General features: G+C 30.3%; 6 protein-coding genes across 22 annotated transcripts; all 6 read left to right on the plus strand.

Annotated features, from left to right (window-relative positions):
* Positions 1–1749: 1749 nt before the first annotated feature.
* LOC111282081 (pyruvate kinase, cytosolic isozyme) lies at positions 1750–5175 on the plus strand. Of its 3 annotated transcripts, none has more exons than XM_022870008.2 (4): positions 1750–1936; positions 2372–2663; positions 3055–3516; positions 4117–5175. In XM_022870008.2, the coding sequence occupies exons 2-4, from the start codon at positions 2406–2408 to the stop codon at positions 4927–4929; spliced, it is 1533 nt and encodes a 510-aa protein (XP_022725743.1). In that variant the 5' UTR covers positions 1750–1936; positions 2372–2405; the 3' UTR covers positions 4930–5175. The 3 variants fall into 3 exon arrangements, with proteins under 3 accessions (XP_022725743.1, XP_022725744.1, XP_089617136.1); XM_022870009.2 differs by having other exon boundaries at positions 1750–1909; XM_089761010.1 differs by lacking the exon at positions 1750–1936 and adding an exon at positions 1985–2144.
* A 4536-nt stretch (positions 5176–9711) lies between these two features.
* LOC111282053 (alpha-galactosidase 1-like) lies at positions 9712–13366 on the plus strand. The gene is made up of 15 exons (XM_022869961.2): positions 9712–9978; positions 10409–10467; positions 10676–10732; positions 10839–10873; positions 11024–11127; positions 11248–11323; positions 11471–11529; positions 11650–11715; positions 11806–11889; positions 11981–12045; positions 12145–12227; positions 12310–12400; positions 12501–12550; positions 12649–12789; positions 12913–13366. Exons 1-15 carry the CDS (start codon positions 9854–9856, stop codon positions 13003–13005), a joined length of 1188 nt encoding a protein of 395 aa, XP_022725696.2. The 5' UTR covers positions 9712–9853; the 3' UTR covers positions 13006–13366.
* Positions 13367–14270: 904 nt separating this feature from the next.
* On the plus strand, positions 14271–18755 carry DET1 (light-mediated development protein 1 / deetiolated1 (DET1)). 3 transcript variants are annotated; one of them, XM_022871078.2, is made up of 12 exons: positions 14271–14453; positions 14578–14665; positions 14772–15202; positions 15644–15872; positions 16267–16413; positions 16616–16684; positions 16848–16904; positions 17134–17214; positions 17296–17457; positions 17661–17756; positions 17999–18098; positions 18379–18755. In XM_022871078.2, exons 2-12 carry the CDS (start codon positions 14594–14596, stop codon positions 18516–18518), a joined length of 1584 nt encoding a protein of 527 aa, XP_022726813.1. In that variant the 5' UTR covers positions 14271–14453; positions 14578–14593; the 3' UTR covers positions 18519–18755. The 3 variants fall into 3 exon arrangements, with proteins under 3 accessions (XP_022726813.1, XP_022726815.1, XP_022726816.1); XM_022871080.2 differs by having other exon boundaries at positions 14421–14453; positions 14568–14665; XM_022871081.2 differs by lacking the exons at positions 14271–14453; positions 17661–17756 and having other exon boundaries at positions 14482–14665.
* Positions 18756–20765: 2010 nt separating this feature from the next.
* LOC111281871 (sphingoid long-chain bases kinase 1-like) lies at positions 20766–28777 on the plus strand. Of its 2 annotated transcripts, none has more exons than XM_022869633.2 (9): positions 20766–20923; positions 21046–21748; positions 21846–22217; positions 23405–23498; positions 23603–23640; positions 25046–25192; positions 26292–26391; positions 27107–28044; positions 28401–28777. In XM_022869633.2, exons 2-9 carry the CDS (start codon positions 21281–21283, stop codon positions 28548–28550), a joined length of 2307 nt encoding a protein of 768 aa, XP_022725368.2. In that variant the 5' UTR covers positions 20766–20923; positions 21046–21280; the 3' UTR covers positions 28551–28777. The 2 variants fall into 2 exon arrangements, with proteins under 2 accessions (XP_022725368.2, XP_022725369.2); XM_022869634.2 differs by having other exon boundaries at positions 21058–21748.
* A 12272-nt stretch (positions 28778–41049) lies between these two features.
* Positions 41050–42637, plus strand: LOC111281774 (ferredoxin-thioredoxin reductase, variable chain-like). 3 transcript variants are annotated; one of them, XM_089761017.1, is made up of 2 exons: positions 41050–41722; positions 42500–42637. In XM_089761017.1, the coding sequence occupies exon 1, from the start codon at positions 41199–41201 to the stop codon at positions 41703–41705; it is 507 nt and encodes a 168-aa protein (XP_089617143.1). In that variant the 5' UTR covers positions 41050–41198; the 3' UTR covers positions 41706–41722; positions 42500–42637. The 3 variants fall into 3 exon arrangements, with proteins under 3 accessions (XP_089617143.1, XP_022725170.1, XP_089617144.1); XM_022869435.2 differs by having other exon boundaries at positions 41050–41731; positions 42500–42630; XM_089761018.1 differs by having other exon boundaries at positions 42481–42598.
* Positions 42638–45559: 2922 nt separating this feature from the next.
* LOC111281773 (katanin p80 WD40 repeat-containing subunit B1 homolog KTN80.3-like) lies at positions 45560–53634 on the plus strand. 10 transcript variants are annotated; one of them, XR_016342257.1, is made up of 19 exons: positions 45560–45991; positions 46091–46238; positions 46416–46546; positions 46827–46944; positions 47068–47294; positions 47913–48015; positions 48195–48265; positions 48430–48504; positions 48607–48750; positions 48856–49087; positions 49678–50370; positions 51419–51478; positions 51557–51678; positions 51781–51915; positions 52047–52134; positions 52230–52342; positions 52567–52683; positions 52773–52841; positions 52974–53634. XR_016342257.1 is itself a non-coding variant. In XM_022869428.2 (19 exons), exons 2-19 carry the CDS (start codon positions 46211–46213, stop codon positions 53035–53037), a joined length of 2577 nt encoding a protein of 858 aa, XP_022725163.2. In that variant the 5' UTR covers positions 45560–45991; positions 46091–46210; the 3' UTR covers positions 53038–53634. The 10 variants fall into 10 exon arrangements, 9 of the variants coding, with proteins under 9 accessions (XP_022725163.2, XP_022725167.2, XP_089617140.1 ...); XM_022869428.2 differs by having other exon boundaries at positions 52047–52121; XM_022869432.2 differs by having other exon boundaries at positions 52047–52121; positions 52977–53634.
* The last annotated feature ends 17490 nt before the right edge of the window (positions 53635–71124 follow it).

Below are 71124 nucleotides of genomic sequence, written 5' to 3' on the forward strand. Positions count from 1 at the left end.
TATAAATAAATTTTCTTCGAAACCTACGGTCTGTTTTAATTTTTAAATGAAAAAGTCATTTATCACGCTAAAATTTTTATAAAAAAAAATTGACTCTTAAAAAAAGTAGATTTTGATAATTTTAAATATAATAGAATATATGATATAAAAATGATAAAAATATGAATGTGATAAAAAATCTTTAATAATAGATTTGATATTTTTAAATATGATTAAATATAAAAATAAACTTTATACTATTTTTGTCAATTTAACCTCTTAAAAAATAAAATTATCAATTTGACATCCCAATTTTTATTCTATCATTTACTTCGATATCTAAGATTAACGATGTCAATCAACATATTGACATAATATGAACATTTAACAAGATATTGACATGTATAAAAAATTTAATAAATGTCACATCATCAATTGTTATATCAACATTAAAAAAAATTTTCACAAAAAAATCTAAACATTTCAAAAAATTAAAAAAAATAATTTTTTAAAAAATTATAGGAAAAGTAAAAAAACAAAATTGAAATATTTTAAAAAATTATGAAAACTTAAAAGATTCAAATAATCTGAAATTTTTAACAAAAATCCAAAAAAAATTTAAAATTTTCTTTAAATTAAAAAAATCAGAAATAATTTAAAATAAAATAAAAAATCTAAAATTTTTTGAAAAAGCCTAAAAATTTTAAAAGAATTGTAAAAAAATTTTTAAAATTCTAAAAATTTTTCATTTTTTGAATTTTACAATTTTATTTTTATATATTTTTTGAAATTTTGAAAAATTTTTATGAATATTTTTTGATTTTTTATTAAATTTTAAATTTTAAAATTTTTTAAAATTTTCTTTTAATTTTTTATAATTTTTAAAATTTTTTAATTTTTCAGATTTTTAAAAAATTTACAGATTTTTTGAAAAAAAAATTAGATTTCTTTATTTTAAAAAATTTTCAAAAAATTTTAAATTTTTTTAATTTTTTAATTTTTTATGTTTTTCTTAATCTTTTTGTTTCTAATTTTAAGAAAATTTTACTTTTATTAAAATTTTCATTTTTTCTAATTTTTTAGAAATATTTTATTTTTTTGATTTCTTATTAAATTTTTGATATTTTTTTAAATTTATGAAATTTTCATAATTTTTTGAATTTTTATAATTTTAAAAAATATTTCAGATTTTTTTTAATTTTTTTATAATTTTTAAAATTTTTTTAAATTTTATTGAAATATTTTTCTTTAATATCGACGTGATAATTGATAATGTAATGTTAATTGAAATTTTTTTACACGAGTTAATATTTTATTAAATGTTTATATTATATCAATAAATTAATTAATAACATTAATATTTGGAACAAAAGTGAATATCGAAATAAAAGTTGAATAATAAAATTGATAATTTTATTTTTTAAAATATTAAATTAATAAAAAATATATATAGTACATGGATCATTTTTATATTTAATTCTTTTAAATATAACAATTGATATAATACGTAAATAATAAAAAAAAAGTGATATTTTTTAAAAGAATTATATTAGTTTTTATATTTTATAATTTTTTTTGAGTATATAAATTGACAGGTTCATTGACTTTGTTTGTTACGGAGAAAGCAAAATTCGCACCGTTTTAAGAATCTGGCATAAGGTAGAGAAAGGAAACACAACACTAATCGACCATGTCATGTGCCATCTACCACGAAGTGTCCGTATTTACGAAGCTCTCTTATGACCCATCTACCACCAAGTGTCCGAAATTGCCAACTTTCCTTTTTATTAACTCCTCCGGTTTGCAAAAGCCATTGTCACCCTGACCCCCTGCTGTTCTGTTCTTTCCTGCTTTCCAAGACTCATATTTTATCACTACTCTCTCTCTCTCTCTCCCTAACTCTTCACTTGATTTGGTTTGGTTTGATTTGGTAAGCCCACGAGCCTCGGATTGTTCGGTATGGCGATTTCGCCCCCTTTCCCTCCCCTTTTTCTTTTATTTATTTAGTACTGATATCTTTGTCTAACATGCAAGCTTTTTTTTTTTTTTTTTGGTTTCTGTTTGGTTATATTTGTTTGTATTTATATCACAAAACGATCTTTGTTTCTTGATCTGATATCTCTCTTCAACACGCTATACTTAACCGCTTGTTTTTTCTTACAATAGTAATTCTTTTCTTTTCTTTTTTTTTATTTACTTCAGTTTAAGCCATTCAATTTTTTGTTTTTTTATGTTCCTTATCTTGGGTTTTTGTAAATTTCCGGCTTCTTAGGTAGATGTTGTCAATGGAAAACGATTCCCTTTTAACACTTTTTTCTCCTTTTTTTTAAAAAACTTTTTTACTTTGAAATAGAGCTCGTTTGATGATTTTGATTTTTGATAATGGGTGCAGATATTTTGTAAGTGAGGAGGGTTAAGCAAAGGAGATGGCCAATATAGACATTGATGGAATCTTGAAGGAGCTTCCGAATGATGGCCGTGTTCCCAAAACCAAGATAGTATGTACTCTTGGTCCCGCTTCACGGTCCGTAGCCATGGTAGAGAAGCTGCTGAGGGCTGGGATGAATGTTGCTCGCTTCAATTTCTCTCATGGCAGCCATGAGTATCATCAAGAGACCTTGAACAATCTCAGGACTGCTATGCAAAATACAGGCATTCTCTGCGCTGTCATGCTTGACACCAAGGTCCATTTTCTTACTATATCCTTGTTTTATGACGATAGCATAATCTGTATGAAGTTGTTTATAAATGTTGAAGCCTTTTTGTACATTTTGTTTTCCAATTAGAAATTTAACTTGAAAGTAATTTCAGTGTGTCTGTGAATGGGAAAAAGTGGGAGAAATAAGAAATTATTTTGAGACATTTCACTTTACTGAGCCCAGAAATTTTCTACATTACTAATCCAACATGCCAATATGAAATTTTGTTTGTAATATCTAATAATCTAATAAACTTAAAATGAAAGATAATGGGTCCTAAGGATTTTTTTTCCTCTATTTGTTCTCGGTTTTTCTAACATTTGTATTTTCCTTCTTCAGATAGTTTTTTGTATTTCACTGTGCTTTGTTGTTGCAGGGACCTGAGATTCGAACTGGATTCCTGAAGGACGGGAAAGCTGTTCAACTGAAAGAAGGCCAGGAAATTACCGTAACTACTGATTATGATATTAAGGGAGATGAGAAGATGATCTCCATGAGCTACAAAAAGCTGGCTGTTGATCTGAAGCCTGGAAATAACATTTTGTGTGCAGATGGTACAATCACGCTAACAGTGTTGTCCTGCGATCCTGCTGCTGGAACTGTGAGATGCCGCTGTGAGAATACTGCAATGATTGGTGAGAGAAAAAATGTCAACCTTCCTGGTATTGTGGTGGATCTTCCCACACTCACGGAGAAGGATAAGGAAGACATCTTAGGATGGGGAGTTCCCAACAGTATTGATATGATTGCTCTTTCATTTGTACGCAAAGGGTCTGATCTTGTTAATGTCCGTAAGGTCCTTGGTCCCCATGCGAAGCAGATTCAATTGATGTCGAAGGTTTGTTGATCTGTTTCACTTTTGAATTATGATTAATAATTAGATTCTATGTGGTTTCTTTATGCAATGAAATTGTTTATGGTTGGAGGTTTCCTTGTGGGCTGTTGCTGTTACTCTTATTCGAGAAGAGTTGGTAGGGCCTCCATTCTTGTGGAATATAATTACTGCTTGATCTCACAGACTATTGGATTTAGACCTAACCACAACTTGAATGTAGTTAGTGCCTGCTTTGCCGTTGTTCTGCATGTCCAGCAGCATATGATTTTTATATTAAGAGAAGAAGACCTAGGGTGATACATTTGTATTTATGAGAAGTAAATTAAGTTTATCTTTAGTAGTTTGTTTTTCAGTTCCATTATTGTACATCAATTTGCAAAATCCATTTGTTTGGTGAACTGTGTCTGTCTGCACGTGTTGTGCCTGCTTGGGTTTCAATGTGTGATTTTCAATATTTGATGGCACAGATTGCCAGGTTTGACATTGTGTGTTCCTTCCTTCTTTCTTTCCTTTCTGGATACTCTAGTCTTTCATTGGCTATGATGAGTCTTCTTATTTTTGTTTTTAGACTGATAAGTGATATGGCCGTTGTTATTCTTTTAGGTTGAAAACCAGGAGGGTGTCATCAACTTTGATGAGATCTTGCGTGAGACTGATGCATTTATGGTTGCCCGTGGTGATCTTGGAATGGAAATTCCAGTAGAGAAGATCTTCTTAGCACAAAAGATGATGATATACAAGTGTAATCTTGCAGGCAAGCCAGTGGTTACTGCCACTCAAATGCTTGAATCTATGATAAAGTCTCCAAGGCCAACCCGTGCTGAAGCTACTGATGTTGCTAATGCTGTCCTCGATGGTACTGATTGTGTCATGCTCAGTGGCGAGAGTGCTGCTGGGGCCTATCCAGAGCTTGCTGTGAAGATTATGGCTCGAATTTGTATTGAGGCAGAATCTTCCCTTGACTATGCTGCAATCTTTAAAGAAATGATTCGATCAACTCCACTTCCAATGAGCCCATTGGAAAGTCTTGCATCCTCAGCTGTACGAACAGCTAACAAGGCTAAAGCTAAACTCATTGTTGTCTTAACGCGCGGTGGAACGACAGCCAAGTTGGTTGCCAAGTACAGACCAGCTGTTCCTATCCTATCCGTGGTTGTCCCAGTCTTGACAACTGATTCATTTGATTGGACCTGCAGTGATGAAAAGCCGGCAAGACATAGTTTGATATATAGGGGCTTGGTTCCTCTACTGGCAGAAGGCTCCGCTAAGGCAACTGATGCAGAATCTACTGAGGTTATCTTGGAAGCTGCTCTGAAGTCAGCTACAGAGAAGGGGCTATGCAAGCCTGGTGATGCCATTGTTGCACTTCACCGTATTGGTGCTGCTTCTGTTATTAAGATCTGCATAGTGAAGTGATGATGTAGCATCCATTGAAGGACTTCAAAGGTGGTTTTTTGTATTGCTTTTCATGATCTTTTATGCTAGTTCAACTTTAGTAGAGGATTCAGACGGGAGACAATGTTGCCCTAAGCTATTGTTACGGGATTCTATTTTGTTTTGTCTGGCTTGTGATTTCCTGCTAGCTAGCAATAATTATGGTGGATTTCATCATGCGGCCTGGAATGAAAATAACAAGCAGGGGTTCCTGGATCCTGTTATTCATGATTATATAGTATTTGAAAACAATTTGTTTAATCAGATAAAAAAAAAAGACTTGTTTAAAACAACAAAAACAAAAATTTGTTTCTTAGAGAAAGCTTCATTATAACCTCAAACCAAATAATAGCAAGAAAAGGCCGAAGGGATATAGAGGGTTTTCTTGATTCTTTAGGCCTTTAGAATTTGTTTTTGGTCTGGTGGACTTTCTGTATTTGAAACTTTGTTGGTGTATTAGTTGTCAAACTTGGACTTCATGCATTGATGGAGTAGGAACGTTTGAAAAGGGGTTGGGTTATTGGGTTCATCATGCAGAATGGGCTCAAGCATACATTCTCCAGATGATGGTTTAATGGGTTTCTGAAACAGATTACGTCTAATGCTCCTTTACTTGAAAAAAGAAAAAAGAACACAAAAATTTCGGAAAAGATTAACATCATTTTTCATTAATGGAAATTATTTAATTTTTTATTTTAATAAAAATTATATTTATCTAGTTCACTGGATCATGTAATTTTGATTATTTTTAATAAAATATCATGTGTCAAATTGTATAAAGCAATAACAAAGATAGTTTAATGATTAATTTTATATTGGAGCATTAGAGTAATTCTAAAACAAAAGCTACATGTCAACTTTCTATGAAGTACTTATAAGGATGTTTATATAATTATGATATGAAGAGTATTATAGTAATTTTGATTAATTATGGTACAAGAGTTATTTTCGTAATTATGATATAAAAAATATTATAATAATTTTGATAAATTATGATAGGATTATTTCGTAATTATGAGGGTATTATAATAATTTTAATCAATTTATGGGATGAGGGATATATATGTAATTATTGATGAATGTATTATAATAATTTTGACTAAATATGAAAAGAGAGATACTTTTTGTTATTAGAGTAGAGAAGTATTGTGGTAAATTTAAACTATTCAGAGGGGAGTTATAGTAATTTTTATAAAAATTGTTTTAACATATGTTATTTAACATTTAATATGTAATTTAATAGGAATATTATAATAAATTTTAAACAAAATTTCACATGTCAAATTTTTATGAAACAATTACAAAGGTATTTTATTAATTTAATATGTAGTTAATTTTATATTATATTAATTGTTAATATATAATTTAATAAGAATATTATGGTAATTTGAAACAAAATGCAACATATCAACTTCTTATAAAGCACTCATAAGGATATTTATGTAATTATAGTATAAAAGCATAATTATAGTATAAAAAGCATAGTAATTTTTTGCCAATTATAGTAGGGGTATTCTCGTAATTATGTTAATAATGGCATTTTAATAAATTTGACCAATTATAGTAAAAAAAAGCAAATTTGTAATTATTGTAATAGAGTATTATAATATTTTTAGCTAATTATAAGAAGATAAATAATTTTGTAATTATGGTAATAAGACATTGTAATAAATTTAGACATGTATTAACGTCATATCAAAAGGTTATTATAATATTTTTAAGGGGATTATTTTAATATATGTTATTGATTTTGAAGTAAAATGCACATATCAATTTTTTATTTTATACCTATAAAGATATTTTTATAATTATAAAACTTTTGATCAATTATGATAGAATTTTTTTGTAATTATGATAAAATGATATTATAATAATTTTGGTTAATTATAAAAGAGATATTTTCGTGGTTATGATATTATAATAATTTTGACCAATTATAAAATAAAGAGTATTTTGTAATTATAATATAAGAGTATTATAGTAAGTAATTATAAAAAATGAATTTAAATAATTATGGAATGATAGTATAATAATAAAGTTATATACATGTTAAATTCTTATCAAATATGAAAAATGATATTATAGTAATTTAATTAGAGATAATTTTATAAATGATTATAAAAGAAGTATATTTTCATAATTATGAAATAAAAAACATAATAATAAATTTAAAAACATATTAAATTTTTATCAAATATGAAAAGAGATATTATAATAATTTAATTGAAATATTTTTACATATTATAACATAGATGCGTCTGTTGCTTCAAAATCACGCTTATCCGTAAATTGTGCAAGAAAAGAATAGAGAGTAAAACCGAACGGCAAGTAAGGTAATAAATTTTGATGCTGGAATATTCCCGCTAATTTCACAAAGTCATAACCAATCACTTTCCTTTCACTAGTGTCTCTTTCAGGTTTACGGTTCAAAACTAAAATAGTTAGGATTGGTGATTTAACTCATCATTTGTAAATTTCGATTTGATTCGATTTTTTGAGATTAATTTTATTTTTAAATTTAAGTTTTAGATTGAGTTGAATAGAATAAAATTATAAAATAATTAAAATCAAATCAAATTTAAATTTTAAATAAATTGAATATGATTTGATTTAATATTATATAAAAAATTATTTTTTAATTATTTATTTAATTTTTTATTTATATATATTTATATAATAATATTTTTTAAATATTTATATTTAAAAAATAATATTTTATATTTTTAAAAAATATTTTATTAATTTTAAATCGAATCAAATTTATATAATATCAAATCAAAATCAAATTTAAATATAAAATAATAAAAAAAATTTGAATAAAATTAAATTTAAATTTAATAATACATAAAATCAATTGAAATATGAAGTGAGTAAAATTTACTCCGAACTTAGATCGATGTCAACTCTAAAAATAGGCAAGCACTTGGCCCATTGCACTTACAAAAATCAATTATCATTTTTAGGTACGCGGAAAAAAAAAAATGTTACAATAATCGAGAAATTTTTACCTTACTTTCAAACTACAAATCCACATCCAGAATAAAAAAAAGATTATAATGGCTGGCAAATATTGACCCACCATTTTATGGATCAATGGTGTCATTGGATTCATTACTTTTCTTTTCTTTCTTGCCACGTACCTTTCTTGCTTTTGGAACTAAAGCCCAATGACTTTTTTTTTTTTCTGCCTTTTGGTTTTGGCATTACTTCATCTTTTCAAATCTTAGCATTCTTTTCTTTATTGTATTTTTACAGCCAATAGACATGGCATTGAATACTTTTTTTAAGAAATAAATTTAAAATTATCTCTAATAAAAAATAAAATTCTAAAATAGTCCTTTATCAGAAAAAATTCATAATTAATTAATATGTTTAGGATTATATATCTTAACAATTAAATTATAAAGAAGAAAAAGAAGCTACTTACTTATTGATCCAATGAATATAAAATTTTCAATTTACATCACTTCATTTATCATTTTTGTCTTTCAGCATCGCAAAAGCCCAAAAATCACACTACTTTTTAAAACATGAAATAGGGCTGTATAATTAATTAATTGCTGGCGCTTCCCAAGTACATTGCTGTTTTTTAAATATTTTTAAAATATAATTTACACACACATATATATATAAATATTTTTACAAGTATCTTATTTTATATATATTAACTTATATTTCATTCAACAACTATATAAAAATGAATTTTAAAAATTCTTTATTGATTATTATCAATAATAATATGATTAATATAAAAATATTTAATTAATGCTATTATAAATCTATAAATAATTTGATAAATAATTTAATTAGAGTATATTAATTTTCACATATATATATATAAGATATATAAAAATTATTTTAAATAAAAAATTTGCCCTGTGACAAAGTGGCTTGCAGAAACCTAAAAAAGCCTGCATACAATCCCACAATCAAGAAATTGAACATATGGAGAAATTAGGGAATACAAGTATGAATCAATAATCCTCCTAGTCAAATAAAAGGTATGGAAAAATTATTTACTTGGATTCTGAAATTAGGGATGTGGATGGATTGTCTATTAAACACAAAATCATTAACAAATTATCAACTTTAATTCATAAGATATGAAAAGGAATATTAATATTTGAAAAATCCACTGCTTAATTTAAGGGGTGATAGATAAATCAATAAAAAAATTTAAATTATTTTTTATTTTTCATAAATCCATTTCATAGATAATATATATTTTTTGTATTTGAAGTTATAAATAATTGAATTTTAATCTGTGAAACTAGCTTATAACATATGATTATTGAAGATAATTAATTTTTTATAATACAATCAATGGTAATTTTATGTTTTTATCTAAATTTATTTTTTTTTATGTTATTTTAAAGATACATTCCTTTATCACATAAAGTCTTTATAAAATTTTTTTAAAATTTAATTCAATTAATTCAAATAATTATATTTAAAATATAATATTTAATAAATTTAAATTTTAAATTTTAACACTTATAATATTATTTTACATTTTTAAATTACGACGTTTTATCTAAAAAACTTTTAAAAAGTTCCAATCTTAATTGGAAAAATAAAACTTTTTTTCACCAACTCGATTGACCTATACACGATTAATTAGCAAAATAATCCTAATCGAATAAATTTCATTTATAGGGAAAATTAATGCAGTAAATGTACAAGGGCAATTTGGTATTATAAAGAAAGTGCGTGAGTCTTTCGCATATGTCCATAAATTACAACTTCCACTGCCTCCGTCACGTTAGTCTTATCCTTTTACTACTTCCCTTCATTATTATAAATTCATACAAGGACCAGAGATCACTGTGTGTGTATTTTTTTTTTTTTTGAAAACAGTTTAAAGCAGTGTTTTTTTAGTTGGAGAACTCTTAAAGCAGTGGCGGTGATGGGGAAGAGAGGCTGTGCTGTGGCTATAACAATGATAATGGTGATGTGGTTGGCGTCTTTAACAGCAGCAACCAGCAGGAGAAGTATGCTGACAAATAGTCTTGGAATGACTCCTCCCATGGGGTATCCTATGCTTTGCTCTTTGCTTTTTTCTTTTTTTTTTTATATTGTATTATGTACTCACTGCATTACTTTTTATGCTTGTTTTGAGCGGTTGCTTGTCAAAAAATTTTGGTCGGTGGAGGTTAAAACGTGAAAGCTTTCTTTGAAAAAACATCGTTTTTGACAGTTGTGTTGTCTGCATTGAACATTGTTATGCCGTCACCAGATTCGAGTTGTGATACGTTAATTAACATTGTTCTTCATGATAAATTTGAAATGGGTAATCTGTTTAAGATTGAACTTTGATAATGTTTTGCTGAGATTATGTTCTCTGTTTCATCACTTCTACAAGAAACATGATTATGGGTTGATTATCTTATTTTCGCTAGAAGAAATTGATGATTCTGCTTGGATTAACTCGTAATCTTTTTTTATTTCCATTTCCCTGCAGTTGGAACAGCTGGAATCACTTCGGCTGCAATATTGATGAAAAAATGATCAAAGAAACTGGTAGATATAATACCCACATATGCCTTTAATTTGAATTTATCCTCTTTTTTAAAAGCAGTCCTCAGTCCAGATTTCGTTGGTTGGTTGATAATACAGTGATAAACAAGTTTATAACTTAGAAAAAGGGCTACTTTTGTATGGATTTTGCTTTCATATTTATTGTAGCACAGACACTGCCTTAAACATGAATATTTTGTTTGTTTGACAGCTGATGCTCTAGTTTCAACTGGGCTTTCCAAGCTTGGATATGTGTATGTTAATATAGGTATGCTGCTATAACTATTTTAATGCCTCTAATCTGAAGTAGTACGCTTTATCGGCATCGTTGATTTAAAGTGGTTGACCAAACATTTCACCATCTGCTTTCTCAGATGATTGCTGGGCTGAAATTTCTCGGGATGACGAGGTAATTTCTTTTTCTTTCAAAAATTCTTCATATGCACTGCCTCTTTTTCTATAAAACAAGTTAGATGTTGTAGAAAGCTAGAAATGATTTTCCTATGAATGATGGAAAAAGTTGATGTGGCTATAACTACCGGACTCTAATCAATTTCAGGGTAATCTAGTGCCTAAGAAGTCAACCTTTCCATCTGGAATAAAAGCTCTGGCAGATTATGTTCACAGCAAGGGTCTTAAGCTAGGGGTCTACTCAGATGCAGGGTAATGTAACTCTAACTGTTGTGAGAAAGAAAAATGAATGCTGCTTGTGGTTGTTCAATTTCTATGAATCCTGTAATTGCTACAACAAAGCTAATGGATATACTATTCTTTATTTTCCAGGTATTTTACTTGCAGTAAGAGGATGCCTGGTTCACTTGGTCACGAAGAACAAGATGCTAAAACCTTCGCTTCATGGGTATGGATTTCAGTGATCATTTTCCATGCATTAATCTTTTTTTTTTTTAAATTTATATTGCATACACTTGCAATTAAAAAAAGTTGTTACTATTATTATCTATAATAAATAAAAAATAATTCAATGTGGTAATTGTTTTGTTTGCAGGGTATTGATTATTTGAAGTATGATAACTGCCATAATGATGGTTCGAAGCCAATTGAAAGGTAGTGTATTCATATCTATGATAACAATTCAATTACACAATTGCCTATTGTTCAAATTTGTGGCACTGTATCCAAAACCTATAGCCATCTTCTCATATGTCACTATTATTCTTCATGTAGATACCCTGTCATGACTCGTGCTTTGATGAAGGCTGGCCACCCCATCTTCTTCTCTCTGTGTGAATGGTACCTTCTGAAGCACGGCAACTTAAGCCTTTAATCAAGTATTTGCTGATTCTTCTTGGTTTGACTTATGTTTTCATTTTGGTTTCCTAGGGGAGATATGCACCCTGCTGAATGGGGTGCCCTTGTAGGAAATAGCTGGAGGACAACTAATGACATATCTGATACATGGGATAGGTAAAGATTCATGCTGAGAAAGTTGGTTTTTTCTTTTGGGAATCCTAGCCTTGGCCAAGAGCCATAACTTATAATTTTTGCTGCCTGGCAGTATGATCTCCAGGGCTGACCAGAATGAAGTTTATGCTGAATATGCAAGGCCTGGTGGTTGGAATGGTTAGAATTCTCTACCCGTTGCGATGTTTTAAACAATGCAGAAATCATTTATAAGTACGATTTCTGATAAACTTATTAATATGTCTTTTATTTCAATAGACCCTGACATGCTTGAGGTGGGGAATGGAGGGATGACAAAAGATGAATATATAGTACATTTCAGCTTATGGGCTATTTCCAAGGTATTGCAGATGAAATCTTCCTTTTGATGCCAGGTGATAAGCATGTTGCATCTGGTTGATAAAACGTTAAATTTTATTGCAGGCTCCTCTTCTTCTTGGTTGTGACATAAGGAATATGACAAAAGAGACAATGGAGATCGTTGCAAATGAAGAGGTCATTGCTGTTAACCAAGGTAATTACAGTACCTTTCTACAAAAACCATTTTGTTCCATCCGTAATTCATGCATCAATAGTTATCAATTTTTATAATTTCATGTTATGGCCTGCAATAGATCCATATGGTTTTCAAGCTAAGAAGGTTAGGATGGAAGGTGATCAAGAGGTAAAATTTATACAGCCTCTTTTTGGTTCACTCTATGCTAATATGCCATACTCTGCTCAGATTTGTCACTCCTACCTTTTTTCTCTGCGTTAAAACAGATTTGGGCAGCTGCTCTTTCTGGCTATAGAGTAGCTGTGGTCCTACTCAACAGGGGTCCTGTTCGTTATTCTGTAACAGCTCGCTGGGATGATATTGGACTAGACCCCAAGAGTGTTGTTGAAGCAAGAGACATTTGGGAGGTACAAAATTGTTGCTACAAGCTTTAGCATATCCTACTGTCATTTTCCAAGGTGCTGCTGTTTTCCATTGCATCTTAACTCTTATGGCACACCTTCTAATGTACATGTATACATCTCTTGCAGCACAAAACACTGGAGACGCGATTTGTGGGCAATCTGACAGCAACTTTGGATTCTCATTCATGCAAAATGTATGTGTTGAAGCCAATTGCTTAAACAATCACTTCCACCTAACGCCAGTTGCTATGGAATGTTAACAGTCTCTTCTGTTGTAGGGTTTTAGCTAGTAGTCACCTGATGTCACGGTCCTCATTTAGAACTTGTAATTCCTGATGTGGCATGGAATTAGTTTTTTTTTCTTTTTCTTTTTTCGGGATCAGTACATGAAATTAGTCCTTAATAATATGGAGGAAGCAAAGCCTTCCTCTTTAATTAGATGCATAAAAGGTGATTTCAGGTTGCAAGTGATGGTTGCAGTGTTGCCGAGATTTTCAGATTTACATATGTAATGAACTAAACAATAAGATTAGACTTATTTTTTTTAATATATTTGAGACTATCAAGGTTTGATCTTGAATTAAGAGTCAATATTCTATCAACATAGACCACGTGACTGTTGGCATTAGACTAAATTCTCGTATTACCATGCAATGAAAATTTCAAAATTTAACAGAAAATGCTTTCATTGATGTGTGTTCTTCATCATCCCCTGGAAAAATATACATATCCTTCAAAAAGCAAGGATGGGGATTAGGGAATATTGCCCATGATGAAATGATTGTCAGCATGGAAAGGGTCACTTAGAAAGAATACATTTGAATGAATACAGCAAATAATTCTGTTTTTATTCAAGGAACAAACATAAAATTAAGTCATTGAAATGACATAATCATCACAAATCCCGGTGGCCAACCGTTTTTTTTTTTTTGAAAGATAAGTTGTTTTGCACTGTAAAACTGATCCTCAACAAGAAACCTCAACGTTTATAAAGAGGTCTCGGGCCCAAATTTGCAAGGGACAAATGCAGGGCGCAGGAGTTTAGACCGTCTCTCACGCCAGCCTGAGCAGTAGAAAATGATGAATTGCCGCTGCATTAGCCCACAGTTATTAAACCAGAAGCCGGCTCGGGGGCGGACGATCAAAACGGCGATCGGCCCTTCACTTATAGCCAGTTTTCGATTTGGAATGTTTAAGTGATTAACACGTTTGGTTTATGAAAAATTTGTGATCCGTAGGATTTTTTGTTTAGCTAATTAGATTATCAGACTTACCTGAAAAAAAAAAAAAACGATGAACAATATTTGGAGAATGCTACAATGAAAAAGAGTAAAACTGAGCAAAAAAGTCAAATGGGTCAACGTGGCAAAGAAGAAATTAATGCTTGGACCTGGACAAATAAAATGAACATAAACAATAGTAGTATAGGATAATGGAACACGTTTACGGTAACGTTAAAGGATTGGTCCACTGTTTGACGATGTGCCCATTCCCCCTTATTATCATTTTTTTTAAAAAAGAAAAAAAGGGGAAGAAAGAAAGAAAATCTGCGTAGCTCACAGCCCGCCCACTCAAGTCTCTCTCAGCCTTTCGATTCACTCCCCGCCTTCCCATTGGCTACGTCGACGCTTCACGTCCTTGCTACCCTAACTCCCATTTGCCACCAGGTATTTTTATTTTATTACCGTACTATTCATCGATAATAACAAAAAAAAAATCAAACTTTCCATTTCAATTTCTTTCAAGAACTCCAAATTCCTGAAACTGTTATAATTTTTAAGTATTTTTCAGGATTGATTTGAAGGTGATGTTTAAAACCAACAATGTTGTTTCCCGAATTTTCGAGCGTCAAATTCGCACCCCTGCGCCTGGAACCAGCGTATCTTTTCTACTGTTTCTTTGTTTTTGTATTTTATTTTTCTTGCCTTCCACCTGTTTGATAATTTCTCTCAAGTCTCAACTTTTCTTTTTGTTAATAAATACAGGTTCATTGTGCTAGAAGATTTTACGAGAATTTAGTTCCTAGTTATACAATATATGACGTGGAATGTCCGGACCATTCATTTCGCAAATTCACGGATGATGGTCAGTACTTTATAAGTTTCAGTAGGAACCATCAGGATCTGATTGTTTATAGACCAACCTGGCTTTCATTTTCATGCAAAGAAGAAGATTGTGATAATACCCATGAACTTCCTCCCAAAGCTAAGAGGTTTGAGAGTTTCTTCACACAGTTATATGTTAGATCACTTGCTTCCTGCAATGAGCTTATATGTAAAGACTTCTTTCTCTACATGGAGAGTAACCAATTTGGAATATTTGCTACTTCCACCGCTCAAATTCAAGATGTACCTGCCGTGGATGGAGCAATCCAAGGCGTCCCATCTATTGAAAAAATTACTTTTCACCTCTTGAGGTGTGTGTACCCTATCGGCTTTCTTTTTTTTTTAATCTGAATAATTGTAAGTGTTTTTGTTAATGAGTGCATATAGATACTGGTTAGCTCTTTAATGCACTATTCTTGCCAAATTCAAAATGAAATGCTGCATTGAACCCGGAGCTTTTTAGTTGGTTTTTGTGGTCACCTTAGACGAGGCATCAAGTAGGTTTGGGTTTCAAATCCCAGTACTTGCAATCTCTTAACTTAGCCCAAGGCTGCTGTCTCCTTTGTAAAAAAATGAAACGCTGCATTAGTTATTAGAATTCTTTCTATAAATAGCAATTTAATCAGTGCTGATAGGCTGTAATTAATATTTCACCAAAAAAAATAGAATTATTCTATTAGGAAATTTACGGGTAGAAATTTTTTTTGTTAATGCTAAGAAGTTCTGTTCTAATTCTTTTGCAATACAATTAGGTTGGAAGATGGGGTTATACTAGATGAGAAGGTATTTCACAATGATTATGTCAATTTGGCCCATAACATGGGTGTCTTCTTGTATGACGATTTGCTGGCGGTTGTGTCACTTCGTTATCAAACAATACACATTCTTCAAATCAGGGATTCTGGGAACCTTGTTGATGTGCGAGCTATTGGTGCATATTGTCGTGAAGATGACGAGCTTTTTATTAATTCCAGTTCTCAGGCAAGATGCTTTTGCTTTTATGTTTTTTTGTCTGACTTTTATCATGTTCTGCAGATATCACACAGATTAGCTTTGGCATCTGTATATCCCACTTCAACTGTTATTACTTTCTTACTGCTAAATTGAAGTTATTGGGTTTTTCATTCCTTCACTTCCTGTTAGTCCTTAAAACTTTTCAATGTTGGGTCACTTTCCTATTTGTAAATGTTTTGAACTCAAATGGCTTTCTCACTACAATGCTTCTCTGGACTCTGCCCATAGTGTTTATCATTTTAGTTGTTAAACCTGAGAGGCTAACTAATTTTCACCACGTTTCAAGTGTGGCTGTCTGAACTAACAACCTAACTATTGATGATAGAACTTCACAACTTCTGACAAAAGTTAACTGCATCAGTTGTCGGGCAATTGTGGAGACATTGTAGATAATGGTATACATCATGACCAGCCTAATTCAAACAGTTATTTTCTGAGTGGTATCAAACAACGCTTACTTTCATTCATATTCAGAGAAATATGGAGTGAAGAAACAGATCAAACCCAGGTTAGTTAGTTGACTTTCTTGGACTCAAACTAATTAGTATTTCATGTTGCTTATGTTTAATTATATTCTTTTGAAGTTACTTTTGTTTTCACACTGCTTTAAATTATCATTTGCTCCAATGAGCTTTACAGAGAGCTTCAGAAATAGTTTTATCTCTTGTAACTTCAGAGATTTATTTGCAGTGTTTCTTTGCTATTTTCAGAGGGTCCAATGCCTGAAGAAGAAGTTCTATTACCACTTCCAGAACTATGTTGACTTGATGATCTGGAAGGTAGAATTTTAATTTCTTATGTTCTACACACTTGTGCTGCTGTTTTTCATGAGTCAAATGAAGTCACTTGTATATTGTGTTTAGTCTTTCAATAAAAGTTGATGCAAGTCTTATTACACTAGTTGACAGATGTGTAACAAATTTTTGCACAACTTTTGGACAGGTACAATTCTTGGACCGGCATCATCTGCTTATCAAGTTTGGTAGCGTTGATGGAGGGGTGAGGTTTTCTTGCTTTTGCCTGTACATAATAGTAATAATAATAATACGATAATAGGCCTGAGGTATATTGGAAAATATATCACAGTGGCTTCATGAAAGAATTTTAAAATTCATATTTCTTTTTCATAAAACCCTTAACTAATCTTTCTAGACTGGAATAATGGCTGCGCTTTATATAGAAATATTTAATTTAAATACATTATGATTTGTTGACTTGAAAATTTCAGGTATCACGAAACACTGACCAACATCCTGCATTCTTTGCTGTATATAATATGGAGACAACTGAAATTGTTGCATTCTATCAGGTATTATTTCATCATTATTTTGTTTGTGTTGTCTTATTTGTTGAACTCTCTGACAATCACATGATCTATTACTTCTTCCAGAATGCAGCAGATGAGCTTTACCTTCTCTATGAGCAGTTCTGTGACCACTTCCATGCAACATCAATAAATTCGTTGTATATGAATTTCATATCGTCTCACTCAAATAATGTTCATGCTCTTGAACAACTAAAGTGCATGAAGAATAAAGCCACCAGCTCACAGGTGTGAATTCCTTTCTCATAGGTTACTTGTATACTGTTTTACAGTTTTCTTGTATGTTTTCTGGAATTCTCTTCTGATATTTTTCCTTGTTAGGGTTCTGCAAAGCATGATAATAGTATCGCTGGATATCATTTACAGCATGGTATTTTAAGTCTTCTGTCTTCAATTATGCATCGTCTAATTGCCTGATGACTCTTCTGCAGTTTGTAAAGAAGATGTTGTCCTCTTTACCTTACAATTGTCAATCAATGAGTCCTTCTCCCTACTTTGATCAGTCTCTCTTCCGATTTGATGAGAAGGTTTGATTCACAGGCTGCTAGTTTCACCCATTCACATGTTTTCTACATCTTTTTTTTTTTTTTTTAATTTATCATTATGATGACTGCGAGCCTTTATGTCGTTACGGACTTGTCTTATATATGCTAAGGCCTTAATTTTCCTTTCTTTTGTCTATGTATGCATTTCCTCTTCTAATTGTGTATCTGCCTCTTAGAATCCTGTTTATCAAGACTTCACCATTTTCTTGCATGTTCTTGCACAGCTAATCTCCGCAACTGACCGGCACAGACAATCAACAGATCATCCCATCAGGTTCATTTCTAGGAGGCAATCAAACGTTCTCAAATTTAAGATAAAGCCAGGTAATGCTTTTCCCTTGTATTATCTGTTGAAGCAAAGTCAGTTTTTTCTTTCAACCTTTAAGAATCTAAGGGTCTTTTCAACTTTTGTGTATAATTAAAACAATGTCCAGGCTTTATAAATCCCGCCATTTATGGCTTAATTAAATTTCACTTTTCATTTACACCATGATAATTGGTCTCTCTATGGTGCTCCTTTTGCTTTCTTTTTTCCCTCCTCTGGACAATTAAAAATGTTTGGTGTATATTGTCAAAATTTTAATGGTTCAGCCTTTTGGTTTAGGTCCTGAATTCGGTAGCGCAGATGGTCGGAGCAAAAAGATTTCCCATTTCCTGTTTCATCCTTTTTTGCCTTTTGCTCTCTCCATCCAGCAGACTTTGTTCTTGCCACCATCGGTTGTGAATATACACTTTCGGAGATAGTTAATTATTTCTTTTGATGGTCACTCACCCTTTTTCAAAAGCCTTTGAGCTAGTTTTGTAGTAGATATGTATATTTGATATTTAGATAGCTGATAGCTCATCCATAATTATAGATGTTGTAGCCCAATATATAAAACGTATGCTTTGCCTTACCTTCTTTATCTCTAAATTAATGTTAAACACACCATTTAGTGAAATACTGAAAGCATGAACAATAATGGTTTGGTTTTTCTTTCACGGCTGTTGTTACTTTTTTATTTGGGGGCATCTTTTGGCCTCAACCGCACTGTGAGTGCATTTGGATAAACATTCCAGCAGGCTTCCAATCTCATCATCCCTCCAGTTGGATTGGAGGGAGAAGTATTTAGTGATTCATTATCCCCCAGGGCAGTCTACCTCCTTATCTAAATTATTTGACTTTCTTAATGTAAAATTGAAACAATCGACTGTCTTTGATGGGACATTTGATTGCTTTATTGAGAGTGAATTATCTTTGGCCAGATAATCAATTATCATACTTAATCTTACTAACATTATTAAATTTGCATTCAAATATATAATTTTATCATTACTTTTAATTTAATTATTATAATATTTAATCTCATCAATATTATAACTAATTTAACTAATATTATTGTTTTCAATTTTCATTGTCCGTGCGCATGTACCTTAAAAAGATTAATTAAAGTTAAAGATTTCAATATTTTCTGTTTTGGATTTCATCGGAGGTATCAAAATAAGAAAAAAAGAATTGGGAGCATGTGTGGTTTTTAGTGTCAAGATTTAGGGCAGGGAAGTAAGTGCCTTCCTAGGGAATTGGTAGATTTTATAGAATGATGATTGAATTGGGGTTTAAAGTGATAGGTAAAGAGCGAAATTTGATGGATTGGTTTCTTTTACTTACCCCACATGCATATTTAGAAGGGAAAACTTAATAATGAATTTTTTATTATTTGAACAAACCTTTTTCAGCCTTTTTTTTTTTTTCTTTCAGGATTCCTCTTTTTTCAGCTCTTTGATTACCTTCTGGAAATCTACAAGAATTTGATGCTGATCCCTTACATTTTTTTATTAATCAATTTAATTATATCTAATTCATCCTATTTAAGCCAATCTATATCAGAAATACGTATCTTTAATTTGTTCTTAATAAAAAATTTTCAATACAATGATAATGTAATTTTTTAGTTTCATAAATAGAATTAAGATATGGCATATATTTTTTATATATTTAAAAAGTTAATTTAAAAAGAAAATAGGACATATATTATCATTTTAATCATGCTTGTGAAGTTAAAAAAATTTTATTGTCAATGTATCAAATAATTTTTTTTAATTAAATTTATTTTTCAATATATATATATATATATATATATCACTATCTTTTTCTGTAGTTCAATTGAACCAAAACAGTCAATAATCAGAAGACTCATCAAAATTGTTTATTTACGATTTAATTTATTATAGTAATTTTTATTCTATTTATGACATATTAGATATGAAATAGTTTGAAAATATATAAAAATTAATGGTATTGTTTCAGATGACATGTTATTTGAAGTTTTTTCATATTATAAATTTAAAAGGATTTTAATTTAAGCCCATGCATATTGGTTAAATTTCTAAAAAGTTATAAATTCAAGAATATTTAAGCGTATAATATTTTTAGAATTTATATTTGATATATTATCAATATATAAATTTTATATATTGTCAATGAATAAAATGATACTATCTTATTAATCAATGAATGCCAACTTCTAAAATAAATACATAATTTTTTTAAAAAATTTACTTATTACTAAAATGTCATTATTCATTCCATTTTATTAATGATGTGATATTGTTTAATTTATTGACAGTATATAAAATTTATATATTGATAATATATTAAATATAAATTTATATGAAATACATGTTGATTAAATATTTAAAGGTTATGAATTTTGAAAAAAGGTTTAAATTTATAATATATTTTTTAATTGAATTAAATAAATAAGAATTAAAAATTTAAAAATAAATTTAAATTTTAAAATAAAGAGTCAATGCCTACGTTAGAATTTGGAAAGACTTGCAAATGCGTCATTTTTCTTTCCTTATTGGCCCATTTAACAAAAAAAAAAAGTAGAATTATTGTTGTTTTTTTTTATTATCAAAGGATAATTTTATTACTACGTTTAATATAAAAAAGGCAGTGGAGCAAATAGCGGTTGAATAAAATAAAGTAAAAAGAAAAAAAAAAAGGGTGGGCTCAAATTTCTTCCTCTTACAAAAAATGAAATGAGCCCGAAAAGGCAGCGCTCTTCACCCTATAGAATTCAATCAATGAATCTGCTTATCTCCACCTAACTCATTCCGGCAGCCGTAAGATCCGCCACCTTAGTCGCCTCCTTCTTCGTTTTCCGGTGAGTTTCAAATTTTATTCCAACTCCGTTTTCTATTTCTGTTAAACCATCTCAAGTCTCCAAATTGTTCACAAATTTCGATTAAAGCTAATTTTTTTAAACTAAAATTTGCAATTTGTAAGCTGATCTACCAGATTCGTCGTACGATTGGCGCTGTGGGTAAACCTTTGATGACAATTTGAGCTCCCATCATCATCATTATCATAATCTGCGGGTCTTCTGCTACAGCTGGCGTGAGATTATAAAAAGAAAAAAAGAAAAAGAAAGATTTTTTTGTATGTCTCCATATGTTTATTTCTTCTCCGTGATTGTGAAATTTGGTGGTGACCATTACGGAGCAGAAGCGCGTGATCGGATATGCAGAAAAGTGAGAGTCTATCGAGGAGTAGTAATAGTCTGTCAGTGAGAGTGTCGTCGTCGTTGTCGCAGTCCCAGCAGCCGTTGAGGCGGCTGAGCTTGTGCTCGCAGACAGCAACTCAGTCTTCCCCAATTGTGTTCCCAGAGAAACGTACTAAGAAGCTCAAGGCTTCCTCCAAACCTAGCGAAGCTCCTGTCGCGGATGATCAGCCTGATAAATCCAAGAGGGACGAGCACCGAATCGATATTGGAGGAGGGGATGAAAAATCTGATTTACTTGGTTATGTGGTTTACTCGGGGAAGCTCATTTTGGACAAGAGAAAGAATGTCCCCACTAATACTAATTCAGCCGATGTAGAGCAGAGTTCTTCTACTGATATTGCCAGCCAAGAAGCTGTTGCTGCTAAACTCACTAGCAAGGCATTGGTTTGGGGTTCTCATGTCTTGCCTCTTGAGGATGTCATCTCGGTATACACTTAATCTCTGAAATAGACCATTTCAATGAATAAGTATTTATTTTTGGTTTTGTTAGTTTGCAATCAGTCTATTTTCTTTATCTTGACAGGTATCCTACAATGTTGGTGTTAGACATTTCACTGTGCATTCTTACCCTCTAAAAAAGAGTTCTTGTGGCCTTTCTTGTTTTATTAAACCGAAGAGAAGTCGAAAGGATTTTCGTTTCTTGGCTTCTAGTGTAGAAGAGGCAGTTCAATGGGTTGGTGGGTTTGCAGATCAGCAGTGTTTCATCAATTGTTTGCCTCACCCTTTAGTTTCTTCTAAGAAGCAAGCTTCTTCTGAATTGTTTCCAATGGATACTCCTCCTGAGCTTGTGTTCAGGTGCAAGAATCCACCTAAAATGCTTGTTATATTGAATCCAAGGTCAGGTCGTGGTCGTTCAAGTAAAGTTTTCCATAGCATTGTGGAACCAATATTTAAGGTATGTTGTTTATCTTTTATCTTACCAGTTTATATAGATTTTAGTTCTGATTGTTCCACATTGTTTATGGATTTGATACATTGGACTAGATTGTCCTTGATCATAATTGCTGTTGGTACTTTGTTCTCTTCCTCTCCTCTGTCTCTACCCATAAAATGAATAAAAATCCATAGTGCATTTTCTCTTAGGTCAACTTGCATTGAATATTTCTCTGTATCCTATGTTTGTGTGTTTTTAGCTCCCAAAGCTGCTAGACTTAACTTTCCTTCGGATGCATTTGGTTCTTGTAGGTCCTTGATTCAAATTATTGTTTAAGAAGTTAATATGAGCACTTCCACTTAACTGCTTCAATACATGAACCTGCCTTGATTTTGACTTTTTGTGCATTACTTGTATGGGCAAAAGTGTTGTCACAGTAAAGTGGATTTTTAAATGAATATGCATTAGGATTCTTTACAACAATTGTAGGAGGTTGAATATGTTATTGTGACATTGTCTTCAAAGTGAAAAAATTGGTAAAGATCATGCAAAACTATTCAGCAGTAAAAGAAGAGATCCTTAGATTATCAAGTTGCCTTGTATCATGTTTTGCAGCGAGGGTCGCTCTGATTTCAGCACGCTTTAGACCTTAATTATAGCATGTATCATTGCTAAATTACTAAATTTTTTAGGATTTCCTTGTTCTTAAGAGTGCATAAATTGATGTAAATAGGTTTATATAAAAATGACTAAATTCAGTGTGTTTTTTTAATCTTCCCTGGTAAATATCATGAATCCTCTTGCATGTTTGGCATTGCATGTGACTGTGTCTGTAAACTCTTAGCTTTTGGAAGGTACCAACTTATTCTATGACACATGTTAGGACACACATTTTTTGGTAGGATTTTCCTTATAATGCTAGATATTATTGAAGTAAAATATAGAAAGAGATTATGAGTCATGTTCTAAATAATGCGTAATTTAGTGATTTTTTTTACTACTAAATGATCAAACATTACAATTTTTTTGGGATAATGATCGTTTGTTTTGTTGTGTATTTTCTCTTTTTTTAGAACTTCTTGCTTCTTTCCTTTATTATAAATTCTCTGCTGTCCTTTCTTGTGTTTTTCTTATATTATTGTCAAGAAGAAGCTATTTTAGAGTTTGAGTTGTTTTGAGTTTCACATTGTGTATGCAAACTGCAACAGCTTGCAGGGTTTAAATTGGAGGTAGTCAAAACAACATCTGCCGGCCATGCTAAAAAGCTGGCATCTACTGTTGATATCAGCACATGCCCTGATGGTAGTACTACTTGAACACTTAATTACTTATTCTAGCTTATGTTTTTGATGATTGTCATCATCTTCTCCATTAATATGGATTTAAATCATTCTACTTTCTCTCAGGAATTATCTGCGTTGGCGGTGATGGGATTATTAATGAGGTTAGCCATTTCAACTTTAGTTAAATTCTCATTCTTGTTTCCTATTTATTATTCTTCTTGAGAATCTTTTGGTGTACATGTTAGAGTTTTATTTATTTTCTAGCCATTTCAGTACCATCTGTATTGTTGAGCTCTACTGACAAGTAAAATTACTCATATATTTTTCAAGGCAACCGGTATTCTGTTGTGTCATTGTGTGATTTCTCCTGGATCAATTTTTTACTGGACTGGCCTTTAATAACATTGTGTCTATGATAAGATTGGGACAAAGTTTTAGGGAAGGAGTAATAACTATGTTTTTTTATAAGTACATTGTAATTACTGTTTACTCATTATGCAAGTATATTCTTCCAGCTTACTTATTTATGGCATTAAAGATTTGGATTACAAAATCAACGTGGAATTTTATCTAACTTAACCTTGTAAAGGAAGAATACTAACATGTTTTCTATGTTATGCATCGTTTAGAATTGTTTTTCATTGCAACATGAATCATCTTTGGTTTTCAAATTAATGTCCTTAATGAAGGTCATGTTGAGAGGACTGATTCTCAATTGAGGCTGTATCTGTATCAAATGAAGTTTTGCCTGATCCTCAACATGGTACAGAGCTTCATTTATTTTGAGCTTTCATCAGCCAATAATTGGAAATGTGTTTTCTCTTTACAGCACACAACTAAATTGTTAGTTAGAAACCCTAATCCCAGCAGTAAGGATTGGCTGCATAGGATTCTTTTATGGTAGTTAGGATTGGGTAAAGTCAAATTTTATGTTGTGTTATTGGCAATGTCATTTTATTGCTGTGGCCAGTGTTATTTTTCTTTTTCCCCTTGCTTTTTTTTTTCTTCTCTTAAAGTAGTCAACTTTCTATAACATGAGCATACACAATTTTAATTCATCCTATGAAGTTTGTTTTTCTACTTGATGAGTGCTTTACGATCATATAATGCTCTAGCAAGCATCTTATATGTCTTTGAATAACAAACATCTTCTTTGCTCATGCTTTTCATCTATAATAATAGCAAGAAATCACCTGGAAACCTTATTCCAAGTTATACCACATGCTTGATGGTTGTTTGTTTCTCCTTCATTAAGGTTTTGTCTGAATATTTAGTTGAGTCCTACTTGTCATACAGGATATCTGATTTTAAGTTTATTATCAGCCTTGATGATAAATTCAGTGTTATATGCACCTAAACCATCAGGTTTTCAATCTTTGTTGTGGGGGACTTCTCCCTAGCTGGTTTGAGGATTTTATGGTACTGGATAGGGACATGATTGCTTTATTGAAAGCATTGTAATAGAATATAAAGCTTCCTTGTTCTTTGGATAGGGTTGCATGCTATTAGGTATTCTGCTGGTATTTCTGTTATTAAGCTAGTTACTTCATCTTGGTAAATTTGTAGGTTCTAAATGGTCTGCTTAGTAGAGACAATCAAAAGGAAGGAATTTCTATACCCATTGGAATTATACCAGCAGGTTCTGACAATTCACTGGTTTGGACTGTACTTGGAGTTAGAGATCCAGTCTCTGCTGCAATTTCTATTGTGAAGGTAATGCTGCTTAGTAAATTCAACATGAAATTTGCTTGCTTGGTGGTTACTCTGTTTCTCCCTTTATAGATTGATGCCTAGCCTTTGGTCAAAACCTTTTTGATCCATGGGTCTGAAATTGGTTAACAACACCTTGATGACCCTAATTATGTTGCTGTGAAGATTATTGAAGTGTATGTTCCTAATTATATAGTGAAGCTAACTAAAATATTTAAAGATTATATATAGTAGAAAACTTATCTTTAAGGCTAAGGTGTGGCAGGACCACTGTCCTTAAAACTGATTTCCACCCTCTGGATAATATCTAGGGTGCAAGCAGAGCTACCGTGGCATCCAGTAATCTCTGTAACCTTGCACATGAGCTACAGAGATTAAGCAAACCATCCTTGATCTCACCAGCTTGTTATTTAAGTGACTAGATCTGTAGTATATAACACTAATTATTTTCAATAACCGAACATGAGAGGGAAAGTTTAAAGCTATTAGAACTAGAAATGTAGTAGGCTTCTTGTACGTTTGACTGAATTACCAAGCCTATTTATAGGTTTACAAAATTTTATTTGTTGGCTTATAAGATTGTTAATCAACCAACACTTGGATGTTAGGTGTCATTAATACAAAGACATACCAACACCTAAGGACATATGTGTATTGGTGTTTGTAATGGATACCTTCTATTGACAAGTATTGGATTGTGTGCCAATATACTTAATTTGTAGTATTTCTAACAATCCCCTACATAATTCAAATTAATCAGCTGGTGAACGGAAATGGTATGCTAATGGTCAGAACCTTTTGGTTTTGAACTGCCACTTAATAATAGAAGACATTATTTATAGGAGCCTGGTGAAATAAATTTCTTGAACTATTCTCCTTTTAGTGTAGATAAGCTAACCTTGCATACACATATCTTTCTCCTTTTAGTTTAAATGTCTCCATGCTATTGCATCCCTATTGGTGGAAATATGCATTTTTTGTAATAACCATCATTATAAGAAAAAGACTGTTGAGAATACCAGAAATTTCTTTTTCTAGATACAGTAACTACCTACTGGCCTATTTGTTGCCTACAATTGAGGTTCCCTCTTGTTGGTTTCAGGGAGGTCTTACTGCTACAGATGTTTTTGCTGTTGAGTGGGTTCAGACTGGTATTATTCACTTTGGGATGACGGTCTCCTATTATGGTTTTGTCAGTGATGGTATGTATTGGTGACAAGATGATTTATAGTAGTTAATACAATAGAAATTGGTTGGTTTCTATATTCAGTCAACATCTGCATCTGTTCTTGCAATTATCTTTTTTTTCTTTTGGTTTGTCTGAAATGTGGTCTGATATATGCTTTGATGCTTCCAATCTAACATACCTTGCTATCTTAGCATGTGGCTGAATCAATACTTGCTATGATGCCTCAATTCCAACCGTAGTTGCAATTATTGACCATGATAATCCTTTTTGAATAATTTGAGCATTCATCCTCCTTTCCTATCATATGTTGCGTGTGTGTAATTAGTCACTAATTTTGGCTTTTAAAGGAGGTGACTGGATTTTCACTTGTTTCGCATTTCCCTGCATCAAGAAAAAGCTACCATCTATTCCCCCTCCCCTCCTTCCCCGGTGGGTTAGCTGTTGTCCCATTGCCATAAGTTTGTTTCTATAATTTAAATGTCAGAATTGCTTTTTGACTAGCCACCATTTATTGTTTGCAGCTTTTTTTTTTCTTTAAGTTGCTATTTTAGGTTGAGGCACCAGGTAAACCTTAATCTTTAATCCTGAATTAAAATAGTTTCATTCTTATGTACTTATGTCAGATATTTCCATAATGATGTGTGCATAAAATCATTCCCCAATCTTTTATTGTCTTTTAGCATGGGAATGATAATTGTATGTTTGTATCTTTTTCTCATGTGTTGCAGTGTTAGAACTTTCTGAGAAATATCAGAAACGATTTGGTCCTCTACGATATTTTGTTGCTGGGTTCCTCAAATTTTTGTGTTTGCCAAAGTACAACTTTGAAGTGGAGTACCTTCCAGCAGCAAAAGAGGATCAAGACGGTAAAAACTCTACTGATCAGGGAGTAGTTGACATGTCAGAACTGTATACAGACATTATGAGGAGGTCAAACACAGACCGCATTCCCAGAGCCTCTAGTCTATCTAGTATTGATTTGATAATGACTCCTAGCCGAATGTCTGGAGGAGAGATGGACACATCTAGTAGCACTCATGCCAGCACTGAACCATCTGAGTATGTGCGGGGCCTTGATCCTAAGACTAAACGGCTATCATCTGGGAGAAGCAATGTGACTGCTGAGCCGGAAGTTATTCATCCTCGGTTACCACTCACTACGACTCCAAACTGGCCAAGGACCAGAACAAAATCGAGGACAGACAAAGGATGGAGTGGATTGACTGCAGCACATGATCCTTCTAGATGTTCTTGGGGTAATGGTGCAACAAATGACAGGGAGGATATATCTTCAACATTGTCTGATCCAGGTCCAATCTGGGATGCTGAACCAAAGTGGGACACTGAGGCTAATTGGGATGGGGAAAATCCAATTGAGTTACCAGGTCCATCAGATGACGCTGAATCAGGAATAAAGAAGGAAGTTGTCCCAAGATTCGAAGATAAATGGGTTACAACTAAGGGGCGATTTCTTGGCATCATTGTGTGCAATCACGCATGCAGAACTGTGCAGAGTTCTCAGGTGGTGGCTCCAAGAGCTGAACATGATGACAACACCATGGATATGCTCTTAGTTCACGGGAGTGGGCGACTGAGGCTGATGAGATTTTTCTTGCTGCTACAGATAGGCAAACACCTTTCACTGCCATACGTTGAGTATGTCAAGGTATGAGCATTAATTTTCCTTTAGTCCATAAATAGTCTCGTATTTCAAATATAGCAAATTGATTTTTGAGCCCCATAAAAGTCCATCCAAGTGCTAGATTGTTGTTAAAATTGTCAGTGCAGCTGGGCTAGCTGCATGTGATGAAATAATTGTTGCTGGTTGGAACATGTGTTTTGCAGTTAGTGCTCTATTTCTTACATAAGAATAGCTTCCCTATGCCGTTCAATTTGTTTTGGGATTCATAATGGTGTTTGCAGTTTTTAATCCAACTGTTAGATCACTGAATACTGGGTCCTATATGCATATTCGATACACTTGATTTAAACCATCTAACCGTAGCTTCAATTGAGCTGCAGGTGAAATCAGTTAAGATTAAGGCTGTGAATCACACACACAATGGTTGTGGCATTGATGGTGAGCTTTTCCCCCTCAATGGACAAGTAGTATCGTCTTTGCTTCCAGAACAGTGCAGACTGATCGGTCGCTACCCAGGCCGACATGTATAATGACCTAGAGATCTGTTTTTTGAATTTTTGTTTGTCATATCTTGGATGCGAATGCTTTCTTCCATACTCGTGGCTGTGGAATATGCTGAGTATCCTTATACCCAAAAAAACAACTGATACATTTTTAATGTTAACCCTCTTCCCGTTTGTGCCATTACATACAATGAGGGTTCCTGTAAATGTTTTGTTGGGTTTATGTATCTCATGTCTGTTTATTTTCTTTTTCACTCCTCTATGGGATGTACGCTTTTCTCTTGTTTGTTTCTGTGCGTGAGCTGCTGGAACATATTGAAAACTAACCTCTTTTCCTTTTTTTTTTTTCCTTTCGAACTTCTTTGCATGATTTTCATGTGAACACTTAGAGTGTGTTTGGTTCGTAAAATTTTAAATTTTAAAGAAAAATGATCCCAAAAGTATGGTATTCGAGATTTTTTTAAAATTGTTAAAGCATAATGTATTCAAATTTATTTGTTTAGTTGAAAAAATTTACGTATATTAATTTTGGTATAACTATTATAATCTCTTTGGTATATAAGATAATTTTTTATTTTGTTTTATTAATAATAAATATTTAAATGACAAATATTGCTTTTAATAGTAAAAAAAATAAATATTTTAATTGATTGTTATTTTATTTATAAAATATCATCAAGGCGTTTCTAAACATTAACATCTTAATTGATAAAGAAAAATGAACAATTAAGGCGTTAGGTACTTTGCATGCCTTAATTGGTTCCTATTTTATAAATTAAAAAAAAAAATCAATTAAGGCATTTAGTTACACAAATATCTTAATTGATCATTAATATAAAATTTATAAAAAAGATCAATTAAGACATTTGTGTAATCATTCGTTTTAATTAATCACTTTATAAATTTTGCAAAAAATCATTTAATGCGTTTGGTTACATAAACATTTTAATTAATAACGCCTTAATTAATCAATCATTTAAAGTATTTTTGTACATAAACATTTTAATTGGTTTTTTTATTTTTTTAATAATTGATCAATTAAGACATTTATGTACAGAAATATCTTAAATGATATTTTTTTTATAATGCCTTAATTGATCAATTATTTAGGGTGTTTTTATATACAAATATCTTAATTGATCATTTTATTTTTTCTGTATACAAACATCTTAATTGATCCTTTAATTTTTTTAATAATTGATCAATTTAGGTGTTTATGTACAAAAATGCCTTTAATGATCTTTTTTTTATATATATAATGCCTTAATTGATCAATTATTCAAGGTGTTTTTATACATAAATGTCTTAATTGATCATTTTATTTTTTTTTATAACTGATCAATTAAGGTATTTATATACAAAAACGTTTTAAATGAGTCTTTTTATTTTTTTAACGCCTTAATTGATAAATCATTTAAGGTATTTTAGTGTACAAATGTTTTAATTGATCTTTTTAATTTTTTCTAATTGATTAATTTAGATATTTTTGTATAGAAATGTTTTAAATTATCATATTTTCTAATATATAAATTGGATCAATCTATTCATAAACGTCTTAATGAATCTAAAAATTATCTTTAAAACCAATCAATTAAGATACAAACGCCTTAATTGATCATTTTAAAATATTCATTCCCTATGCTTAAACCTTAGAAAACTAAACGACTAATAAAGTTGAATGACAAAAAGTTGCAATGCATGTGTTTCCCTAAACTTATCAACCCATTTACGTTGCATTTTGGTTTTTTCATCTTTCTCATTGTCACTAACTATCAACCACTCAATGTCGTCGCACCTCATTTTTATCAATATGTGCATATTTTATCCTTTTTGTACTATTTATATTCTTTTATATATAATTTTTGTCTTACCTTACTATATATATTTTTATTTTTATTTTATAAACATTTATCACCTTCACCTATGTTGCACAACCTCCATTCATTACATGCATGATTTTTTTCTTTGTTGTTTGGTTTGAGTATTGTGGTTTGTTGAATGGTTTTGTGGAACATAGCTGTTATATTTGTAATAATTGTTTTGCATGGAACTATTATGGTATGATGAAACATAGTATGGCTTGTACCGATATAATATTATTGGTTTTGTTATGTTTTATGTATATTGGTTTATTTACTATAATGAATATTGGTTATTTTTACTGTATGTGATATATAGAGAGACAATTTAGTGTATTTTGTATAATTTTGATCAAAATCATTGGTATTATAGAATCTGAAGAATGTATGTCTCATTTTACTGATCATAAAGAAGACACACTCATATTGAAAAAAAGAAAATCAAAAGGACGTAGTAAACAAATTAAAGCGATTGGGATAAAAATTCACATCAAGTTCAATCAAAGTGAACAGCCTATGTTGGATGAAGGTGTAAAGTTAGCTAGCCACATTCGAACGGTCGTCCAATACAATATTTATATTACGTACCATAATTGGCGGATGGTTCCTAATGATAAAAAGGATAGTATACGAGAGTTGGTTGTGATATGTCTATTCAACAATATCCAAAATTTTGTTAATTTGAAATTTGAATTGAATTAATGTGTTAATACTAATTGTTTTAAATTTATTAAGAACAGTTTGAAGTCCCAACTGTGTATAAAAAGCTTGTGTTATAATTGACTGAGAAAGTATTCAAAGACTTTAAAAACAGATTAATAACCCAATATATTTTACTGTTCACTGATAATTCTGAATTGTTGGTTTACCCTCTATTGTCCTATGTAGATGTTATTAGTTATGAAAATTGATCATAGTTTGTTCAAAATCATTTATGAGATGAATTCTCAGTATGCATACCCAATTTGTTAATTGTTTATAATATTTTTTTAATATATTCGATATCTTAATATGTGATTTACCTTTTTTTTTTCAAAAAATGAAATAACAATAAAAAAATATTTGGGCCAAACAAATATATCACCATCAGATATCGAGAAAGAGTTATGCAAATATCAAATATGATTTTGTAAGTATTAACACATATATGAATATTTATACTCCTATATGATATGTTTTTTATATCACCTTAATTTATCAGGAATCATCTAGCTTTAGAATCGAAGTTTCTAGATAGGATGTGTGGAAAAAATTACATATGCGAAAGGATGGATCATTCGTAGATGAAGCAACTGAAGAAATGGCTAAAAAGATTGTAAGCATAATTCGTGATTTTATCACGTATGATAAGTTTGTGCTTGTATGCATGATTATATATTATACATGGTTTGTTATGCACCATCTTTTTGTGTTTCAAAAAAAATTTACTGTGAGATATGAATCCGATGAATTGCTAACCGATTATGGCAAAGATCCTTTATCTTTAGCATTAGGATCCAAAAAAAGACATGGTTAAGTTTGGGGGGTTGGTCGATTTGTGTCGCCATCACAGTGCTTCAGTAATCAACCTAAACCCTCTCCAATAAAAAATACAAAATATAAAGCAATCATTTAGCAACAATAGCAAATACTTGATGAGCAAGAGCAATGCCTGAATGATCAACAGAAATGACTCACAGCTTTGGAGGTGATGTTGGTAGTAATGTAGCTTAACATGCCTCGAGGGCAGTCTATTACAAACATTTAATAGGAAAATGCTTTCGCGAATCAATTATGATAGCAAACCTAAACTCCGGTAGTAATCATTATTTTCATTTTGTTTATTCATTCAATATTTATTTGTATTTTATATTTTTTGATTTGGTTATAATACTTATATTTCATAATATATTGTAACAAGATATTCAGACTTAGATGATGACCCTTATAGAGTTTGTCATTAATGTGTTATCTAATTATGCGCTTGATCCTTTATTTGAAAAAAACATCATTACCATTAAGGGAGAGTATGAGTTATTTGATCATCCATCTATGTCTTACATTGAAGGGGCTAGAGTTGAGGTATTTTGTACCCTAGATGAAATATCAGTTTATGATATTGTTGCCTATATAAAGTTAGCATATCAATTAATTTAAATATCCAAAATCAATATCAATTATTCTATATTATGATGTATTACTAAATAGTATTATTGATTGTTATCATGTAGCCTCCTAAACAGAGAGATAAAGACGAGACAAATGACCTATAGATTCAGATTCATTGACCCAAATTTGATTAGTCATAAAAGTGGCACCATAGTTACTTGTGGTCATCATATGGGTCAATGCATGCAAAAATGGGCTGATTATTTTCTGGTGCCTTGTAATTCTACATAAATTCTATGCATAGTACTAATTGTATCATTTATGACATCTAATATCATGTTTATTATTTTTATATCATGTCTATTATTTTGCATGCGTCAATTGTAGCTTATCATAATTGATACTAATTTGTGGATACTATACTTATTTTACTCTGCTTAACCAATGGTGATGCCTAAATCCGATATTGCCAATTTAATAAAAAGGTACTAAATGTTATTAATAAGTGATAATTAGACTATATTGTGTTTCTTTATAATTATTATTATTTATTATTATTATTATTTGTTCAATTTAAGGGAATGGTTGCAATTGATAAGAATAGAAAGATAAATTAGATGTCATTATTAGCAAGTGTAAAATATATTCTTTTACTGAGTTTATTTAGATAAATGTTTACCAACCCACTCAGTTTTATTTTTTAGATACCTTGTGAACTAGGAGTTACCAAATGTGGATATTATATCCTTCATTTTATGAGAAAGATTGTTTTATATGATTTTTTGAACACACCATTTAAGGTTAGTATTAATTCCATATAATAGTAATATCTTTCAATAAAAAAACCCTAAATTTTATGCAAGTTGAATAACATTGACTTCTTATTTTTTGTTTATAATGAGAGAATAAAGGAAGCTTCATGAAAGACAAACTTTTGATTATGTTTTAAGTTTTGCTAAACCTTGATGTTGAACAATGTTGATTGACTGTAAATATATGCATTACATTGATCTAATTTTTTTGCAAAGGCAGTATGATTGGATATTTGTTAATTTTGATTGGTTTATTGGTTTTTTTTTTTTTTGGTTTATATTTGTTTTATATCATTTGCATTATATCAAGACATATATAACGTTGACCACCAAACATTCTTCTATCAATATAAATAAGAAATTTATAAATCCAAATTGTATGATTATTCGAACAATTATGATTTTTGTTCTCTAAATACAATATGAAATTCATAGTAATACAAATAGTTATTTGATTCACACAAGTACGATATCCATTATAAATAAACGAACGTATAACATGCTATACAGTTTGTATATTTACAATTAAACACTTTTCTGCCTTAATAAAATGAATATGTTTACAAAATTATTGTATGAATCTGTATACAAAATGTAGTGCTATCTACATGTGTCCAGGAAAAGAAATGTCAAATGATGGATGATATATATTATATTCATTAAACTATTTTTTAATGTAATTACTTCTAAGCACAGCCAGCACAGTAAAGAAAAACTTAATTTTGTGATTTTCTTTCAACATATATTCATCAGCAATGATGATTTTATAACATGAATTCATCGTGTTGTATTATCCCATTGAAAAGTGACTTTATTATATCTGTATTCTTGACTTCTGTCTAGAATTAAGCTGAAATGCCCTATCATATGATGCATCAATTTCACCATTTATGGAGACTCGCACCCAACCTGCGAGGTATTATCTGTTTTAATCCGAAGTTCTCACGATTTTATCTCACAAAAAACGTCTCGTAAGTTTGAAATTAGATTTTTACATATATATCATTCTTTATCCACACATCTTTCCGATGTGAGATTAGGGGTGTTACTTATGTGATCAACCAAATCAATGATTAGTCCATCCTTTTCCCTAGAACGTTTCTTGCTTGACAATGTCATCCGAACATTGCTTGAAGCAGCAGAACCAATTTCTTCTTCATCATTTCCTCTCTCCGCATTTCCTTTGGTATGGATATCAAACTCCGGAGAGAAATAAGCATCCTTATTAGCATTCAATGATTCAACTGCATTGATTACTGTTTTGCTTTTTTGATTGGTTGCTTTAGGAAATCCGAAAATCACTTTAAAACCATTAAAAAAATGAAAAAAGTTTGATTCTTAACCCTTTAGCATGTGGATGTGCTTGTCAAAAGTTTAACCAAATATAAATAAAATAAAACCCATAGAAAAAAAGATAAATAAATAAGGTAAGCCATAATGTAATTTTAAAAAACTTATCTGAACGCACTCATCAGAAACTTTTTTCTCAGCTGTGATACATTTTTTTTTTATCTTTCCACCCAAATATATTAGATTTTTTCATATCACAAATTGCATGATATTATCTTTTAAATAGCTTAACCTTAGATTTAATGTGGGGGGTGGCTTTAAGTTGTGAAGTAGGAATGAATTGCTCCAACATTAATTCAATATAGCCTAGATATCCGATGCAGAATGTCTAATTATCCACTTTCCATCAATGATTTTTTACCAAATAATGTAGGCATTGAACAAGATAGAAATCCTCCTATCGAGTCCATGAATGGTTACCTACACTCGAACTTTAGTTTCTTCTTCTGGGTAGGCCTTGAACGAATTGCGATGAATTGACAAACGATGAAGACATGTTCAATTCCTAACCACTTGGTTAGACATTGTGCAATAATATCAATATAGTAAATCAAAAACCCATCAAGGGAATGAAATAAATGAATACACATGGAAAGAAAATAAAAAAGTGTGTACTCTAATTTGTAATATATATTGGACACTTAAAAATAAAAAAAATATAATGTAAACATTTATTTAACATTGATATAAAACAAATTCTACACTAAACCATATGGTATATGTCATAACATACAGATTCAAAAATCTATAGCTAGATTTATCAAATGAATGGAGTCGTCACTAATCTTTTTTACTAGGTGTGATTGGTCGCCTAAGGAATCTATCATTTTAAGAAACTCCTAAGCTTAACTCAGGATCCCTGAAAGAATAGGTTTGGATCTACTACCTAGAATAAGATTTGAGAATCGATTACATATGAGAACGGTTATAGTACCCCACATGCCCATCCGAATGATAGTACCATATTATTTCGAATTTATCCTAAGGTATTGAGTCTAATGGTTTCAAATTTTAAGTTAAATATTGGAAACAATTTTTAAGATTCTCTATTAATCTGGTAGAACTCTTTAAAAAATATTTTCTCACCTCAAGAGTATTCAAGAATTTCATTTATTTTTTTGAAGAGGCTCCGTTGTCGAAAAAATGTTTAGTTATTATTAGTCGAAAATATATCTAATTATTCTACCATTTAGGCCAAATTAGAAATATTTTTTCTTTTTGAATTTCTAAAATTTTTCACCATTTGGCTCTATTTAGAAATTTTTTTATTTTTCTTTGAAAAAAAAATAATATGACAATTACTTTTATTGAAAATTTTCATCTAAATTATTCCATAAATCGAGCCAAATTTAGAGAAACTTTTTCACCTAGAGATTTCTTAAAAATTTACCATTTGAAATTTCTAAGAATCTCATATATGGGTAATTATCAAATATTTTCACTCTAAATTTTCATTTGAAAAAAAAATATAATTTTTTTTTGTATTGAAATTTCATCTAAATTATTCCACAAATTGGGCTAAATTTAGAGAAAATTTCTCACCTATATATTTTTTAGAAATTTATTATTTGAAATTTCTAACAATCTCATCATTAGGTAAATTATATTTAATTCCAAAATTTTTATATTTTTATGCTTTTTATGTTTTTTTAATTTTTTTTGGTTTGAAAATAAATATTAATTATTGTTATTGAAATTTTATCTAAATTATTCCACAATTTGGGACAAATTTAGACAAAATTTCTCACCTAAGAATTTTATAAAAATTTATCACTTGAAATTTCTATAAAGTCCATCATTGGATAATTAATATTTATTTCTAAATATTTATTTTTATTATTTTATTAAATTAAATCATATAAAAAATACTCCTAAAATAAATAAACACAAAATTTAAAAAAAATAATTAAAATAAATAAATAAAAATACCAAAAAAATGGAAACGGCTCGACTTACGACTGGGATCGGCTCGGCTTAAGATAGAAACCACGGCTCAAAACGTGGCTCGACTGGCAATCAGCTCAGCTCAACAGTAGGATCCGTGGAGCGAGCTAAAACAGGTCAGTACAATAGGTCAGGTCGTCCGAATGGAAATGGGCGGATCTTAGGGTTTACTAATGTCAAAATGATATCGTTTTATGGCACTATAAAAGGTAAATTTTAGCCTTTTTTAGCAGATGCGTCTTTCTTCTTCTTTTCTTTTTCTCATCTTTCTCTCTAAATAGAACCCAGATTTCAATTAAACTTTTATCGAAATCTGAAAAACATGTCGAAAACTTCAAAGTTAGCCAAAAAATTCACCGAAAAACTTGAATGTCGTCGAAAAAAATTTCGTCGAATTTTAAAAAATTTCTAGAAATTTTCTATAAAAAAAATCCAAAAATTCAAAAAATTTCTCCAAATTCCTAAAAATGTTTCTAACCCCCTAGAACCCTTTTTAACCATTGTTTGCTCTCTGTTTCACCTCTTTATTCTTTTTATGTCCTCCTTGTGTTATTGATCTGTGTGTATTTATAGGGATTCAATCTCAGAGTCCCTAACCAGTCTCGAATTTCTTTCTGATTAGATTTTTACTCGTTGAATTTATCCAATACACGGTTTAATCCAACCATGATTCCCTGTTGCCCTTATTTACGACAGAAATCTATTCTCATTTTAATTATTATCTCTTAATTAATCAAGAAAAGAAAAGATAAAAATAATAATAATAAAATAAATAATGATAATAATAATAAATAATAAACGAAAAAAATAATGCTAATAATAATAATAAATAAAAATAAAATAAAAAATATAGGTATATCTTGCCCATTTGGGCCAGGCCTAAACCAAATTAGGTGTCTACAGTATATATAATAAAATAAATAGAGTAAACATTATAGCATACAAAATAATTCTATAATGTTCTTATCCCTGGGACTACAACTAAGGGGTGAACATCGCATTAGCTAGATTATCTCCAAACTGAGTCTAAGAATTAGATGGCTCAACATGCATAATCAACTCTTGATGTTCATATTCATCTAGTTAGCTAATACTTCTTTCAGTAACATCACTTTCAATAGAGTCAAAAATCATTTTAGACTTAATAAAATTATGGAGAAAGCAACAAGCAAAAATTATTCTACACTGTGTCTTTATTGAATAAAATGACTTCTCCCTTAAAATTGCCCATCTAGCTTTCAATATACCAAAATATCTCTTGATACAATTTCTTACTTGAGAGTGTTTCATATTGAAGTATTCTTACAGGGTTGTCGATTGGAGTCTTGCCCTTCAATCACTAAGATGGTATTATTGACATTTATAATATGCCAATAATCTTTCCCCATTTGTGTGTCCGACATCACACAAATAGAATTATCTATTATCTGTTAAACAACATTAATAATTTGGAAAAAAGGGGTTTCATTATTAACGTAACATGAACATTATAAAAATAATACCTTGTGGGATCTCTAACCCATTCTTGGGTGTAATAGAATCCCTTAGCACTCTGTCATTTGCTGCAAAACATTCTTATCCTAGTAGAACATATATAAATTGCATATCTGGGGTGCAAATACCAAGGACATTGATAGCAATTTCATTTTTCCTAGTCCTGTATCTAGTCCTCTCAACTGCGTCTATATTGACTTTGATGTATGTCTTTTTAAGGCACCCAAACAACCCTTGAACCATTTTCATCTATTATTTATTGAATTTTTTAGTATCAATTCAGGTTTTTTAAACAATAGCATATGCAATCTTAAAATAGAATTCAACACAGAATGAAATTATCTACTAATTATCTCTCCAAATATAGCCACTTGACGCTTCATAACCTTATTTTTTTGTATGATGGGTTATAATGAGAAGGAAGCTAATAACTAGTTCTTCTATTGACATATGTCTACATGATTATAACTCGTTTTCTATTTTAAGCAAATAACATAATTTTGCAAAAGTTCTCTTATCTATCCTAGTATTATCTACACACTGTCTATCATTTTCAAAAGTCATTGCATTTAAGTATAACTTTCTAATATATAGCCTATCATAAGATATTCCACCATAAGATAGTCTCCGTTATTTTCTAACATTCATATGTAATAAAGTTACAATAACAAAATATAACACATACAACAAAGTCTCCATCTGGTTCAAATGCATCATAAGCAATGTAACCAATTGCATCTTTGTTCTTAGTGATAAATTAGCCATAACTGTTTAGAAGACAGAATATTGTTAAAGTTGAAAACATAAATGGAAAGCAAATCTTGGCATATGATACATAAAAGCTATCAAACATCATCAAAGAAAAATATAAATCACCAACAAAACATCTATGGATAAAGGGTTAAAACAATGAAACAGCAAAACAAGGCATTTATATCAGAAACATAAATCCATATATAAAAGACATCTACAAATATGAAAAAGAAGAAAACATTAGAAGGCAACAAATAATTGATCAGATCAAAAGATCAATCATAAAGTATACACATCATTTTGTGTAAAAAACGAAGATAAACTTAATAGGACAAATATTAAATGATGGATGTTAAAGCTGAAATTGGTTCAAAGAAAAGTAAATGCTAAGAGCTAAGATATATTGAAATAAAAATCTGAAATGTATTGGCTATTGAAACATGATGAAGACATCAAATAAGGTGCTCCATATATACAAACACCTTATTTGATGTATAAAATATTGGCTCTTTTACTTCTCGATTAGATATTACAATGTTCATATTGTCAAAACACAGTATCCGAAAATGGAAAACAAAATGTTAATATAACCAATTAAGGTGTTTTTTCATACAAATGCCTTAGTTGATAGACACTTCAATCTTTATCATACCGTGACTAAAAAGCATCCATATTTTAACACAATTTTTAGGAGCAAAAAAAATTAATAAAGGATCAATTAAGGCATTTGTGTGAGAAAACACCTTAATTGATTAATTGATTTCCTTATCAATTAAGGTGTTTTAAGGATGAAATGTCATAATTGATAATCAATTAAGGTATTTTTGTATACAAATATCTTAATTGATCATTAATTAAGATATTTCTTCATTGAAGCGTTTCTTCATTGAAACGTTTTAATTAATAAAAATATCAATTAAAGGGTTTGTATACAGAATTATCTTAATTGATGATCAATTAAGCCATTTCTTCATTAAAACTCTTTAATTGTAATATAAATTTTTTTTTAAATGTTAATTTTAGATATGCTTGTTAAATGATAACGATTATATGATAATTTTTAATTCAGGTCAAATTTAAAAGTAAGATAATTTTTTTTTTAAATTTTAAAATATCATATAGATATGAGTTTTTAATTCTGAAATTTTAAGTACCATTAAAAATTTGATTTTTTTTTTAATAATCAAATTATTTTGAATCAAATATGAAAAATAAATATTCATCGACAAAATTTCAAAAAAAAATTATGAATTTTTTTAATCAAACATACTCAGTAAATATTTCGGTCGAGTTTTCAGCTTCCAGCCATTGTTTTGATGCTTGCGATAAAATAATAGAATTTTATTTACAGAATAAAAGTGTGGTGGGGTTAAAGCTCGAGCCCAGCTCCCTGTCCGGTGATATGGCTTGCTGGTTCGTGTGAGTTCTTGATTGTCTTTGATACGCTCGCTCGGGATTCGTTATCCACAAAGATTGGAGGAGAGTATGCCAGGTCCCAATCCTGGTCCCCACCAGCATCTTTGGGACAAAAATCACTTTCCACTATCTCAAGCAAAGAACTCTTGTTATTAATAAGAAAAAGTATGAGTCAATTTAAAAATAACAAAGATTTAATAAATTTTTTTCACAGGAATTCAGTCATAAAATTCACTTTTTATTGGGTGAAAATGCTTTCAAATGAGTCTAACACTAATTGAATTAGTCCTATTTTAAGGTCAAAATTATTACAAATTTAATATCCATAAATAGCATTAAGTAAAAGAATAAATATTATTTTATTTATCAATATTTATTAATTTTAGTGATAAAAAATTTGATTTTTTAAAATAAAATTTTAATTTTAAATTTTATGAATAAAAATATAAAATTTAAAAATTTTATTTTTTTATAAAATTTAATTCAATTCGATTTTAAATTAATCAAAACTTAAGATAATTATCAAAATTTGAAAGATATTATATCAAAAAAATGTTCTTTTACCCAACAGTTTCATATTGAATTTGATAATTGAAAATCTTAAAAAAATTCTTCGAAAGCACTTGTTAAAAATGATAATTAATTTATTATTTTTTAAATTAATGATTATTTTTTAAAATTTTGTGTTAAATAAAAATGTAATTGAAAAATATTAACGTTTTTCATAGTAAAAAAAGTGGTGAGATGCGGAATCCAACGGCTAAATTGAATACTAAAACAGAGAAAGATAAAAGACTCCACGCACCACGCTCCCTCCGTCTAACAGTTAGCTGCGCTTCGATGCCTTCCTTCAGCCACTAGAAAAATAAATTGTTTCTGACACGCATATTTGTCGAGGATTCGGTCGTACAAATTTGGATTAGAAAACCCCAAGCAGCTGTTGTCAGAAGAAAAAAAAGATGACTACTAGTACAGCCACTTTGCCTCTTTCTTCGGCAACGCCTGGTTCTTATTTGATCACTCGTTCGAATGGAAAATCATCTCCGGAGTCTAAAACGACGATTATGACGTTGAAATCAGCGTCGTTTCCTTCCCCTTTAACCGCCGTCAATGTTACTATAATCTCACGGAGGACCATCTCCTGCCAAGCCGTCTCCACCGCTACCGTTGACAAGGACGAGAAAAACGCGTCGGTTTCGGGATCGGCTGCAGCCGAAGAAGAGGCTAAAATAGGTGCGAGGGTTAGGGTGAAGGTACCGCTCAAAGTGTATCACGTGCCACGCGTGCCGGAGATGGATCTGACCGGTTTGGAAGGAGTGATTAAACAATACGTGGGTCTCTGGAAAGGGAAACGGATTTCAGCTAATCTTCCTTACAAGGTGGAGTTCCAAAAGGAAATTGAAGGCCGTGGACCTGTCAAGTTCTTTGCCCATCTTAAAGAAGATGAACTGGAATTCCTTGCTTAAAATCCTGATTTTTATCCGTATGCCAGGCAAAAATACTCTTTTTTTTTTCTTTTAGTAGTCTCTTTGATTTTTTTCTTATAACTAAAAATCAATAATTGCTCACTGTTGTACGTAATTTTTACCTTTACCTTTCAGTTCCACCTGGGAATGGGATTTCCTTGCTTTTTTGGTTTATTAATCGGTAGCATACTAGCATTAAGTTTTCATATCCAAGGGTTACCTTTAGAAGATATCGTATTTGGGGTTTATTGACTACTTAACTGCTTATTTGTGTGTATGCTTTGTACTTTTTTATACCTTCCAATGTGTTGTGGATGAATAGATATACTAGCATTGGTATCATAACTACTGTTAGAATTTATTCTAGTACTGATATGATAGCATCTACAGCTATTAGATGCTGTCCTCTTTGTGGGAATCGTGGAAAAGCAGGTTCTCTTTTCTAATTACAACTTCAAATGCCATCAGGAACCTGTAATGATACCAAAGCTGAACTTTTTGGCCCTTTTAAAGGGCTTAGGTGTGCTTCTGTTGTTCCGCTTATATTAGTTTTCAGTTAATTGCTCTGTCGCAATTGGTTGAGATAAGGATGGTAACTATGCTCTGAAACACTAGACTACAAATGAATCCCATGAACTTTGTTTGGTGGTGAGAGTTTTGTTTAGTATTAATTAAGAATTTCTGTGCTATTTCTGTGCAAATGTTTATCTTCTGTATTTACTGAGTGTTCTTGAAGATGATTAGTGGTAATCATCCCACAAAACAACCTTGACAGGTTTAATGCATATTAACAGAAAAGATGATGCTGAAGATGATTGGTGGACTTTGACATATTTTTACGGCAATGGTGAATTAAGGAAAAGACTGTACTCGTTGAAATCTCAAAAGTGCTTGCCTAGCTGATAAAGAAAGAAAGACAGGACCATACAGAATTAGACAAGAGGGCAAATTTGAGTTGCTTTGGGAAATGGCCCTCATAATGTTGGTGAGGGTGACCATAGGTTAATGGTGTGAATCGATTAGAATCACTTGTCTTTGATGTCATTGCTATAACTTCTTCACAAAATGAACATAATTATTGGGGAATAATTTAGAAACTGGATACTAAATTCTAATTTACCATTTTCTTACTTGAGAATATTACATGGCATCTCTATTTGGTTTCTTGCTGAAGTTTCTATGTTTACTGTGCATATTATAACTTGTATTCGTGATTCAAATTAAAATCTGTAATTATATTTAAATAGTTTCCTAGAACTGAGTGTTCTGAGATACTATCATTACTATTATGCAATGGATGTCTTGTTAAGTCCGTTCATCTTGTTCAATACTTGGTATTCCTTGTGCAGATTTATCTACGTAATTTCTTTCAAACTTTATCGCTTTGGTTATTTTTTCATTACATTGGCACATTTCTGTGGCATTATCATTTAATTTGCTATAAAGCATGATTCAAAGAAATAAATCTTACATATTGCATGTTTTCATATGCCTCTTCTTTCACTCTATTTGTTAATTTTGTAAAAACATTTCATTCCTGAATTTCTATCCACATCTTATTCAACAGAGCTATCCAACTTTGTGGACCTACTTCTCCTGCTATTGTAATATTTGACTCTGGTAAAACAGTAATGAACTGCGCAGACTTCAATCCTACCTAAGACAAAAGTAAATAGTGGTTATCTTGAGCTTAATATTGTGCTGCAATGAATACACTTAAATGTGATTCTGTCTTTTTCTATGGCTATGAATTCTCATAGAGAAAGCTTCTGTATAATCACAAAGCTTGGTTGGGTATTTCTTTAGTTTGCCGGAGAGCAGGCTCTTATCTCAAATGAAAAGAAGGGAGCAGTACGATTTCCTTTGTAAAACCAGTTTTCATTTTTTGCTCCTTTAGACTTGGAGATTTTCAGGTGAACTACGTATGCTCAAGTTGGTTTTCTTTGCCGCCTAGTTTAAATATGGTCCTTCGAGTATGTATGTTATCACACTGGATTTTACATTGATATTAGCTCTGAAGTGGCTTGTGCAGTTATAAATTGAGAGGTAGGTAACCAGTCAATTAATTTGGCATAATGCTATTTGATCATTTGGTACTGTTGGTTGTTTTTCCTTGCTGATGTCTTTAAAGTGGGTCCTCATGCAATGGAAATGTGAGTTGTTCATTGCCATGCAACAGTGTAATATGCTGTATATGTACACTTCTGCTGCGCCTAATTTATACGCATGACCATTTTGGCCTTGTGTTTCAAGTGACATTGGCAAGTAAGATAGGAAGCGAAGTGAAAACTTGCCTGTCTAATTCATTAAGTTTAACTCTTAATCTTCCTCTTTCCATGTAAAACTATAGATTTCATTTCAAGCATTCCATACCATGTCTATCTCTCTCTTCCTTCCCGTGGCCTCTTCCCCTTCTCTTGGCCCCTTTTGCCACTGAAACAGATCTAAATTTCATGCTGTTACTTTTCATGACATGCTGTTTGCATCTTTTGCAAGACTGCACTGGTAAAAGTTGACCCAAATAAATGTGAAGAGAAATCTTGATTGTCATAATTGTTTCAGTGTTGCATCACTTTATGGTTATGCAATGCTGTCTGTTATGGTTCAATATTCTTGCACTACTCATGGTATTGTGTGCGTTGTTGCGGTATCAAATGAAAGACCCAAGTGGATCCTAAGCCCTGTGGTTTGCTATCTTTTGCAATGATTCAATATAGGAACCAGCCAAGTGCTCCTCAGTCCTCAGTCTTCATCACTGAAATCGTAGGAATAAATTAACCTTTAATAGAAATTTTTCCTGAATGGTGGACTTAATGCAATCATTGAGTTGGTGAGCTTGAAGGGCTGAGCACAAATGTCATTCCATTTTTTACCTTCCTAATCCTAGACTCACTCTCTCATTCAATTGGATTGGGGGCTCCACCTATATAGTCTCCAATCATTGCCAGTTCCCACAAATGCTTTCATCTTATTAGTGGAACATCGGTTGTTGTTGCCATGGCTATAGCTATAACCCAAGATGTGATCCCATGCAAGGTTTTTGGGTAAAATTTAAAACTCCCGAGGTTCTACTCCAACGTTGGATTAAACTCTTTTTGATTAGAAATGCATCTTCCAATTAGCCTCTTCTTTACCTACCATCATCTTTGGAAGCCATTGCATTAATGCAATTAGTCTATTATTACTCTAATAAACATGAGCATTCGAAGTAGTTGTGATAATAATAGTTTTACCAGATGCATTCGACTAACACAAAATTGGGTTAAAACCTTCAAAAAAGTAACAATAAAGCAGACCTTGAAAGAGAGAATGGGAAGAATAAAGCAGACGTTCGTCTTCTTTTTTTTTTTTTGTCTTTTTAATTATTACATAAAATTTTGAGGTGGAAAAAATGAAATGGATAATAATAAATTAAAGATTTTGACAGCCATTTTGAGGTTGGTAAAGGATGCAACGAGGATAACATGCTGGACATGAATGCAAGAAAATCAAAGTGAGAAGTGAGAAGAGGCCATAATTTTGGTGGCTCCCACATTCATTTATTATCAAAAGTAAGGAATTTTTTTTTAAAACTGTAAGTAGAGAGAATGAAACCGAAATCTCACTAAAAAAAAAGAAAAAAATGAAAAAGGTCAGCAGAGTTTTTATGAGAAGGGAGTGAGGAGGGTGGGGTATGGTTGCCTTGTCTTTTCGATTTTGAGTTGCTGCAGATGGAGGGATCTGTCCCCATTGGGCTGGGCCCTTTTTATCCCACCAATTCTTATTTTTTTGTTTAAATTTTATTTTTCATTTTAATTTCCCTCTCTCCCTCCCCTTCTTGATTATTAATCACAGTAAAAAGGCAAAGAAAATTTAAGGAAAAAATGAAAATCAGCAGTAGCAGTGAAACGTGAAAGCGGCGCCTTTCTCTTCCTTCCTTCTTTCTTCTCTTTCTGTGTTTTATATCTGGAAAATCTTATTTGATAGAGTTTGCTTTTATGTTCAAGATTTTGGTTTTTTTATTTTATTAAGAAAGATTTGCAGAAATCTGGGTTTGAAAAAAACCAACAACGAAAAAAAAGGCCAACCCACTTCTACTTACTTGCTCTTGCATTTCTTTCTTTCTTTTCCTTTTTCTTTTTTTTTTTTTTGGCACCTCTTTCGTTGTACGACTACTGCTTCTCTACTTTTTTTTTTTCTGGAATATAAAATAAAAATATAAATTTTAGAGGAAACCCAAGAAAGAAAGATTACATTATGATGTAATCTCTCCCACTGTTGTATTCTCTGTAAGCCTTTGGTTTCTGGTAAAATGTCGTTTACTCCTTTCTTTCTTTCTTGTTATATAAATTTTATATAGATTTTTAATGTTTCCGATCTAACAGTGAAATTTGTCGATTTTGCAGTCGTGGAAAATGGTTAAAATAATGTAATGAGGATGAGATCTACGGCACTGTTCAGCAGATTTTTTATTTGATGTTTGCTATATCCATTGCTAGGGTTTTGTCTTCTGTTTCGTTTCCACCATGACTACCAAACGCGCTTACAAGCTACGTATCCTCTTTCTAGGGTTTTTATTGAATTGTGTTTCCAATTGATATACTTGATCTGGGTTTTTCATAACAATTGCCCCCCATCACCTCAAATAGATCTCTTTCTGTCCTTTTTCTTGTTTTACCTTTTTCTCTTAGTGTTTTTACTTGGGGTAGCCTTAACAACTGTATTAAACAGAGGAATTTGTCGCACATTCTTCAAGTGTGAATTGCCTAAAGATTGGAAGGAAATCGTCGAGGGTTCTTGTGACTGGAGGGGAAGATCACAAGGTTAATCTTTGGGCTATTGGTAAACCCAACGCCATATTGGTGAGTTCTCTCTAAGTATTTGCCCAATGCAAATTATTAAATTCGTTTCAAATACCCTTTTTGCAATATTTTTATTTGTCAGTAATAATAATACTAGTAGTATTTTCACTGTCATTGGTTTGCTGCAATTTGTTATATGCTCCCTAGCCACTAAGGGGGAAAAGAATGAATGATTTAGCAAATATTAGGGTTAAACAATTCTATCGTTGATAAGATATCATTTTGGAGACAAATGAATTCTTCTTATTCCATACATGTTGTATTTGAACCATTATATCAGAGTTTGTCGGGACACACAAGTGGAATAGATTCAGTGAGCTTTGATCCTTCAGAAGTCTTGGTAGCTGCAGGTGCTGCAAGTGGTAGCATCAAGCTTTGGGATTTGGAGGAGGCAAAAAGTATGCTTCTCCAATTCCATAGACTATTTTTTTATTCAAAATATGCATGTTGTCGTATGTTAAATGTCAGTCTTAAATATGTATTAAATTGATTTTTTTTGTTGCAATCTGATACTTTTCTAGTTGTTCGGACTCTGACTGGTCATAGATCCAATTGCATCTCTGTGGACTTCCACCCCTTTGGCGAGTTCTTTGCATCTGGCTCTCTTGATACAAATCTGAAGATATGGGATATCAGAAAGAAAGGGTGTATCCACACTTACAAGGGCCATACTCGAGGAGTCAATGCAATCAGGTTTACACCAGATGGCCGATGGGTTGTATCTGGTGGTGAGGACAACATTGTGAAGGTCAGAGTTGCTATACTTTAGTTCATGATGTTAATTATGTTACTAATGTGATCCTTAGATTGTACATCATTTTTGGTCTTCCTTTTTCTTTTGGGATCTGTGTTGGAACGGTGGGGTGAATAAATGTAGAAGGGCTTTCATTTCTTTTAGTGGTAGTCTGGTTCATGGCCATGCTTTTCTTTCCTGGGAATTGGAATTGAGATTTGGAGTTCAGAGTGAGGCTATGCAAAGTTGAGGGTGTTGGATGAACTAAAATACCTTGTTTCATTTGACATTACTTTTGATTCACAGAGTCAGCCAACTTTAAAACTTTGGCTGTCCGCAAATGGTGCCCTGTTTGACTTTTTATGGCAATGAATGGATTCATAGGTGCAGTTCTGAGGCTTCCTGACATTTGGATTTGATATCTGTAGGCTATTTCATTGTTTTAAATCATATAATGGTCAGACTGGTGTATAGATTGCCTGCTGTCTGTTTTATTTATGAAAAGTTTTTATCTTATAAACAGATTTAAATGCACATGTATAGATAGTATGCATACACATATTACTTTTGAGTTTTGAAGTTGCTTCATGATAACTTTTACAATGATCTTTGTCCTGTTCTATGTATCAAAAGGTGTGGGATTTGACTGCTGGAAAACTGTTGCATGATTTCAAGTATCATGAAGGCCAAATTCAGTGCTTAGATTTCCATCCCCATGAGTTTCTACTGGCTACAGGTTGGTTATTACCTTCTTTTAATATAGCTGTTGCTTATTGCTCATTGACTTGAGAATTGATTCTATGATGTTGTCCTAAAGTTAAACTCTTTTACTATGATCTGTTATGTTGTCCGAGGAGGTTGTAAAATCTTTCTTGTGTCCTCTAATCTTGATTGTACATCCTTTTGCCTTCACAGGTTCAGCTGATCGGACTGTTAAATTTTGGGACCTTGAAACCTTTGAGCTTATTGGTTCAGCTGGGCCGGAGGTACTTTTGTTGGTCTTTGGTACCATTGTTGATTCTCTTAGTAGAGTTAGCGGTTCATATTAAGATCATAAGATCTTCTATGTTTCTATATTGATATCTTAGGATCTTTTATTTTCTTGTTTTTACAGAGAAATTTATAAATGAATTTTTTCTATATACTGCAGACTACTGGAGTCCGTTGCTTAACCTTCAATCCTGATGGGAGGACTGTACTCTGTGGATTGCATGAAAGTCTGAAGGTGAGATCTTTTATAGATTCAACTTTCATCAATCTAAATGATTTACTAGGGAGTGCTCTGTGCTATTCCAGTTTGCACTTCATTTTTCTTTGCAACTTCTAGGTTTTCTCATGGGAACCAATAAGATGTCATGATGGTGTGGATGTGGGGTGGTCTAGATTGTCAGATCTTAATGTTCATGAAGGAAAGCTTCTTGGCTGCTCATATAATCAAAGCTGTGTTGGAGTATGGGTTGTAGACATCTCGGTATTGCCCAGTTTTCTACACATCAACCTATTTAATCAGTTCATCTTTCTTTATTGGCAATTATTGTGTTAAGATTTTAATATTAAATTTTGGTCTTTGTTACAGCGTATAGAGCCGTATGCTGTTGACAATGCTAATCGTGTTAAAGTTCATTCTGAACATAAATCTAGTTCTGATAGAAACCTCTCTGTACTGAATGAGAACACGACAAAAGCTAGTATGGGAAGGTTATCTATTTCACAAAATCCTGATACTGTAGTGAAGGAAACAAAATCCCTTAGAAGGTTGTCTGTTTCACAAAACTCAGATCCTGCTAAGGAGTCCAAAATTTTGGCATGTATGTTCCATTTTATTTTAATTTTATTTTGGGGTTTTGCATTTTCACTTTACTTTCTGTTTCTTGATTCTCATAAATTTCTTTGCAAACCGTATCATTGAATTTACTATTTGTCCTGAATTAGTTTTCATTTATCAAGTTTATCCATTCAAAAGGAAAAAAACCTAATATTAGTTTCAAAGGGTAATTCAAATCCATCACTCTAAACTTAACTACATGAATCTTTTTGACCAATAAAACAAAAAAGGGAAAAACTGGATTGATGCATAAAACTTGTGTGGAAGAAATGCTCAAATTTTCTCTTCTACTTATTTTGTGTCCTCGAGCTTTTTTTGTTAAATGATTAACATTTTATTACTTTTTATAAGGTGGCAGTCGTAATAGGTCAATTTGTTTAAAAAGTAAAAGAAAAAAATTTCTGAAAATGATTAATTGATAATTAGCAATAATATAAACACTCAGCCAAATAGTAAACTTAGTTCTTCAAAAAGTTATGAAATATCTGGAAGTGCCAGTGGGGAGGTGGGCAGGAGGCCTGCAACTTTTATCTATTTATCTATCTTATTATGGTATCTACATAATGGTTAAAGCCACAGGAAATGTACCTGGAACCCCTCAGAGGGTAAATTTAAATACTGCTCCAAAGACAACTCAACCAAGTTCAGTAACATTTCCTAGTGTAGCAGCTTCAAAGAGGAGTTCTACAAGGGCTAGTTCAGCTGTCAATGTTCCAATTTTTAACAAGTCAGATGTCATACCTGTGATTGTGCCTAGAAATGATACTAGGTTGGAGCAGGCTGTTGAATCAAGAAAAGAAGTCGGAATATCTGGGAGAAGTTTGGAGCAAGCAGCTGAACCTAGAAGAGAAGTTGGAATAGCTGGGAGAAGTTTGGAGCCGAGCCAGCCAGCTGCTGAATCTAGAAAAGAAGTTGGAATAGTTGGGAGAACTTTGGAGCAGGGAGCTGATTCCAGAAAGGAACTTGGTATTGTTGGAAGAACAATGCCATTTTCTTTACAGTCAAAGACTTCTAGTTTTCGAAAGTTTCAAAATAGCAGGGAAGACATGGACCAGCCAGCTATCTTTGCCCCTTCTGAAACTACAGGTTCTAAGGCTGCGGAATTCTGTAGTGCTCTGGACAGAAATATTTTTCCTGCTCTTAAAGGCCCAATTCAAGGAATTTCTGCTGCTGAAAGGAATATGAGGGAAGATAGAGGCATTGGCTCTGGCAAGAGTGAACCAAACTCAGTGGTGGAGTTGCCTTCAAACTGTTGGGATGAAAATAGTATGTTTTTAAAACTCTTAATTCACAGCTCTGCCTTTGATTGTAACTTTCATATCTAGGTGCTTGTTCTTCCAAAATTTTTAAATTTGCTTTAAAGTGTTGTTTGTGTCTACCTCTACACTTTCATCATTAGCCTGTGAAATAGATTATGACTGAAAATCTTTCTATTGAAATGCTTTTAGCAAAGGACTGTGTTTGATAGCAACCAGGAGTTTTCTTGAGACTTAACAGGAACAACTGAAAGAGTGAGCTTGAGAGAACGATAAAGGGTACCTTTATAAATTTAAATAATAACTTCTATACTTTTGGTTGCATAAAGAAAATGTAATGTTTGGGACCAATGAGCTTTCATTGAAGGAGCATAGGAAAACATAGAAGTCTGTTTGGTATTTTAATTCAAATACATAAAGTAACCATTAGGTTAAGTTCAGAAGTACTGTCAGAACCTTTTTAGTAAAGAATTTACCTTCTAAGATGGATCTCTCTTTCACAACACAAACACACACGCACATACACACATTGGAACCATGTTAACTAAAGAATTGTATTTCTACGAGTAATTCTAAGTTGACTATATTCCCATTACTTTTTAAGGCTGGTAAGGTGCAGTGGTAAGGAGGTAGTCTTATTAGCTTCTTTATCTCTCTTCAGGTTGTTATATCCTTGGAATAGCATATTGGCCCTTGAGGAATGTTACTATATAGCATTGTTCTGCATTATTATTATTATTTGTCTTAGATACTGGCCATCCTAATTGATGGAGGATAAAAAGCAAAAGGAATGAGTGACTTGAGCTCAAGTTTCTGCTTTATGCTCCTTAAGTAGATGGAATAGATCTAACTAGGTCTAGCTCAAGGGCTATCGTTTAAGCTTTGTTTAGCTTGTCTTGGCTATTGGCTAATTTGTAGGCTTGTGTGGTCACATTACATGCATTCTTGATTTGTTTGGTTTTCAAATGGAGTCTAGCTTGAGCAGGCTGTTATGCATTTCTTAAGTTGGAATGTTCAACTATTTGTGTTGAAGTCTGAGCTTTAATTATTTGTTTCAGATGATGCACAAGTGCAAAAAACACAAAAAGATGCATATCCTTTAGAAAGCAAAAAAGGAGGTATATCTCTTGATAGCTGGCTGATATTATTCACAATTCTATAGAGTCTTAACTCATTGTACTTGGTCAATTTTTCAGGAAGAACACATTCAGTAGTCATAAATTGGGAGAAAAGAGGGAGATCTTCCAATTATGATGGACCTACTTTGAGTATCTCTCCAGGGATTGCATCTCTGGCAAACATGCTTTCCTTCAATGCGGTAAAAACAGATCTAAGCACGTATTCACTTTCTTTCCCTTTTTTAATATGTTTTCAAAATCCCTGTCAGTGCTAATTTGTTCATTCATGTTATTTTTTAAAGTATAAACAAAGAGGATACCGACCCTCTGTGGAAAAAGAAACACCTTCTGCCAGTGATGAGGATGTTGTTGTTGATGTAATGGAGCAGCATGACCAATTTGTTAGTTCCATGCAGTCTCGTTTAGCCAAGTTACAGGTGATTCTAAACAAACTAGAAGTCTTGCTGATGGATTTTTTGGATGCTTCTGTTGTTCACTTAATAGTAAGATGTCTACAATGTTGAAGTTTCATGGAAGATTGCTGAACATTGGTTACTATCGGTTATAGGTTGTTCATCGATACTGGGAAAGGAATGACGTAAAGGGGGCAATCAGTGTGATGGAAAAGATGGCTGATCATGCTGTAATTACTTTATGTTTGTTAATACATCCATCCCTATTTGAATTTGTGTAAATCAAACATATTGAAGAGTCACTTCCAACAGTTTTCTTTTTATGATGGAAATTGCAGGTGCTTGCTGATGTGATGAGCATTGTCACTGAGAAAATGGACATTGTCACATTGGACATTTGCACTTGTCTTCTGCCACTTCTGTCTGGTCTCCTTGGAAGTGACATGGATAGGTAAGAACAGTGTAGTAATCTTGCATTTTTTATGCATTTTTGTAGTCACTATGCCTGGGATTTTTGTTCACTATTTGTTCTTGAAACATCAATTGCTTTCAGTAGTTCTCTGTGGCATAAGGTGGTTAAAATGATAGTAATTTAGTATTTCTTTTCTAAGGATCTGTTGGGTGTTATTCTATCTACGAATAGAGTTTCAGTATATGACTGCGACTCATATGTAGGCATTTGAGCATCTGTCTGGACATGCTCCTTAAGCTGGTGAGAGTATTTGGTTTGATGATATACTCAACATTATCAGCTTTGACATCTGTTGGTGTAGACATTGAGGCAGAGCAAAGGTGTGTCTGTTTGCTTCATAACTGCAAATCTAATGTTCAAATATTGAGTTATTGGACTAACTGAGATTTCATGGTGCTGACTGTCCTAGGTTTGAGCGTTGCAACCTCTGCTTCATAGAACTTGAAAAAGTAAAGCGCTGTCTGCCCATGCTAACCAAGTGAGTATGGTGGTTATTCGAACCTGTATAATGCTGTAGGGTTTAATCACATGCAGCTGTTCTGTACCGTATGACATATTCCAGAGATTTTTTTGTTTAGTTATTTCTTTTTGTTTCGTTTTTTCTCCATAGAAGAGGGGGATCAGTTGCAAAATCTGCCCAGGAATTGAATCTTGCACTTCAAGAAGTATCATGACCGAAATCAATGCATTTGAATGAATGCATGCACTAGCTTATTCTGTGCCTTTATGGATTAAATTCTTATGTTGCCCTGGAAAGCAAGCTTTGGCACTTACTCCCTCTTCACGCATCAACAACTACTTTGATGGTGCATATTGTCTTGTAAGTCCTGCTGCACCTTGTACATTTCATACCAAGAGCCATTTAACTGCTAGCTGATTCTACTTCATTGACGTAAAACTGAAAATCGAAGACTGAAGAAGGCTAATTGGGTTGTTACTCTTCTTGCTGCTGCACAGTTTTTTCAATTTCAGTTTATACCTGCTTGGTGAATAGCATTCCAACCTCGTGTTACATTCTAACCCAATATGTTGCACATCAATTGGTACCTTTTGGTCGTTAATGAATTAACTAATATTTTTGATCGAATGTAATATATATACTCATTTCCAAACACGGGACTTCAGATATTTGGGTTATGTTATTATGGTGAAAAACCTGAAAATAGAGCAATGTTGAGCTTCTATTGGTGCATTAGAAGTGGGTTTGTCTTTGCATAATTTATTCTGTAAGATGGATAGAAAATGAAAGACAAGCTGTTCATTTTCCTCAATGTTGTGTTTTCCTTCCAATTAAATATTTATGAGTTGGTCTTTGGGTTTTCCATTTTTTTCTCTTGGAATCACTCTTTAAAATTTTGCATTTTGAATACGGCGGTGGCGATTTTGGATCATTTCAAGTTTAAGTTTGTTTAAATTCAAATCATTTTGAATTTTAGTCATTTTGAATTGAAATTATTTTGTGTTTGAAATAAGATGGCGTTTTGGGTTAGTCAAGCTAATTTTTGTAAAAGTTCAATCATTTTAGAGAAATAAATAATTCAATTAATTTGTTTCTAGAAGGGAAAATGTAAGTAATTTGTCCATGTCTTTTTTTTCTGTTTTTTTTGCCCTTTTATCCAATGTTCCAACAAAAATATGAGGGTATCCGTATATTTTCATTTTTTTTTTATTTGCTTGATACCAAATATCATAATATTTGATGATAAAAGACCGCTAGTATCATACATAGAGAATTTCTATTTATCTTTTTCTTTTCTTTTTGACAATTATTAGGAATCCAAAACCAAAACTTCCAATTCATTCAAATAGCAATATTCTTGTCGCCTAGTTACATATAATTTAACGGAACTCAAATTTCATGACGACAACGAAAAAACCAGAAAGATAAAATATAATTTAACAAATAATATTAAACATGGCACTGTAATAATCGTTCTTTTCTTAAATGTAAAGTAGCAAACGAAGAGGGCCTCATTAATGGAGCGTTGAAATAGATAAATGTTACTAAGAGGATTAGATTTTGAATCGTTGCTATAATTTTCTTTTGCCTTATTATATTGTTGAATTCGTGACCTGTCGGTTCTGATTGGTTATGCATGAATATTTCAATAGCATGAAATATAAAATCTGGTTATGCATAAATATTTCAATAGCATAACACCAAATGCATTTAGTTTCACACCAATATGAAATTAAATGCATTTGATGTTGTGTTAATCAAAATTAAGTTGCTGTTTGTGTTATATGATCTTATATATCTTTCTCTTATTGATGCAAATATTTAAAACTTAACTCACATTAAAAATATACACCGAAAACAATCACTATAGCAATTAAAAATATACTAATGTAAAAAGCTAATGTCAAAAGCCTACTATAATTTTACAATATATAACCACATATTTCAAGCAGAGGTTTATTAATTGTTATGTGAAAAGTGACAACTTCTCAAATACAGTGAATTTGAGAACTTAAAGTTTAATGAAAGAGCTTAATTACTTGAAAAAACAAGTATAGATTTCTTTTTGAGCTGAAAGTTACTTGGAAAAAGCAAATTACTTGAACCAACATTTTCACATTACTAAAAAATGTGAGCTAAGTTATTTAAAATTTTAGCAAATGAGCTTAATAACAAATGAAATAAAAAAAAAAAAAGAAGAAAAAACAATGACCCACACAGAACAGCATGATCACACAAATCATTATAATTACATAAGCATCCTAAAAATTATAAAAGTAACAAAGTAGTCCTATAAAATTTTCATAAATACCACTGATATACATAAATGATAATAAAAATAATAAATAATTAATGTCTAATTTTAAATTTAAAATGATAATGCTTAATAAAGTTTGAAGAACCAAACAAAAAAATTATTTGCATTAATCATTTCATGCTAACATATAATCTCAAAAAAAAAAAAAAAATCAATAATTTAAACAAATGTTAATGTAAAACTCTAATCTATGTTATCTTTGTTAAACATGTTTAATTTTAAAGCACTAAACAAATGTTAATGTAAAACTCTAATCTATATAAATTACAAATTATATTTCATAATTATAAATCCTTTGTTAATCATGTTTAATTTTAAAGTATTATACCTAAGAAAAAGGGGAAAATAATTAAATCAAAAGCTTTAAAATTATCTAACTATGCATTGTTGGTTACAACACAATAGAAACATGATAATACAGGTGCAAGGAGGACAAATGGTGTTAGCTTTTTAGGTGAGATAGTGATCCAAGAGAGAGGTGAATTGGATCTCTCCAAATTCTTTCCAAACAAATGATTTCAATATAATTTAATAAAAATTAAAACAATAAGCACTTTTGATGAAAATATAATGCAAACAATAATAATTAATGAACCTAAAATAAAATATAAACAACAATGAATTGTAAGGAGATAGAGATAAAGAAATCAAACACAATGACATATAGAGGTTCGGTCATTCTCCACAATGCATCTACGTCATCTCTTCTTGGTTGTTCACACCAAGGCTTCAATCCACTATTGAAGAAAAACTTTTACAAGATATAAACCTATCTTGTACTAAATCTCTATCTTTTTCTCAAGGCTTAGATAGTAACCTCTACCCTTATAATATCAAGAGGATACCTCATATCTTGCTTATAAGATAACCAAAATAATTTTTACAAACTAAAATACCTTTCAAGGTTAAGTGTTTGCCTAATGAAGTACAAAAAAAATGATGAATGAAACACAACAATATTTTGGATACAAGAAATACAAAGGATATTGAATTTAAGCTCTAAAAACTCTTGGTTCTAAGAGAAAATAAAAATATAACTTGTTAGCACTTGCTCTCTTGCTTCATCAATCTTCTTGGTGTGTTGAAATGCCTAATTTATAGAGAAATTGAGGAAATACCTATTGGGAATGCTTAGGAAATGAACATAGCCGTTGAATGGTTGATAAAATAGCCGTTGGAGATGTATTTACCTAGACCCGATCGAACCCTTCTATGAGAGGATCGATTGGTTCATGTTTTGAATCAATTTGCCTTTGAAAATCATTACCCGATCGATCTCTTCAATGAGGGGATCGATCTTGTCAGTGACTAGGTGGTTATCTCCTATTTTACATTCTACTCATTAATTTGATCATATCTTGAGTTATATAAATCCAAATCACAAACCATTTGAAGATTTAGAAACTAGACTTAAAGGGCTTTTTATCCATATAAAATTCATCATCTAATTCATTGAGTACAAATTATAGTAAATTTTCAAAGTTACCCCTTATGCAGTTTTTCTGATAACTACAGAGTGTCTAGTAAAAATTCAAAATCTTTTCTTAAAAAATTTGGATTTTGATTTTGTTTGATCCATTAGAAAATAAACTCAAAGAGCTTTCCATTCATATAAAATTTAAATATTAAAACTTTGTGAATTAATATAGAAAAATAAAATAAGTTCAATGTTGGAAAACTTTATTCTTGTAAAACAACTTTCTTAAGTTAATCTATTTCTCAAAACCAATATTGTCAAAATTGTATTAAGTTCAAAATGAATAAGTTCACTTTAAAAACAACGATTGAACTTTCATTTAAGCTTAAAAAAATAATCTTTAAAGGTAGATTTGGTTTGAGAAATATAAAAACAAAGAAAGGTTTGTTTAAGCTTTGAAAATCATATTATTTATTTAGTACAAAAATATAAAACTTAAAAAATGTACTAAATAAATCTTTTTCAAAATCTTGATCAAGTTTATTTAGCTTAATATTTTGTCATTTCAAAATAAGGATCAATTCAAGGCTAACAATCTCTCCTTTTTTGATATGACAAAACTTAAAGATAAATTTACTTGATGAAAAACTTTCTTTGAAACATTTAAAATTTTGAAAGACATTTTGGAAAACTCCCCTTTAAAAAATGCACTGCAAAACTCTCCCTTAATTTATGCATCATAATCCAACACAACTCATCAAACATATGTTAGAGCATATATATTAAATAAACACAATCAAACATATGCATGTCAAGCACAAGCAAAATTGTCCATATGATATTTCTCTCCCTTTTTGTCATAGCAAAAAGACATAAGCATATTAATGAATAAATAAACACAAAGAGACATCATTAACAAATATATTCATAAAACATTTCTCCTTCCTTTTGTTTATGCTCTTTATACCAAATGTTTAAGCTTCTATATCAATTGTAATACGAAAAAATATCTCTAAACTCTCTCTTTTTTTTTGTTATTTCAAAAGAAAGAGAGATCAATTCAAGCTATGAGATAAAATGCTTGATACCAATAATATCAAGAGTATTTTGAATGCATGTAATCAAGTGTAATATGCACAATGAAATTCACATACATGTATTCAAGCACAAAAGTATAAGTGTATCCAATTTTAGTATTTTAGCACAAGTCATCAAAATTACTACATGAAATTTATGAGCAAAGAATAATGAATGATATGCAATCTACTCATAAATCATGTTATCATAAGATGTGCTTAGAACCTAAAAGATCAATAGCAAGTATGCATAAATTTATGCACATGCATACAGGCTCATACCAATTGTTAAGGATACCAATTGTTAAAGATATGTTATGATAAAGTATACCAATTGTTATCACAAAATAAATCAAGCAAAATTGTATTCTAAGATTTCTCATCCTTCCCAAATTAAGGAATAATTAATATAAGGCACACACAATTTTGCATGAAAGGTATAAGCTATATCAAGGATAGGCACATAAATAAGTGTCTATGAAAGTTTAAAAAAAAAATTCTTTAGCAATTTTGATACTAATTGTTACCAATTTTTAGTAATTTTATTCAACAACTTTCATAGAGCACACATACTTCAAGTATATGAAAGATTTATTCAATACATGCATAAATGATAATAGTAATATTTCATAAGCTATCTTATCCAAACAAGAACCAAAAGCTCATATGTATATAATAAATCATAAGTACTAATGAGCAATGAGGTTCAATCATCATGTACTAACAAAGATTATATAAACATGATTTTTCAAACATGATGAGCACGTATGCTATAGCAAAGAAGTAATGAAAGCATAATCATTCAAATATAATCTAAATTATTTTAATGCATAGCAATGTACTTAACTCAAATATATGCAAGTATTCAATCATATATTTCAATCAAAATCATACAAGCATATGCAAAATATATAAGCAATATACCTAATTAAAAAATATATACAAGCATTTAGGACACAATTTGGTACATGCCATCTTAATGTCAATCAATAGACATGTATGTAAATTTCAAATTTATAATTCATAATCTATGAGTCAAATTAATTTAAAAATCAAGAAATCAACATATCAAACTCATAGCTATGTTCAAAGATTCATCTTAAACAAATATTCATGCAATGAAAACTATTAATCAAAGCAATCAAGAACTAGGCATGAATATCAATGAAGGTGAGTTAATCAATCCAAGCTTTCAAAAATATTAGAATAATAACTACCAAATGGCTTGGTGATTAATTTGTGCAATGTGTTCATAAATTCAAACATAATATCTCATTTTTGTACATATTAAAGCAAGCATTTATGAAATCATGGATTAAACATTATAAATCATAGACACATAGCATAGATTCAATACAATTACCTCTATCCTTATCAAGCTATGTTGTTGTGCTCATTGTAGTTAAGTGAGATTTTGAATCCTCCATTCTACATCATTTGAGCTAGTCTTTGATGTATTTGAGCTTGATTGATAAAAATGACTTGCTTTGCTTGTTCCACTTGAAATTCTAAAAATGTAGGCTTATTCATGCTCATTTCAAGTTCTCCTAGCATAGACTTAGAAAAATTTCTTGACAAAAGATTTTCATTAGAAGCACCAAAAAAATCAATTAATAAAAATTATACAAATTGTTAGAAAACAATTCCATATTCTAAGTTATTATAGGCAAAATAAAATTTATTCACTGAGCACAAGTTATCAATTACAAGGAAGATATATACTTAAGCTAGAGGCGATATATCAAGTTAAGCATCAAACATCACAATATTGGCACTAAAGCTAAAGTTCTCATGTAATGTGCAAAACATGAATCCTTTCTAGATCATTTAGAAATATTGAATACAAAAAACACATATTCAATATTTATATATATTCAATAAATCATCGAAGAATATGCCAAAATAAATTTTAGGCCATATGAAAACTAGAAACTCAAGGAAGACATATTTATCATAAAAAACATATTCAAAAAAATTTTAGCACAAAAGCATAAATATGTCTACACAAATTATGGGTCATAATCAATAATGACTTAAGCTAAAAATAAGCATCGTAAGAAATTCATTTACTTAAGTCATGTTGCAACCATGTCAAGTCAAGAAAAATTACATTTATCATATATACACACACTTGATAAGAACAAGAGATGAACCAATAACATATATCATTTATAAGCAAGTAGTTCATCATATTTAAAATCACAAATCAAAAGATATATCAATTAAGCACAAGATCCAAAATATTTCACAAAATTAATAAAAATTTAAGCACAAAAATAAGCTTAATTCACGAAAGTATTTCATAAATTAAAAAAAATAGACAATTTAAACACTTTTAAATCGTAAGTATTAAGGTTAAATTGAATCAATCATCATATGAACACATATCTTGACAAAAAACATAGATGAACAAAGAATCAATTTATATATATATATATATATATATATATATCACTTAAGCACAATTTGTTCATCAATTCACAAATCAAAAGTTATAACAATTTAGAATATAACAATCAAGTTTAAAAATATATATTTCACACCATACAAGCATTAAAAACAAATTAAGTAATTTTAATCAATATGATCATATAAGAATGTTCAACAATTACAAATCAATATGCATAAAAATCACAAAAATCATTTTCATCATGCTAAAATAATTTAAAAAAGTATATTTATGCAAAATACCATAGGATAAATTATTCAAAGCTTAATACGTCTAAGATTTTGATTTTTGCACTTTAAAACTCATTTTTGCTTGAAATATACCTTAATAAATCTCAAAACTAGTCAAGCTCATTTTTAACTGACTTGAACCATTTCAACAAGTTTCAAATGACAAAACAAAGTTGTTCAAGTGATCATTTGGCATTAGAAACAAGAAAATAAAAAAATCAACTCTTAATCCCCATATTTCTTTAAAAATGGCTATTAAGAAGTGCAAATATGTTTAAACACACATTTACACTATTCAAACCATTTAGAAAAGTTTTATTTAACACCACAAATAATTTCAACAATCATCTAAAACATATTTAAAAGCAAAATAAATGCATATTCAATTCATGCTCACATATATCAATAAAGTATATACCAATATCCATTAAGCATTCTATGTCTAACAAGAATAGGCAACCAAATTTTGCATAATCATTCAAGCATTCAAATTTCATCAAGAATAGGTAACCAAATTCAAATATTCTTCAAATAAAAGTTTAGAGGTTACCCATTTATTGTGTGTCTAGAGTATTCAATCTTCAATCTCACATTGTAGCCCCTTACTCTAGCACACCTACAAGAGACAATCTCATTTGATTTTTGATATCCAAATTACTTTGGGTCCTTGAGAGTTAGTTACCAAGTCTCTTGTTCCTTTTAGAGCCCATACTTGCCTAATTTTAAATGAGACTTTTCTTATAATAGGACAAGTATATATAGTATGACCATGAAAATTATAAAAATTACATTTAATCATTTTAGCACTTAAACTTTTATGTAAAAGCTCTTGTTTTTCATTCATCAAAATATCAAATTTAGTTTTCAAATCAAAATTTTCTTTTTCTAAAATTTCATACCTAATTTGAGAGGCTTTTAAATCTATTTTCAACTTTTCATTTTGTTTTTCCAAATCATTCTTTGTATTCAATAAAAATTTATTTTTAGCTTTTAATTTTGAAATCATTTTCTTATGTTTCAAATGCATATTTTTTAATTTAATTATTAAATCATTGTAAGCATCTTGTAACTTATCAAAAGTATAAGAGTTTAAATCATAAAAGTTAGACGTTACCTTTGGTTCCTCAATAGCCATGAGACACGATACATGTTAATTGAAAATATCTTTCATATAGCTCATCCAACTTTTTTCATATCTCATTTAAGGTTCAGCATTTTGAGATCAAGTTGAAGTTGTAATCATCTAAAGCTTCATAGAGAATGCACTTACCTTTTGCATCATCTATTATTTACCTCATGTAGTTTACATCATTTAAAGGAATTTCAAGCTTTTTTTCAACCACATTTCAAGCTCTAAAATCTTGGGCCATTATGAACATCTTCATCATTCTTCTCCATTCACAAAATTTAAATTTATCAATCATGGGAGCTTTAAGGACTTCCTTACCATCTTGAAATCAAAATTGAACCATAGGATCTTTACTCAAGATGGTTAAACCTACAAAAAGAGACCAAAGCTCTGATATCAATTGTTAGCTTTTTAGGTGAAATGGTCCTTCAAGAGGTAGGTGAATTGGATTTCTCCAAATTCTTTCTAAACACATGATTTCAATATAATTGAATAAAAATTAAAACAATAAGCACTTTTGATGAAAATATAATGCAAACAACAATAATTAATGAACCTAAAATAAAATATAAACAATAATGAATTGTAAGAATATAAGGATAGAGAAATCAAACATAATAATGTATAGAGATTTGGTCTTTCTCCATAAGGCACCTACGTCCTCTCTTTTTTGGTTGTCCACACTAAGGCTTTAATTTATTATTGAAGAAAAACTCTTATAAGATATAAACCTATCTTGTACTAAATCTTTATCTTTTTCTCAAAGCTTAGATAACAACCTCTACCTTTACAATATCAAGAAGATACCTCACCTCTTACTTACAAGATAACCAAAATAATTTTTGCAAACTAAAATACCTCTCAAAGTTGAGTGTTTGCCTAATGAAGTACAAAAAAAATAATGAATGAAACAAAATAATATTTTGGATACAAGTAATAAAAAGGATATTGAATTTAAGCTCTAAAAACTCTTGATTCTAAAAGAAAATGAAAATATAACTTGTTAGCACTTGCTCACTTGTTTCATCAATCTTCTTGGTGTGTTGGAATGCCCAATTTATAGAGAAATTAAGAAAATAACTGTTGACAATGCTTAGAAAATGAAAGTAGCCTTTGAATGGTTGATAAAATAACCGTTGGAGATGTATTTGCCCAGACCCGATCGATCATTTCCATAAGGGGATCGATCCCTTCCATGAGTGAGTAGTTATCTCCTGTTTTGCACTCTACTCACTATTTTGATCATTTCTTGAGTTATATAAATTCAAATCACAAACCGTTTGAAGATTTAGAAACTGAACTTAGATGAATTTCTATACATATGAATTTATCACCTAATTCATTGAGTACAGATTATAATGAATTTTCAAATTTACCCCTTATGTAATTTTTTTGAAAACTGCAAAGTGTCTAGTAAAAATTGAAAATCTTTTCTTAAAAAATTTGAATTTTGATTTTGTTTAATCCATTAGAAAGTAGACTCAAAGAGCTTTTCAACCATATAAAATTCAAATATTAAAACTTTGTGAATTAATACAAAAAAAATAAATTCAATATTGAAAAACTTTGTTCTCGTAAAATAGATTTCTTAAGTTAATCTATTTTTCAAAACCAATATTATCAAAATTGTATTAAGTCCAAAATGAATAAGTTCACTTTAAAAACAATAATTATACTTTCATTTAAGCTCAAATAAATAATCTTTAAAGGTAGATTTGGTTTGAGAAATATGAAAACAAAGAAAAATTTATTTAAGCTTTGAAAATCATATTATTTATTTACTACCAAAATATAAAACTTAAGAACATATACTAAATAAATCTTTTTCAAAATCTTGATCAAGTTTATTTAGCTTAATGTTTTGTCATTTCAAAATAAAGATCAATTCAATGCTAACAAATGGGTTAGAACAATACTTTTCACGAACTTTAAGCTCTACAAAACTCAAATGTGAGCTACAAGATATGTTCTAAATGGGAATCCAATGTTTGTTGAAAGTTCCAATAATACATGGCATCAAGACTTGATAACAGGGACGATCATGTTCTTCTTTGCAAAAAGATACATCATTTTGCTTGCTATATTCACGAAAATAAAAGCTAAAAAAACATTAACATATGTCTGACTTTTATAAGTTAATAGGAACAAATACAATTAATTCAAAGTAAAAGGGTAATAAAACATAAAAACTGTTTTACTTAAAGGGAATCCTATTTACACCCCATTGCTTACTTTATACACCTATTTATTTGATCATATGTGTGAATTGAATAGACATGGTAGTTCTTACTTGGCATCATAAGGAACACTGGTCATGATAATGTCAATTGGTAACTCTAGATTTAAACAGTCATATCTCAAAAAAATCATTAGAGACCTGTTTGGAGATCCTAGTAAGGGACATTATTAGGGTCAATGTTCCTTATGGTTCCAAGAGATTGAAATCTATCTTCTCATACTTAATGCAACAAAGAAATTAAAGTGCTCTCTTTTATTTGGTTTTTGCTTTAAAATTATTAGTTTTGCTTGAACTGATAAAATAATAGTTGTACTGTTTAAATATTTAATTTAGGATTAAATTTTTTAATATTATTTATTTTAGGATTAAATGTATTTATTTTATTTATTTCTTCTACATACTAAGAATAAAATTAAAGCGGACTAATTGATAGATTATACTATTATGTTAATTCTTTCTCATTATCCTAGTAGTAGTAGCTGTTAGTATTTTCAAAATTTTTATATACCTTTTTCATTTCAAGGTTTCCAACACTTTTACAAAAGACTTGAAATGTAGTTGAAAGTGCACTGCAAAAATGAAAAAAAAAGATTTTATTTTTAATTGATCACCAGGTTCCAACTGACAATTTTCTTTGTCAAATATAAACACACACACACACATATATATGTATATATATATATATATATATATATATATATATGAGAGCACATACCATAGTAGTTCATGCGGACCAGAGTTAAATAGAATGAGGTCCATGACAACTTCCAAATTGTAAAATAATGAAAAGTAGCTCTCTTCAACAAAATATGAACTAATTGATAGATTATACTATTATAGATGATCTACTATATAATAAGACTATTTTTATAAGGTTATTTCTTTTCAGAATTGTAAGGATTACTTATAATTGTGTTAATTATCTAACCTTAATTTCAAAACTTGTTATAATTTGATTCCACTACTACAATTAATAGTTTGTTTCTAGTACTACTTTTTGTTTAATGAGAATGAATAATGTTATGAAAAGGAAAGTAATGAATTATGGGTTAAATTTAATTAATTAGTAGATTAAGATCACTGGACAATTAGATTGTTAATTTGTGAAAACCAAAAAGTAAAAATTGATCGATTATTTGATCAATTAGATGGGTATAAGAAAGTCGAGGACAAATTCATTGCAATCAGAATTGGTTTAAGATACAATTTGATATCTATAGCCAATTTGTTATTGGAATTTTTTATATCATCTACAAATTCACGTCTCAATGAACAAATAAAAAAGGCACAAAAGCAAAAAAAAAAAAAAAAAAGAGTTTCAAATAAACATGTTCTTTTTCACATGCTTAATATATGCTAGTATCAATGTAGAACAAAATTATTTTTATCACATTTATATATCAATAATGTAAACCTATTTATACTATTATTTATATTTATCATCATTGTTGATATATATATATATATATATATTGAATTTACAAATCTTGTGTTTAAAAAAGTTGAAGTAATCTTGACATGTATATATTAATAATTAACAATTAATAATAAAATACAACACTAATATAAAGCGGACTTCGCAAATGGATGTCAATAAAATACAAAAACCCAATCAAGATTAAAGCTTTATATATCATTTGTCAAATGATTTTAAAGAAAATTAGCTACCTAAGAAACTGATTGCTTAAGAAAAAAGTTTGTACCATTATGTAAGAAGAATAGTGTAGAACTATTTGACAAAGGCATTCCCAATCCCTTAAGGATCAGAATAGGAAATATTTGATTGCATCGTCATCTACCAACAGAAAACACTAAATTATAAGTAATGAAGGAAACATGTAAGATACATATCTTGATTGGACCTATCCATTCGGTTTGAGCACTAAATTAAACAAAAATGTGTTTTAAAGTGAGCTTAATAAACAATTTTAATGGACTTCTCCATCGATGTATCATGTGTTAAAAAGCAACATAAATAATTACACATGTTCATTAGCCATCATTTGTATAAAGGAAACAAAAATTTTCATGATGCTATAACCTTTTTTAAAGGTAGAGAAAACTAACTTGATCACGAAAGTGTTTTTTTTTAAATTGTATATAACTTATAATTATCACAAAAAATAAAATGACCCATCACATGTCAACTATTGTTCAAATTAAAATATAATCTATCTAATGCTAACTCCTTCCTTGGCAATTACATTAAATGCAAAATATCAATGCATCTCACTCTATCACCACACTTAAGAACAAAATTAATATTCATATTTAAAACATGGTTGGATATTTTCTACACATATTAGCTTAAAATATTTTTACCCTCCTAACCATAAACAGAAGCAAATTTAAAATTCAAAATCTAATAAGCAACAACTACCATCAATTACCATCATAACAATTAAGATGCAAAGTATGTACAATCCAAAAATCATCATTGTCATTATCTAAACATGTACCTCTTCTAGCCACTAATTAACCTGTAAGAATAACTAAACACTGAAAAAGTACACGCAAATGAACCTCATTTACTTTTTCAATTTTTTTTTTCATAAGCATTGTAAAAAAAACCAACAATTTTTACATATTTCTCTCAACTTTTTCCTGTTTCATTTTTTTTGTTATTCTTTACAAGGAAAGAGAAAAAGTTCCTCAACTCCTTAATTGAAACTTTATAACCTTGTTTCCATAACATAAAAGAATCAAATTTAGTTAAAAAAATACTTAAATATAAGAAATTAAAAGATCACCTGTTATTGCTCCGCTTGTAGAAAACATTTAACACCATACTTAGTTAATAGCAATGGGTAGCAATAAATAACACATTAAAAATTGTTATTTATGAAAACTCACAATTCTCTTACAAACTCATAGCTTGAAAGTTTAAAGCAAACCTTACATTATCATTGCAAGCAACTTTTATTAGAAACAAAGTCAATTCCACCTATCAAAATAATAATATAAAAGAAAAAAAAAAGAAGAGTATTAATAATAGTGCAATTCATATTTAGAGTAAAATTTGATTTTGAAATATGATATTATTCAATATCACAAAATACCTACTAACAAAAGAAACTTCAATGACATACATGCTCATCATTTCCATAAATCAAATCTACCATTACTCTTTTTTTAAAAGGCAATATGCATTAAATAATTTCAAAATCTTTAAATAAAATATGATTATCATTATTCATGTTTTCTTTTACTTAGGTGGAATAATTTATTACATCAAAAGTTATTTCTGATTCATGCATGCAATAAAATAAAAACAAAACATCTTTATCTAACTCCTAAGTCTACTAGACAAAAAAAATCAACCGAAGTCTTAAGTCTTATATCTCTCCTAATAAAAAATTATCCCTCTTTTATGGATGTAAGAAAGAATGTGTCAATGTCTTTTTTACTTTACATTTTTTAAAAATTTTATTATTTTATTTTTTTGTTAGCATGCAATGCCATAAGGAACTTTGACATTGTACTTATCATTTCATTTTTAGATCAAAACTCTTTAAGCTTTTGATTGATCGTCAAACGATAATGTACATATCCAATCTTGCGACTTATTAAAAATTTTATGTCAATATTTTTCAATTTAACTTAAATAAACAAAAACTTAGGTAAAAAATAGTCATCTAAGACATCATTTATGAGAAAATATTTGGACAGGTAAAAGTAAAAAAACTATAAAAATTAATTCAAAGTAAAAGGGTAAAAAAACCAAAAAATTGTTTTATTTAAGGAAAATTCTATTTATATCCTATTTATTATTCTATACACCCATTTACTTGATCATGTGTATGAATGGAAAATACATGGTAGTTATTACTTGGCATCATAAGGAACATTGGCTTTGATAATGTCAATTGGCAAATATGGATTTAAACAGCTATATTTCGGAGAAATTATTACAGACCTATTTGGAAATCATAGTAAGAGACATTGTCAGAGTCAATGTTTCTTATGAGATTTAAATCTACCTTCTCATACCTAATGCAACAAAAAAACTAAAATACTCTATTTCCTTTGGTTTTTGCTTTAAAAGTTTTAGTTTTGTTTGAAATGATAAGAAAACATTTGTACAATTTAAATACTTAATTTAGGATTAAAATTTTTTAATATTATTTATTTTAAGATTAAATGTATTAATTTTATTTATTTCTTTAATACTTAATTTTGCTTTATTTAATTTAGGATTAAATTTTTTAATACTTAATTTTGCTTTATTTTATTTTAAGATTAATGGGCTATACGATCATTGTTAAGTAGGTGAATTTTACCTGATCAATATTGTACCAAAAATATTCAAAGTACCTAAATTCCCATTTCCATATCTAAAAATGAGTACTGAAGTTGATCAAAATCAAGTAGAAAGAGAATCCAACTAAAAAAAAAACCATAAAAAAGATTGTAAGAAAGGAAACATACAATTCTTCGTATGCATCTCAATGGGTATAAATTCTTCAAGAGTGATGTCTTATCTTTAGCATGTTGATGTATAACACCCACCTCATTTGGCTACTTTTCATTTCAAGTTAATATCTTACTTAATTTAAAATGTATAAAATCGAATTAAAAAAATAAGTAAATATTGATATGACAATTAGAAATATTGAATATCATGGAACATTATTGAATTCTTAGATACAATAGATAATTTCAAACATATTTAAAATTAATAATATTAAATGCTAATAACATCATAAAGTAAAAAATGAAAGATGAATGTTTGCTAACTCTTTCATCTTTTTCATCTTTCTCTACATGTGATTAATTGACACATGATTTATCATTATTTTATTTTATATTTTTTTTAAATACTTCTTGTTTTGTGAATATGATTTAATCACATAAAATTTTCTCCTATGATCATCTTGTTTAATTTAAGTTAATGTTAAAGCTATTTAAAGCATTTTACAAAACATTATTTCCAAGTATGAATAAATTTAGACTGCTTTTGGCATTTTTTAATTGAATAACATATTTTGTGATATTTTTATTAATAACTTTTTCCATTAAAATTCTTGATAAGGTATTGTATGTTTGAAAATTGCTTTGGTTAATTTTCTTTACTGAATTTTCTTAGGTTTGTATGAGGTGAAGAGATTGATTGGCATTGAACACTCTAAAAAAAAAAAAGAAAAAAAGAAAGAGGAAAGGAAGATAATTTTTTTTTTTTTTCAAAAAGGAATAAGACAAAATAAAAGGTGAAGCCATGGAGCTAAAACAGAATATCAATATCAATATCAATATTGGAGCATTTAAGATAATAATAGGCATAAAGATGACAACTTCACATATATATTTCTCAAATCAAAATGAGATGTAAGAAATTATTATCCTTTGAAAACAATTCTTTATCAAGCTTTTTCAATGATATATATTGTTATTCATTTAACTTATATCATATGAAATATAACAAACAAACCCTTAGTGTCAATATGGAACCCTTCTTAACTAATTAAATATATCATCAGATAATAAGATAAAACAAATTTTTAGTATCAATTTATAAAAGAGTCATCATTACAACTGAGCAACTTAAATTCACAAAACCTAAAAGAAATCTTAAAAACTTTATTATCAAAATATCATATGACAATATATTAGAACAAAGTAAAAAAATTAGACCTCATCTTTTAAAGTCTCACAAAAAATTCTTTTACAAACATAATTAATACGTACTCATAATAATTACTGTCAAAAGCAAAATTTTAAAATGATAACCATAAAAATCAAGATAATATTAGCAACAATAAATGAAACATCACTATAACCAAAATAGAAAAAAAATATATAATAAAAGTACCAATGGAAGTGTTGGAAACAAAAAATCTAAAACATCACTAATACTGTAACTATTGCACAGAAATAGAAACCTTAAAACTTAAAAAAAAAAAAAAATATTGCACAGAATTTTTACCATTTCTTGGCTAAAAATAGCTCAAAACGATCTGCATCTTATCAAACTAACAATCAAGTTTTAAAAAATGATAGGATCAAAAAAGAACTTCTTCAAAATGAAAAAAGTTACCTGATCTCATCAATTGAGACATCTGCCTTGATATGGTCAATCATAGTGTTGGAATGGATGGCCAGTTCCGACTAAAAGCTTCATTTTTTTCCCTCCCTCCCTCTCTCGTTCTTATTCTCTTTTTCATCGTGCTTTCCCACAAACCCTTTTTCTACAATCTTGATCCAATTCTTTTTCATATGAAAAAGCAAAAGTGTAGGTTTTGCAAATTGTTTTTTAAAAGAGAAGAAAATAAGTTGTTATACTAATCATAAAAAAAAAGGACAAAAGGTAAGAAATTAATTATACAAATTGATTTTTAAAATGAAAAAAAAAAAAGAAATGATAGAAGAGAAAAGAAAAAGAAAAATCTTTTTATTTACTAATCTTATCTCCAACCATATCCTTCTACCAAATTTCTTTTTATTAAATGAAAAATTTACAAAATGGGATGCTTTTGACATAACATCTTTACAAAAAACAACCATTTTGGCTCTTATTTAAAGCTTTTGTTTATGTTCAAATTATCTAGCTTTTGTCTTTTCAATTTGACCCCACACTTCAAGAAGATTTAATTGCTTTATTCAATATCACCCCTCTTCTACTTCACTATATGCCAGGCAAAGTTTCATCGGGTCTCACCAACTCTTTTATTTTACATTCCCGATAACATTTTATCATTTCACATCCATATATAATATTGAAGTGGTAAAGAATAGAGAATTTTAAAGGTAATAAATGACACATTGATTAGAGAGAGTATGTGTTAATCAATGACACATTGATTAAATTGCAGGCACATTTAATTTGTTATGTATAAAATGTAGTTACTGACTCAAAATTTCACTTTTTAGATAAAGAAAAAATGGTAATAAATGACACATTAATTAGAAAGAGAGTTAACGACTCCCTCAAACCTACTCAAATCAAACCACACAAAAACAAGATTCCATCCAACCTTTACCACAAATTTCCATGATGCAATCGGAGGAATATGTGATTGTTGTGAAAGAGGGTGTTGTTTAATGTCCATTGCATTAAGGTTGTGAACTTCTGGAGTATTATCTGAAACTTCAACTGTTAGTTCTGTCATGAAGATCTGAGGGAGCATTATCTCATCTGAGTAATTAGTATCATCTGTTTCAACTGAGTCATCTAATTTGACAGTGTTCATATGGGATTCAGTCTCAAAGGTAGAAGGAAAAACATCTTCAAGGGAGTTTTTCATTTCCCTTTCCTTTAAAAGAGATAAAAATGACAATCTCACAAAAGATAGTCATTCAGGTATGAACCCAGATCATTTCAAGCAGGCAATCCAAGAATGTTCACTTCTCCAGGCTCAAGGATTAATTGAACCAACCTTCTCTCTATGGGCATGTGAAGCATTTTATGTCAATAAACGTTCAGAACAAGTTCGTGAAAAATTAAGAT

The sequence above is a fragment of the Durio zibethinus genome, chromosome 5 (assembly GCF_047325235.1).
Source record: "Durio zibethinus cultivar Kanyao isolate XHJ-2024 chromosome 5, ASM4732523v1, whole genome shotgun sequence".
NCBI lineage: Eukaryota > Viridiplantae > Streptophyta > Magnoliopsida > Malvales > Malvaceae > Durio > Durio zibethinus.

What these genes read in the sequence shown, in the direction of transcription:
- DET1 (XM_022871078.2), top strand. Translation starts at nt 14,594, where the DNA reads ATGTTTAAAACCAACAATGTTGTTTCCCGAATTTTCGAGCGTCAAATT. An exon ending in AAGAAACAGATCAAACCCAG is followed by an intron (nt 16,414 to 16,615) that starts GTTAGTTAGTTG and finishes TGCTATTTTCAG; the next exon opens with AGGGTCCAATGCCTGAAGAA. An exon ending in ATAAAGCCACCAGCTCACAG is followed by an intron (nt 17,458 to 17,660) that starts GTGTGAATTCCT and finishes ACTCTTCTGCAG; the next exon opens with TTTGTAAAGAAGATGTTGTC.
- LOC111281773 (XM_022869428.2), top strand. Translation starts at nt 46,211, where the DNA reads ATGACTACCAAACGCGCTTACAAGCTAC. An exon ending in TATGGGTTGTAGACATCTCG is followed by an intron (nt 48,751 to 48,855) that starts GTATTGCCCAGT and finishes TCTTTGTTACAG; the next exon opens with CGTATAGAGCCGTATGCTGT. An exon ending in AAACTGTTGGGATGAAAATA is followed by an intron (nt 50,371 to 51,418) that starts GTATGTTTTTAA and finishes TATTTGTTTCAG; the next exon opens with ATGATGCACAAGTGCAAAAA.
- LOC111281774 (XM_089761017.1), top strand. Translation starts at nt 41,199, where the DNA reads ATGACTACTAGTACAGCCACTTTGCCTCTTTCTTCGGCAACGCCTGGT.
- LOC111281871 (XM_022869633.2), top strand. Translation starts at nt 21,281, where the DNA reads ATGCAGAAAAGTGAGAGTCTATCGAGGAGTAGTAATAGTCTGTCAGTG. An exon ending in TTGTGGAACCAATATTTAAG is followed by an intron (nt 22,218 to 23,404) that starts GTATGTTGTTTA and finishes AAACTGCAACAG; the next exon opens with CTTGCAGGGTTTAAATTGGA. An exon ending in TATCAGCACATGCCCTGATG is followed by an intron (nt 23,499 to 23,602) that starts GTAGTACTACTT and finishes ACTTTCTCTCAG; the next exon opens with GAATTATCTGCGTTGGCGGT.
- LOC111282053 (XM_022869961.2), top strand. Translation starts at nt 9,854, where the DNA reads ATGGGGAAGAGAGGCTGTGCTGTGGCTATAACAATGATAATGGTGATG. An exon ending in ATATGTGTATGTTAATATAG is followed by an intron (nt 10,733 to 10,838) that starts GTATGCTGCTAT and finishes CTGCTTTCTCAG; the next exon opens with ATGATTGCTGGGCTGAAATT. An exon ending in AAGCAAGAGACATTTGGGAG is followed by an intron (nt 12,790 to 12,912) that starts GTACAAAATTGT and finishes CATCTCTTGCAG; the next exon opens with CACAAAACACTGGAGACGCG.
- LOC111282081 (XM_022870008.2), top strand. Translation starts at nt 2,406, where the DNA reads ATGGCCAATATAGACATTGATGGAATCTTGAAGGAGCTTCCGAATGAT. An exon ending in CTGTCATGCTTGACACCAAG is followed by an intron (nt 2,664 to 3,054) that starts GTCCATTTTCTT and finishes TTGTTGTTGCAG; the next exon opens with GGACCTGAGATTCGAACTGG. An exon ending in AGATTCAATTGATGTCGAAG is followed by an intron (nt 3,517 to 4,116) that starts GTTTGTTGATCT and finishes TTATTCTTTTAG; the next exon opens with GTTGAAAACCAGGAGGGTGT.